At 45.2% G+C, this 71,438-nt stretch overlaps 2 protein-coding genes across 2 annotated transcripts; both read left to right on the top strand.

Moving 5' to 3' along the window:
* The first annotated feature begins 12,542 nt into the window (after positions 1-12,542).
* On the top strand, positions 12,543-17,431 carry LOC310632748 (polyubiquitin). Its single transcript, XM_083350170.1, has 2 exons — positions 12,543-12,648; positions 14,998-17,431. Exon 2 carries the CDS (start codon positions 15,006-15,008, stop codon positions 17,289-17,291), a length of 2,286 nt encoding a protein of 761 aa, XP_083206296.1. The 5' UTR covers positions 12,543-12,648; positions 14,998-15,005; the 3' UTR covers positions 17,292-17,431.
* Positions 17,432-31,604: 14,173 nt separating this feature from the next.
* LOC310632885 (transient receptor potential cation channel subfamily V member 2-like) lies at positions 31,605-68,333 on the top strand. The gene is made up of 16 exons (XM_083350343.1): positions 31,605-32,103; positions 38,482-38,729; positions 40,584-40,717; positions 42,334-42,486; positions 43,380-43,520; positions 46,320-46,618; positions 47,333-47,509; positions 49,859-50,017; positions 50,623-50,718; positions 57,583-57,653; positions 58,872-59,037; positions 59,555-59,621; positions 61,241-61,548; positions 63,513-63,634; positions 63,783-63,880; positions 67,875-68,333. Exons 2-16 carry the CDS (start codon positions 38,548-38,550, stop codon positions 67,970-67,972), a joined length of 2,271 nt encoding a protein of 756 aa, XP_083206469.1. The 5' UTR covers positions 31,605-32,103; positions 38,482-38,547; the 3' UTR covers positions 67,973-68,333.
* The last annotated feature ends 3,105 nt before the right edge of the window (positions 68,334-71,438 follow it).

The following is a 71,438-nucleotide window of genomic DNA, read 5'->3' as shown; positions in this document are numbered from 1 at the left end:
TATTGGGTATTGTTGTAGATTGTGATGTTAAAGAAACCAATTTGATGTTGAACATGATAACAGCAGCACGGTTACTGGTGGGACAATATTGGAAGAAGGATAGTTTGCCTACTATAGAAGAATGGGTGTTTAAAGTTTCGAATCTTGCAGAAATGTCTAAGATTTCTGCTTACTTGAAAGATCATTCACAGGAAAGATATATTTCAGTTTGGAGGAGATGGATAGATTATATTCAGAATAAATATGGGACTAAAAAATTCCATTTAGCTTATGAGTAGATTTTAGTGGGATATTGTTATTGGTACTTTGTATGTATTTATGTTAAAGGGGAGTTAAAGCACATTATGAATTTGGTTAATTGTATATTAGGCATAATTTTTATTTAGAATATGATTATTATAACTATAATCCTGTATTTAGCTCTGGGAAGTGGGGGGGGAAGAGGGTGGGTTTGGGGTGGGGGGGGATTTGGGGATATATTGTAAAATCTTGTTTTTGTAAAACTCTTTAATAAAAAAAAGGAAAAATGTATCTATTTATTTTTGTTTATTTAGAAGTTTTATATCTCCAACCGATCACTCTCAGTGATTTTGGGTGGCTTATAAATTAAGATTTGTAAGGTTTGTTGAGGTTTGAAGAATTGCAGTGAATAAAATAGTCAGCCCGCAGGAGTATTTTCCAAAAAAAAAAAAAAAGATATTTACAAAAAGTTAATTCGGCACACAAAGGCACATGCCAGGCCAAAGGCAAAAACAGTGGTTTATGCTAAAGAGGTTTTTTTTTTTTTACAAATGTACATAATCACATTTTTCTCAACCTCGGCAACTTAAAAGACGTGTGGACTTCAGCTTCCAGAATTCTCCAGCTAGCAAGGGAAGATGTGACTGTCCAAAGTTACAACAGCACTGAAAAAAAAATGAGATGATTGGTCCTTGCACTTACGACTCTCACAGCATCCTGCAGACGACACCAAGCTGGCAGGAATAGCCAATACTCCAGAAGATAGGTTTAAGATACAGGAGGATCTGGACAGACTCGAACACTGGGCGCCATCTAACAAAATGAAATTCAATTGTGAAAAAAGTAAGGTTCTACATTTAGGCAGGAAAAATCAAATGCACAGGTATAGTATAGGGGGTACATTGCTCAATAGTAGTAACTGTGAGAGGGATCTTGGAGTCTTAGTAGACAATCACTTAAATATGAGCCAGCCGTGTGCTGCAGCTGCCAAAAAAGCCGACACAGTGCTGGGCTGCATTAACAGAGGGATAGAATCAAGATCGCGTGAAGTACTAATACCACTTTACAATGCCTTGGTAAGGCCACACCTGGAATACTGCATCCAGTTTTGGTCACCACGATGTAAAAAAGATGTTGAGACTCTAGAAAGAGTACAGAGAAGAGCAACAAAGATGATTGGGGGACTGGAGGCTAAAACATATAGGGAACGGTTGCTGGAATTGGGTATGTGTAGTTTAACGAAGAGAAGGGTGAGGGGTGACATGATAGCAGTCTTCCAATATCTCAGGGGCCGCCACAAAGAAGAGGGAGCCAAGCTATTCTCCAAAGCCCCTGAAAGCAGGACAAGAAGCAATGGATGGAAACTAGTCAAGGAGAGAAGCAACCTAGAACTAAGGAGAAACTTCCTGTTAGAACAACTAACCAGTGGAACAACCTGCCTCCAGAAGCGGTGAATGCTCCAACACTGGAGGTTTTTAAGAAGAGACTGGACAGCCATTTGTCTGAAATGGTATAGGGTTTCCTGCCTTAGCAGGGGGTCGGACCTCCAAGGTCCCTTCCAACTTTATTATTATTATTATTATTATTATTATTATTATTATTATTATTATTATTATTATTATTATTATTATTATTATTATCTCCACAGTCATGTGATCAAAATTTGGATGCTTGGCAACTGGCGTGTCTTTACAATGTTTTGCGCATAGTCCAGGATCATGTGATCACCATTTGTGATCTCCCCTCCCACACATGTAGTAAAAGAGGTTACTTTTGAGTACAAATAGAAGAAAAAGAGCAATTTCCTATGCATTAGTTAACTCTTTTTCTTAGGAGGCAAACAAGACTGTCCTATAAAATCTGTTTGGTTTCCTATTGCATGTTGTTGTTGTTAGTTGCGAAGTCATGTCCGACCCATCGCGACCCTATGGACAACGTTCCTCCAGGCCTTCCTGTCCTCTACCATCTTCTGGAGTCCATTTAAGCTCACGCCTACTGCTTCAGTGACTCCATCCAGCCACCTCATTCTCTGTCGTCCCCTTCTTCTCTTGCCCTCCACCTTTCCCACCACTAGGCTCTTCTCCAGTGAGTCCTTCCTTCTCATGAGGTGGCCAAAGTATTTGAGTTTTAGCTTCAGGATCTGGCCTTCCAAAGAGCAGTCAGGGTTGATCTCCTCTAGGACTGACCGGTTTGATCGCCTTGCAGTCCAAGGGACTCGCAGGAGTCTTCTCCAGCACCAGAGTTCAAAGGCTTCAATTCTTTGGCGCTCGGCCTTTTATGGTCCAGCTTTCACTGCCATACATTGCAACTGGGAAGACCATAGCCTTGACTATACGCACTTTTGTTGGCAGGGTGATGTCTCTGCTTTTTAGTGTGCTGTCTAGATTTGCCATGGCTTTCCTCCCCAGGAGCAAGCGTCTTTTAATTTCTTGGCTGCAGTCCCCATCTGCGGTGATCTTGGAGCCCAGGAAAACAAAATCTGTCACTACCTCCATTTCTTTCCCATCTATTTGCCAGGAATTGAGAGGGCCGGATGCCATGATCTTGGTTTTCTTAATTTCTTAATTTCTATTGCATAGAAATGTTTTATATAATCAAAGCAACCACCTTCTGTAATGAGGTATAAGACTCCATACAGTATCTGTTTTGTAAACACACAGAACTTTCTTTTCATGTAGTAGGGTGTTGTTTTTTTAAAACCCGTAGCCAAGTGGTTGGTTTTTTTTAAGCTCAAGCTGATTTAAATTCTTCTGGGGACTCTGAATGCACCCACGTGATCAAGCTGGTCATAAGGTCGAGATGCATGTTTGCCTGCCCTGTAATTTTCCTGGCAGCAATTGTTTGCTATCCACTTAATCATCCAGAATTATCAGCATAGCACAGCAACCTGTTTTAAAGGCATTGCAGGAGCAATCACAATTTTTCCTTGCTTGCGCCACAGAAATCTCCATGTACAGGCACTGCATTTGGAAACCCTAGAGATTATTGCCAAACGTTACGATTTTCATGGACACAAAATTCCTCTGGAAGATGGGTGGAAATTATTTTAAAGGTAGCTTGTCAGAGTAGACCCTAACCCTAACCTTAACCCTACAGAGATGGGTAGCGACTAGGTTGGCGCAAACCAATTTTAATGATTATATCTCATCTCGTGCCTTTCATTTCTTTGTCTGTTTGTTGTTTTTTCCCCCTGTGCGTTGCTCATCCCAAAAAAAAAGGCACAAGGGATATCGTTTCTCAGAACTGTGTCCACCTGAGTCTCGGGCCGTGCATCAACAAACACCAAAGAGCTGTTTTTATCCACAAACCGTTGAAAGTTCTCAGAGGCCTTTCTGCACAGATAATTAGATGTAAGTCCCTGTGGTTGTACACCAGGGACCAATTGAAATTGATGCTGGTACACTGCCTTCCCTACTGCACAGCAATATCCCTGCCTTGGCTGCTGGATACCTCTACTAGGCTGGCAATACAGTCCTTGAGGTTTGGATGCTTGGGGATTTCAATTTGCTGCCTAGTGGTGTCAATTCCAAGGAAGCTCCGAAGTTCGTGGCCTCTATGGTAACCGTGGACCTCCCTCGTGTCATAGACAACCTGACGCATGCCAGCAGCTGCACATTAGATCTGGGTGGTTTTTTTTGTCTTAGGACAATTGTGATGTGATCTGGTGGTGGAGGACATTAACAGAGCATTTGGTGATTACTTTCAGAGTCACTGGTGCCACTGGTTGTGATTCTTCGCCAGCCCGTGAAGTCTGAGGACTCAGATGAGGAGGAGGGGCCTGGAATGACATTAGAGTCAGAGGAAGGCTCTGAGGAGCTCTGAGACTCACAGTCGGACAGGGAGCCTGGCCCCTCTACTTGCGCTCAGGCTGAGACACAGCTGAGCTGGGAGGCTGAGTTGGACAGTGATGAACCACAGCTGGGAGAAATCCAGGATGCATGAAAGCGGCAGCAAGAGAAGAGAGTAGGACAGAGGAATGCAATGGGGCAGCTCCAAAGGCAAAGGAGAAGGCATTAGGAAGCCAAGCCTGGGCTGAATTATAAAAGGGAAGATGTGGGAGGTGCTGGTTGCCGAACGCAACCGTTCGTGTTGAGGATTGAGTTTCTGTGAACTGTGTCTGTTTGCCTTGGACATTGACTCAGGTCTGTGAATAAGAAAAGGAGTTTGTTTTTTTCTTGCGGTTCTTGCCTGCTTGTTGGAAGAGGGGCTTCTCCTTGTGAGCATAACAAGGACTCACATAGGCTGGGACAGAACACCAGCCTCCATTATGGGAAAACAGAGTTTATTTGATCAGCCGGCCTCAGGCACTAGATGGAAGATATGGGGATCCAAACAGGGTATCAGATCCTCAAAGAAATGTATTACTTTCTCTGCTAGCTTATACATGCTTCCATAACCATTTTTTGGGGCCTGCCATTCTGTTGGGAGAGGGCATTACAATGTGGGGATATACAACATGCTTTGCTTTTCCTATGCCATATTGCCCTTCCCCAGGAGAAGGAATGCGCTTGGATGCCATCACCCTTATCTGGAAGACGGTTTGCGCCTGGAGCCGGAGGAAAATGAAGCCAAGACCTTGAAGAGCATGCCAGAGGAGACTGTTACCAAAACAATATACCGCCTGTGGATTGGCCACAAATCAAATGGACAGAGTGTCCCTGGGGGGGAAGGAATAACAAATACTGCTTTTGATATACTGCTTTTGCGGGATTTTTCCACAGACCTCGCTTTGCTTCCTTGCTGTCACTAACTCTCAATAAAAAGTTCCTTTTGTGACAATGCCTGTTTCAAGAGTTCTGCTTTCTTCGGAGACCTAGTTGAGGCAGGTCCTGGAGTTCTCCCTAAGGATCTGGGGGGGGGGGGGTTGACCAAGACCTTGATCACCACCTGGGAATGGAGGGCACCTTGGACTTTATCACCCCAACACCACTTCTCCATGTACACTGTGCTCAAGGACAAAAAATTAATTTACTGAGTAGCTTCAGGAGATGAAGTGCCAGAAGAGACAACTGGAGAATTATCCGTGCCAAAAATGATTATGGGTAAGAGCCCATGGTGTAGATTACCTTGTGGTGATAAAGGTGGTGAAGCATTAAGACTTGTCCAGTGTTATTGTATCGGTTGGTAACTGCCCAGTGTCCCTCTTTGTGTTGATTCAGTCCCTGCTAGGTAGGGACAGGAGACAAGTTCACCTACAAGGATGCTGTGACAGTGGCGTAGCGTGGGGGGTGCAGGGGGGGCCGGCCGCACCGGGCGCAACATCTGGGGGGGCGCGCTCACACTCGCAGCTCTGCCCCTGCCTGGCTCACTCACTCTCTCTCACTGCAGTGCTGGCTGTGCGAATCCGATCCACCAGGTCGCCGCCCACTGTGGAGGGGGTGTGTGCCAGGCGTGCGGTGCGGGTTAGGGGGCGCAAATTACTTGCCTTGCCCCGGGTGCTGACAACCCACGCTACGCCACTGTGCTGTGAGGAATGATCTGCCTTTTTGATGAATAAAGTTACTCAGATTCATGCTGAATTGACTCAGATGGGTCAAGGTATTGTGTACTGGGCTTCAGTAGGCAAGGAACAGAGCAGCATGGATACAACATTACTTATTGACTCAAACTAGAACTGAGAACTATAGGCAATTACCTGTAATTTATACTCTGAGCCCACAGGGCCTTAACCAATTACAATACTTGAACAACAACCCGCCCAAATATGAATGTTCAAAATTTCCCTCCAAAAAGAGTTGGAGTTAACAGTCAGGGTCATCTAAGGTTAGTTTCATTTTAGCTTCACAAGCAGTTGGAGTTAAGTTAGTTTCACTTTAACACAACTCTCTATACATAACACAAGGTACCAGAACAGGGAGAAGAACAGGGAAGAACAGGGTAGAACAACGGCTAATGGCCCTCTTTTACCGGTCTACTATAGAGAGCGTCCTCTCGTATGGTATTGTGGTTTGGTATGCTGGTCTGACAGCCGCGGACAGGAAAGTATTACAGAGGGTAGTGAGCACAGCACAAGACATTGTGGGCTCTCCCCTGACACCACTGGATGACCTCGCCAGGGCTCGTTGCCTTGGAAGAGTGAGGAAAATTCTCAGGGATGACTCACACCCTGGACGGTATCTCTTTACTCTCCTACCATCCGGTAGGAGATATAGGAGTATAGCCAGCCATACCAACAGGCTGAAAAATAGCTTTTATCCGTGGGCTGGTAGGCTTTTAAATGGGACATAATCTCTGTGAACTTATGCAGAATTGACTTGGGAGGCCGGTGTGTGGTGTAGTTGGTTCACATGGTGTGGTAGGATGGAGGGTTTGTTGTCACTGTGTGTTGGGGGGAGAGAGCACGGGGGGGGGGGAGGCTCAGCTAATCTCAATGTACACATGTTGTACTTTGACAATAAAGGTTTATTATTTATTATTACCACAAGTGAGGTCTTATATGATCTGGGTTGAGTTAGAGGTGGTGACTCATGAGGAACTGGACAATGTTCTCTGTACTGTTCGTTCAGTTGTCTGTGGGATCCAAGCTTCTTGGATTAAGGCCGCCAGGGTGTGGCCTGTAGTTCAGTCCGTGTGATAGTGTCAATCTCTTTGAGACAGAGGGTGGTGTCTTGAGCACACTCCGGCCGTTCATGATGTGTTTAGGACCACTGCAACATCCCATGGCCATAGGACCACTATTTTCATGCTTCACAGCTGGCTTCCAACCCTTAGTCAATGGAGAAATCAACAAGCTACAGTCACACGATGCCTCGCTTAACAACCACTGTGGAAGTTAGATCATAAGTCCATCATGGTCATGTGATGTCTTGCTTAATGACGGTGTTGCTTATTGATGGAGCTGCTGTTCCCAACTGCCATCATTAAGAAAAGGTTACCTGTTTTGTGGTCCAGACTGCTATTTATATAATTGTGTTTGTATTTTCTTTTACACGTTGAATAGCCACGAGTTGCTTTGGAGGCAGTTGGTGTCTCCAAAATAAAATAACATGTAAAAATATTGGTTTAAAAATATTGCCCAACTAGTTCACTTTCAGTTTCTCTGTCGTTTAGGAAAATATAGAAGTACAGTAGTGAGAAAGCTTGGTAAGTTTCCAAAGGGGAGATAATTCGCTGCCTTCGTACAGGGCCAATGAATTTCCACTAATGGAGGTTTTCCACAAAACCATCCTACTGTATTCAGCAAATGATTGCAGATTGAGCTTTATCCAAAAAAAAATCTCTCTTGAAATTTAGTAGGAATCTACGGGGACAGTTTGGGACAAAAAATGCAATCTATCTACTATCTATGGAAAACAAATGGTTAGCTTTGTATAACAGCTCAGCTCTTTCAGCCCTTTTTGCAGGCTTGCAATATATGCTGAATCACAAACTGTGGGCTGGGTCCACTTAAGACACTGAACTAAAAAAAAATAGCCAAGATTGAAACAAAGTAAGGTGGCTTTGTTATGCATCTATGGGGGAGGGAAGCAAGTGAAGTTATGCATAGCATGACTTCATTGTGCAAATGACAGAAACTATGTAATCTGTATCTGTTGTGGGCAGATAACCCAATTCCCATTCTTTGCAGGAGGACATCAAGACATCTTCACAGCTTGGAATACGGATGACATGCTAGCAGTCTCTGAATATTGGAGCGACTACCACAGAGAGGAGGGGGTCAGCCCATTCTCCAAATCCAAAACATGTGAGGGCTGGACAAGAAGTAGCGGTTGGAAAAATAACAGAGAAAAATCCAACCTAGAATTAAGGAGAAATTGCCTGACAGAGATCAATTAATCAGTGGAACGGCTTGCCTCTAGAAGTTGTGGGTGCTCAGCACTGGAGGTTTTTAAGAAATTGAGCAGACATTTGTCTGAATGGTATAAACTTTGCTGCTTGACCAGGGAGTTGCACTAGAAGACCTCCAACATCCCTTCATCACTGGAGACTTTCAAAACAAGATTGGAGAGCCTTTTTTTCCAGAATGGTATATAGGCTCCCCTGCTTGAACTGGGGGTTGGACTAGAACAGAGGTGTCAAACTGCCAGCCCACGGGCCAGACGCATCCTAGCAAAACCGCACCCACCCCATTGCCGGCAATTGCAAAAAAAGTCACAATACATCGTGACACATCACATGACGTTGCGAGTTTGACATCCCTGGACTAGAAGAATTTAGAATAACAGTGTTGGAAGGGACCTTGTGGGTCATCTAATCCAACCCCCTGCCCAAGCAGGAGTCCCTACACCATTTCTGACAGGTGGCAGTCCAGTCACTTCTTGAAAGCTTCCATAGTTGAACCACCAACAACATCTGAAGGCAGTCTGTTCCGTTGGTTGATTGTTCTCACTGTCAGGAAATTTCTCCTTATTTCCAGGTTGAATCTCTCCTTGATCAGTTTCCATCTGTTGTTCCTTATCTAGCCTTCAGGTGCTTTGGAAAACAGGTGGAACCCCTCCTCTTTGTTACAGCTCCTCAAATATTGGAAGACTGCTATCATGTTTCCCCTGGTCCTTCTCTTCAATCGACTAGCCTTGCCCAGCTCTTGTAACCATTCTTCATATGTTTTGACCTCCAGTCCCCTAATCATCTTTGTTGCTCTTCTCTGCACTTTTTCTAGAGTCTCAACATCTTTTTTAGAGTGTGGAGACCAAAACTGGTTGCAGTATTCTAGTGGTCTTACTAAGGCTTTGTAGAGTGGTATTAGTACCTCACCTGATTTTGATTGAATCACTCTGTTAATGCAATTTAGGATTGCATTGGCTTTTTTGGCTGCCGCCGCACACTGTTAACTCATTTTTAATTGATTGTCCACTAAGACTCCAACATCCCTCTCACAGTTGCTATTAAACCTAGTTTTGCCCAATCTATATGTGTACTTTTAGTTTTACTTTTCTCTACGTTGCATTTCATTTTGTTAGATAGGGCCCAGTGTTTAAGTCTGGATCTTGAGCCTATCATCTAGGGCAGGGGTGTCAAACTGCTGGCCTCTGGGCCAGATGCGTCATGCTAAAACTGCATCCACCCCATTGATGGCAATGGAAAAAGTCGTGATACGTCGTGACACGTCGCGAGTTTGACACCCATGATCTAGGGACTTGGCTATTCCTGCCAGCTTAATGTCATCTGCAAATTTGATAAGCTCCCCTTCTATTCCTTTATCTAGGTCATTTATGAAGATGTTGAAGAGTACTGGGCCTAAGGCAGAACCTTGTGGTATCCCATTGCTTACTTCCCTCTATGTAGACGTAGTACTATTAAGGACTACTCTTTGAGTGCCGTTTGTCAACCAGTTAAAAATCCATCAGATGGTGATGCTTTCTAACCCACCTTTTTTAAGCTTTCCAAGAAGTAGGTTATAGTTTATTTTGTTAAATGCCTCGCTCAAGTCCAAGTATACCATGTCCACAGCATTCCGCTGGTCCACCAATTTAGTCGCATGACTAAAGAATCAAATAAGACTGGTTTCGCATGATCTGTTTTTAGTGTAGCATGATCTGTTTTTACACCTCCAAGGCCTCTTCCAATTGTTATACTGTTAATACTGCTACTGCTAATATCACTTTAATGGAGCTAGTTAATCTTTAATCCGAATATAAACAGCATGTATAACTGAAAACAAGTCCATAATCTCCACTTAATATATCTTTTATTACACTAGGAACCTTCAATATGATGGGTTTCTGCCACACACTAAGCCAAAATATGTCCAGCTTGATTTTGGTGTAGAACCAAAATGCTGGTTTAAAACCAGCACGATTGGCAGCTTAACAGCTTGCACGGATCCCTGTCAATTGAACTTCATTCAATAAACCATGGAAAAACAAGACAAAGTTGCTCAAATACAGATCTCATAGTTGAAAAGTGTCCATGGTCACCTGTGGGAGACAAATGATGACCCGTGGATCACGAATGTCATGCTATAAATGAGGCAAATTATCTATTTGCACTATGAGCAAAAGACAAACTATCATTTTGATATCATTGTGGCTTTTACTGGACACCTCTGATTGTGGTTGCATTTGCTCACCAAGCCAAACTGTTGTTTCCTAATCCATCCTCAAACACTTCTTTTAGGATTTCTCTTAGAGAAGGCAGTACAATAAAGAAGATATCCAGCCATTTGCTATCAAACTTCAATCAATTAAATCTTTATTACAGTCATAGACCAGCATAACAGAAGGTAATTCTGCTTATAAATGTAGTCCTCAACGTATATCCATAATCGAGCCTGGAATTATGGTCACCACATAAATGTGCCCAATTAACAAACTCTTTTGCAGCAGTCATTAAGTGAATCCATTGTCTGTAATGGGTGCTTTTTGTCGGAAATCAAAAGTAAATGCTGGTTTCCAGGAAAAAAAGTTGTAATTTATGGTGCCATGACTGTGGGATGCTGCAATCAATCATAAATGCGGTCGAGGCATTGAATGCCCAAAATGTGAATTTGGATCATAAGTAGGCCAGGGCACATCTGTTGTAATTTTGAATGATTGCTAAGTGTCCAGTCATAAGTTGATGATTATCTTTATATTAAAACAAGCCATAGTTACGCCATAGTTTTGTTCTTCCTCAGGCAGAGGAACTAATTTTTGGGAGAGATCCAAGGAGGACACTCTTGCAGCCAACAGCATAAACAAAAAGATTGAATTTCAGATGCCTTTTACCTCTTCAAATATAATAAAACCAAAGAAGCAAACAAGCTCAGTCTCTGGCTTCCCTCTTCCTGGAGGAGAGGAAAAACAGGATTTTCCAGGAACAGTAGAGCAGTGGGGGAAAAAACAATCCTTAGCAGCTACGTTGTTGCCTTCCATGTTTTTGAAACCAAATCTGACTGATAAGAAGGCTCTGTCCTTTCAAAACTATTTATCACATGAGGGCCTTGGCATTTTAAGAAAAGGCCCTTCCGAGTATTATTCTTGCATTTTATTCTTTTTCTTCTTCCTTCTCTTTTTCATTTTCCTTCCTTCCTTCTTGGTCTTTTTTCCTTTCTAATCTTCCTTTCTTCTCATCTCCTTCTCTTTCTTCTCATCTTTTTTCCCCTTTCTCATCTTCATTTTTCCTTCCTGTTTTTTTCCTTTTCTCATTTTCCTTCTTTCCTTTTCTTCTTCCTATCTTATTCCCTTTCTCATTTTCCTTTTCTTTTTCCTTCCTTGCTTCTTTCGTCTTCTCCCTCAACTTGCTTCTTTCTTTCCTATCTTTTTCTTCTCATTTTCCTTACTTTTCTTTCTTATCTTTTTCCCTTTCTCATCTTCCTTCCTCTTTTCCTTTCCTATTTTTCCCCTCATTTCCTTTTTCCTTCCTATCTTTCCCTTTCATTTTCCTTCCTCCCTCCCTTCCTTTCCATCTTTTTCCCTCTCATTTTCCTTCCTTCCTTCTCTTTCTTTTTTCCTTTTCACCTTCCTTCCCTTATTTTTTCCCTATACTAACGTCTTTTAAAAACCATATATGGTAACCCAAAAAAGGAACTTTCATGCTGAAATAGGAAAAGAAACAAAAGAAAATTAAGCTTTTTCTCAAGGCAGTCAAACTTCCTCTTCAGAAAAGCGGTGGCAGAAAGAAAAAAAACCAGACCCTAAAGTATAATCTGATTTCTAACTCAAAAAAGGCTTTTATGTACACTTTCCTCTCTTTTTGCTTATATTTTCTGACCCTTGATCAGTGATTAACCGCCTCAGAGACTCTTTCCCGCCCTTTGCCCCTCAAAACAGTCCAACCCCACCCCCACCCATCACCCACTTGGCTCTTCTACGCATGCGCCAACAGGCCATCAGCCTGTTTTTTCCTTCCTGCCCTTTCTCGAAATCTGCTTCTCAGGGACCCCGGGCCTTAGCAACAAGAATGACCTCACTGCGCACCAATCAGAGGCGGGCTTCTGTGGGCTATTTCTCCCTCCCTTCCCAACCTCCCAGGCGCAGAGTCCCGATCTTTCCAGAGCTTTCCTATCGATTGCATCGAGCAGAGGCCAATCAGCGTCCGTTCTTTCTCTCTCTCGCCAATGGCGGCCGAGCAACACTTTAAGCCCCACCTCTTAACTTCGTAGAATTATTCTTCCGACGACAAGGGACTTTTTACCTATATTTCATATCCTTCCTCCCTTAATTTCCTCCACCTAATCCCTCCGAGACCGATATTAACAGACAAAACTATATCGTTTAATTTATTTTTTTTAAAAAAAAATAAAAAAAATTCGTCGAATGAGAGGAAAACGAGAGGCAGAACGCGCTCTTGAGAACGTTCTCCAGGGGGGACTATTTCTTAACGCGGAAGGATATTAAAGCGAAGCTGAAGGGCGGGACGACGAGAAGCGACACCCTATAAATAGGAGTGCCGCGTTGCTGGGCAGACTGTTACGAAGAAGAAAATTCTCGGTGTTGGTTCTACGGTCACAGCGCTGCAATATTGTGTCTCGGCTGCCTGACTGAAGCGGTAAGCTGATGGAGAACAGATTATTATTAGCGTTACTCTTCATTAGTTATTTTTAAGATATATTTAGCTCCGGGTGGCGTCACTATCGCCCATTGTGGCGAGGCGCGGGCCCGTGAGGAGGGCCCTGACTAACCCCCGCAAAAGGAGAAAGGCTGGCTCCGCGGCGGCGGCGGGGGGGCGGCTGAAGGGGCCGCTTTCGGCGCCCGAGAGGTCAAAATTTAGAAAAAAGGGTCCTGGGAGTAAAATTGGAAGACGGCTCTCGATAAACCTCAGCCTCCCAAAAGCCTTTAGGGGAAAGGGTTAGTTATGGATTTCGACGGCCTGATCCTCTCCACGTACTACTTTAGGCTAAGCTCTGCTGCTCGGTAGGATTCCCTCCTCCCAGACGAATGTAAGTGAGCTTCCTCCCCTCCCCCCCCCCAGCCTGGCGCTCGTTACTTGGCGCTAATTAGGACTTCCGTCCTTGTGGGGTATTGGTAGTTTGCGCCCATTTGAGGGAAGAGGGCGGTGGGTTTGGATTTCTTCCCCCCCCTTTGGGAGTAAATCTCCCATTAAAGGAGTATTTATACCACTAAATAAGTATAAGGCGTCCTATGGTGGCTACTGGCTCGATTGGAGTGTGTGTGTGTGTGTGTGCAATTCCTTGGCACTGTTAAGTTGACAGTACAAAAAGTGACGTTGCAGGTGAAAAAAAGGCGTTACAGATAGTCCTCGACTTATGACCACAATTGAGCCCAGAATTTATGTTGCTAAGTGAGTTTTACCCCATTTTACATGCTTTTCTTGCCACGTTAAGTGAATTGTTGCAGCTGTTAAGTTAGTAAACCGGTTAAGTGAATCTGGCTTCCCCATTCACTTTGCTTGTCCGAAGGTTGCGAGAGTTGATCACGGGACTGCGACACAAATTTGGATCACTTGACCATGGGGATGCTGCAATCCTGCGTGGTCATACATTCCAGAAATGGCCATGAGTCCCCTTTTTCAGTGCGTTGTAACTTTTGACCAGCCTCTAAATGAACTGTAGAGAACTACCTGTATAGGATCATTCTGATCTGAATTTTTACATTTAGAAAGGGCTGGGGATCAAAGGAACCTTAGTTAATTGGATACATACAAGGTAGTCCTCAACTTAAGAGCACAATTGAGCTCAAAATTTAGATTGCTAGTGAGACTTTTTGTTAAGTGAGATTTGCCCCATTTTATGCCCTAGCTTCCCCATTGACTTTGCCAGAAGGTCCCAGAAGGGGATCCATGACTCCAGGATACTGAAATAGTCATCAATGAGTCAGTTGCCAAGCATCTGAATTTTGATCACAGGACTGTGGGGATGCTGCAACTGTCATAAGTGTGAAAACCCGTCATAAGTCAGCTTTTTCAGTGCTGTTATATCTTTGAATAGTAATTAAATGAATAAGCTGAGGACTGCCTATATGTGCTATCACGCAGGGCTGAAAAACCCTATTGAACAATATAAAATTCGCTTTCTAATGCAGTTCTCAGTATTAAGTGCCTAATGGGCAGTTTACATATAGGACTGCTGGGTGAAACCTTGACCTGCATGGCAATTGGTGCAGTCTTGAATTATTTCCTGATATGGTTAAATGTATTTTTATGCTAATAGGTGCTGTACTAGTAACCTTTCTGAGTTAGCAGTCACCTGGAGTTGTTTACAGGCACTTCAAGATAGCCTTGGATATTGATTGTCAGATGCAGTATTCATGGGGACTAGAAGTCCCAACATAGAAGAATGGTGCCAGCTTCTGACCGAAGATTTTCCAGTTTGTAGAATGGGTGATCTTAAGTCAGAAAGAATAGAAATAGGCAAGAGTCCATTGGACATTCTTCACTTATATGCTATAGCTACAACTATTTAGTTGCAATTTTGATGGCATCGGGAATTTAAGGGGTGACTTTCAGGGGCAGAGACTCTTGCAGTACTTGTTTTTTTTAAATAAGAGTGGAAATTATACATTGTATATTGCTTATAAATATGGGAATGTAGAAATTCAACTCAGTAGCCCAAAATTGCATTTCTAAATGAACTGGGCTACTATTTCATACATTAGCATTGGAGTCACCTGGGTGAAATAGGAAGTATGGAAATGAGATAAATAAAAATACAGCAACAGAAATATTTTAATACCTTCATGTTCAGGATAGGGGTTTTGGGTATAGGATGGAACAATATCTGCCTTAGTCCCATTGATATGGGTGATTAAATAAAAAGGATGCTTTATTTTCACTTCAAAATACGTTTTTGAATATTTTTGTAAAGTTAGGTTTCTGTATATTTAGAAATTTATATTCTGATGCAGACTGCTCTGATTTTTCCATGCTATGTCATTGCAGATAAAAAAATGCAGATCTTTGTGAAGACCTTGACTGGGAAGACCATCACTCTGGAGGTGGAGCCCAGCGACACCATTGAGAATGTCAAGGCTAAGATCCAAGATAAGGAAGGCATTCCCCCCGACCAGCAGAGGCTGATCTTTGCCGGCAAGCAGCTGGAAGATGGCCGCACCCTCTCTGACTACAACATCCAGAAAGAGTCCACCCTCCATCTTGTTCTCCGTCTGAGGGGCGGCATGCAGATCTTTGTCAAGACCTTGACTGGCAAGACCATAACACTTGAGGTGGAGCCCAGTGACACCATTGAGAACGTCAAGGCCAAGATCCAAGATAAGGAAGGCATTCCCCCCGACCAGCAGAGGCTGATCTTTGCCGGCAAGCAGCTGGAAGATGGCCGCACCCTCTCTGACTACAACATCCAGAAAGAGTCCACCCTCCATCTTGTCCTCCGTCTGAGGGGCGGCATGCAGATCTTTGTCAAGACCTTGACTGGCAAGACCATAACACTTGAGGTGGAGCCCAGCGACACCATTGAGAACGTTAAGGCTAAGATCCAAGATAAGGAAGGCATTCCTCCCGACCAGCAGAGGCTGATCTTCGCTGGCAAGCAGCTGGAAGATGGCCGCACCCTCTCTGACTACAACATCCAGAAAGAGTCCACCCTCCATCTTGTCCTCCGTCTGAGGGGCGGCATGCAGATCTTTGTCAAGACCTTGACTGGGAAGACTATCACCCTGGAGGTGGAGCCCAGTGACACCATTGAGAATGTCAAGGCCAAGATCCAAGATAAGGAAGGCATTCCCCCCGACCAGCAGAGGCTGATCTTTGCCGGCAAGCAGCTGGAAGATGGCCGCACCCTCTCTGACTACAACATCCAGAAAGAGTCCACCCTCCATCTTGTCCTCCGTCTGAGGGGCGGCATGCAGATCTTTGTCAAGACCTTGACTGGGAAGACTATCACCCTGGAGGTGGAGCCCAGTGACACCATTGAGAATGTCAAGGCCAAGATCCAAGATAAGGAAGGCATTCCCCCCGACCAGCAGAGGCTTATCTTTGCCGGCAAGCAGCTAGAAGATGGCCGCACCCTCTCTGACTACAACATCCAGAAAGAGTCCACCCTCCATCTTGTCCTCCGTCTGAGGGGCGGCATGCAGATCTTTGTCAAGACCTTGACTGGCAAGACCATAACACTTGAGGTGGAGCCCAGCGACACCATTGAGAACGTTAAGGCTAAGATCCAAGATAAGGAAGGCATTCCTCCCGACCAGCAGAGGCTGATCTTCGCTGGCAAGCAGCTGGAAGATGGCCGCACCCTCTCTGACTACAACATCCAGAAGGAGTCCACCCTCCATCTTGTCCTCCGTCTGAGGGGCGGCATGCAGATCTTTGTCAAGACCTTGACTGGGAAGACTATCACCCTGGAGGTGGAGCCCAGTGACACCATTGAGAATGTCAAGGCCAAGATCCAAGATAAGGAAGGCATTCCCCCCGACCAGCAGAGGCTGATCTTTGCCGGCAAGCAGCTGGAAGATGGCCGCACCCTCTCTGACTACAACATCCAGAAAGAGTCCACCCTCCATCTTGTTCTCCGTCTGAGGGGCGGCATGCAGATCTTTGTCAAGACCTTGACTGGCAAGACCATAACACTTGAGGTGGAGCCCAGTGACACCATTGAGAACGTCAAGGCCAAGATCCAAGATAAGGAAGGCATTCCCCCCGACCAGCAGAGGCTGATCTTTGCCGGCAAGCAGCTGGAAGATGGCCGCACCCTCTCTGACTACAACATCCAGAAAGAGTCCACCCTCCATCTTGTCCTCCGTCTGAGGGGCGGCATGCAGATCTTTGTCAAGACCTTGACTGGCAAGACCATAACACTTGAGGTGGAGCCCAGTGACACCATTGAGAACGTCAAGGCCAAGATCCAAGATAAGGAAGGCATTCCCCCCGACCAGCAGAGGCTGATCTTTGCCGGCAAGCAGCTGGAAGATGGCCGCACCCTCTCTGACTACAACATCCAGAAAGAGTCCACCCTCCATCTTGTCCTCCGTCTGAGGGGCGGCATGCAGATCTTTGTCAAGACCTTGACTGGCAAGACCATAACACTCGAGGTGGAGCCCAGCGACACCATTGAGAACGTCAAGGCCAAGATCCAAGATAAGGAAGGCATTCCTCCCGACCAGCAGAGGCTGATCTTCGCTGGCAAGCAGCTGGAAGATGGCCGCACCCTCTCTGACTACAACATCCAGAAAGAGTCCACTCTCCATCTTGTTCTCCGTCTGAGAGGAGGCATTTAGGTGTTCTGAACAATTTTGAAGTTGCCAGTAACATTTGTTTGCACTGTAGCAGTATAATGACTTAATGTATGGTTAATGCAAGGTTCCGTAACAGCTAGACTGTATGTGTCAATGCTAATAAAGTTTTCTGTTGCACATTACTTAATAGTAACTCCTTTGTTAATGCCTCTTTCTGGTTCTGCCATAAAAAGATGAAGATTAAAATTATAAAACACATCATAATAAGATAATATTTTTGATTAAGTTTGTGGAAAATCTTCTGCCTAAAGATGTTTACTCTGGTACAAATCTTTCTGTTCATTGCATTCCTGGATGGATCAGTCCTTTAGGTTTCCATATAGGTCTGCATGAAGTGACAAATGAGTTGTTTCAAATTTGAGAAAAATTGGTAGTTCTGTTTAGGACCTTAGACAAAAAAAAGACTTCTTGGTTTGATGGTTTTGCTGAAGCTTCTTCCGTAAGTAGCGAAACATTTCGAACCAACAAGAAAAGGAATCTAGTTGCCATTACTCAACATTTCGAACCAACAAGAAAAGTAATCTAGTTGCCATTACTCAACTTCCAGACAACTCCAGCAGGATGACTTGGAATCACCATTAAGATCCAGTTTCAAAGTTCTGATCGGTTTCCCTCCAGTTACGCATTTACGGCTGTTTCGCATGACCATGTTTTGCCAAAACCAGTGTTTGCTTCTGGCAAATCTGGTTTGCTTAATTGCGTGTGCATAACCAGCACAAGCCAAAACCAGGTTCAACATTTGGGTGACTTGATTTAGCTTCGTCAGTGAGTTACAACTGATGGGCAGGCTTCTTTAGAGTTGCTAGCTTGAGGTCTTACATGCATATACTTGGCCTAGTTTAGTTTGGTCTTAGAACTTCCCTTTTGGGAGGAAAAAGGATTAAATCTCAGGAATCTCCCAAAATGGCACAATTTTAGCCACAATATACAATACAGGCAGAGAACAATATGCTGGCATAATAAGCAAACCCCATTACATTATTGGGGAAATGTTAGATTTATCACTGAAAATTTTGCAGGTAAAGAATTCTTATATATATCTATTAAGGCCCATGTGATTTTCCTACTAGTTGTCTGAAAATGCAGATTTTTACCTGGAACCATTAGCAAACCATTAGTAAAAAAGCTGCTGCTTCCAAAGGTGGAAAACGCATTTATAAGTCTTATGTTGCTATACAGTATGGAAAATTAAGTGAATTCTCCCTTGCTTAATATGTTTCTTAAATGTTTGTGGTGTTGGACAGAAGAATTGAAGCAAATGGGGTCAAACCACTAATGCAGCAGCAACAGGACATTCACTGCACATGACCAATTTTAGCAAGTCATAACAAAAGTGTTAAGCATTTTTACACTCATTGAAAGACGAAGGGTGGGGAATTCAAGAGTGAATCTGTAATGACAGTAAAATCTCACTGAATGACACCACTCCCAGCACGGAAAAGCCAACATAACTTAAGCCGCCACCAGAGCTTTGGGAGGGTGTTAACCATGGCTTGCTGAGCTTAGCTGCGCATGTGTACTTTGGTGTCACACGGTTTGTGTCCTGTTTATGGTGCCTTTGGAAACTGGCACATCCTGAATTTCAACAAACATCTGAGCATTCCCCTGTTGCAACATGAGCAACCATCTTTTAAAAGAAGGGCAATTTGCGCCAGACAGAACCTATTTTGGGAGGTATAATCCTGAACGTTGCAGTTATAAAGGACAGAAAAAACGAGCAAGTTCAAAGTGCTGTGACAATGTTTATAAAATGGGGGTGCAGGTAGTCCTTGACTTCAACAACCGCAATTTAGCCCAGGATTTCTGTGGCTTATCAAGCCTGCGCAGGTTGTGTTGTGCAGAGTCACGTGAGGGCAATAAGAGACGTTCATATACCCTTGGAATATTTGAAGATTGCTACTGGTAGACAAAGCATAGAGGTAGTCCTCAATTGAGAATTGTTCATTTAGTTACAATGGCACTGAAAAAGTGAGTTAGACCATTTTGAACAGTAATACCACTTTTTTTGCCCCTTCATGGATTACTGCCTTGTCATGGCGAAGGGGCTTGCGTAATTCAATGAAGCTATGAGCTATGCCGTGCAGGGCCACCCAAGATGGAAAGGTCATAGCAGAGAGTTCTGACAAAATGTGATCCACTGGAGAAGGAAATGGCAACCCACTTCAGTATCTTTGCCATGAAAACCCTATGGACAGTACCAAAAGGCAAAACGCTGGAAGATGAGCCCCTCAGGTCGGAAGGCGTCCAATATGCTACTGGGGAAGAGCAGAAGGCTAGTACTAGTAGCGCCAGAAAGAATAAAGCGACTGGGCCAAAGCCGAACGGATACTCAGCTGTGGATGTGTCTGGTGGTGAAAGGAAAGTCCGATGCTGTAAAGCAGGGGTGTCAAACTCAATTTCATTGAGGGCCACATCAGCATTACGGTTGCCCTTGGGGGGGGGGCGGGGGGGCGTGGCCGGGTGGGCGTGGCCAGCTCAATGCTGCTTACTTGAAAAGCTGGCATGGGTACAGAAGTGTGATTATGTGTTGAATTGCTGTTCAAGTGTGTGTACTTCAGGGGCACTCCTAGCCTGGGGAAAGTAAGTCTCTGGTCCTTTTTTAGGAAGGTTTCCTGAATTTGAAGCCCTCTACCACACCAAAAAGGACATAGAAATACAGGTAGTTCTCATTTACCGACCACAATTGGGACCAGCCACTTGGTTGTTAAGCAATGCAGTCACTCAGTGAAACTGCAACTGACTTAGGTTCTTACTTCAGCTGCCATTTGCCACACAAACCTGAAAAAGTTCTAAATGCAAGGATTGGCTGCAAAGTTACTTTGTCACCACTGTTGTAACTGTACTGTTGCTAAACGAGGACTACCTATCTTACGGCTATGCAATGCTCATCGGGGTGCGATGGGAACGCACAGGGCGGAGGGGAGTCGACGCCGGCAGCAGGTGGTCCCCGAGGTATTCCGGACCCATGCCATGTAAGGACTTAAAAACCATCACCAAGACCTTGAACCTCACCCGGAAGACAACTGGTAACCAATGCATCTCGCGGAGCAAAGGTGTAACATGGGAGTACCGGGAAACTCCCAAGACAACTCTCACGGCCGCATTCTGTACCAGTTGGAGCCTCCGAGTGGTCTTCAAGGGAAGCCCCATGTAAAGAGCATTGCAATAGTCAAGACGAGAGGTCACGAGCGCATGAGTGACCGTACACAGGGCATCCCGGTCCAGATAGGGCCGCAACTGACGCACCAGGCGAACCTGAGCGAAAGCCCCCCTAGTCACGGCTACTATGTGGTCTTCTAGGGTAAGCCGTGAATCTAGTAGGACTCCCAAGTTGCGAGCCCTATCCACGGGGGGTAAAAACTCACCCCCCATAGAAAGCGATGGAACATTTTGAATGTCCCGAGATGCCGGTACGCACAGCCACTCAGTCTTGTCAGGGTTGAGCTGAAGTCTGTTCCTCCCCATCCAGACCCGAACCGCCTCCAGGCAACGGGACATCACGGTGAGGGCATCACTGGGGTGGTTTGGGGTCGAAATGAAAAGTTGGGTATCATCGGCATATTGATGATACCCAACTCCAAAACCACGAATGATCTCACCCAGCGGTTTCATGTAGATGTTGAACAGGAGAGGCGAGAGGACTGACCCCTGAGGAACTCCACAAACGAGAGACCTAGGGGTCGACCTCTGCCCTCCTGCCAACACCGACTGCGAGCGTCCCACTAGATAGGAGGAGAAACACTGAAGAACCGTGCCTCCCACTCCCAATCCCCTGAGACGCCGCAGCAGGATACCATGGTCGATGGTATCGAAAGCCGCCAAGAGGTCTAATAGGACTAGGACAGAGGAATTTTATGTTATACCGCTGTTTACCACAAATCTTGAGTGGGGCTTCTAGTTCCAACAAAATGGGCTGGCTCAGGAAGATCTCTCGTGACTTCAGGCATATGCCCAGAATCTCATTTTCTGTGAGCTGAACATTCTTGCCTGGATGTGATCCTTGCACTTCAAGCACCTGGCACAGGAGCCCATGCGTGAAAGAAGCCCGGCAGAGGAGCTGGAGCGGCTCCACTGCTGGGGGCACGTCTCGGCCGGGCCTTGCAGGATCTGGGCCGGGTGCCTCTGCTCGCCCTCAGCAGCGCCCGGCAAAGTAGCTCGCATGCGAAACAAGCCCGGCAGAGGAGCCGGAGTGGCGAGCAGAGGCGCCCGGCTCGGATCCTGGAAGGCCCCAGCCAAGACGCACCCCCAGCAGTGGAGCCGCTCCGGCTCCTCTGCCAGGCTTCTTTCACACAAGGGCTCCTCTGCCGTGCTTGTTTTGCGTGCGAGCTACCGTATTTTTCGGACCATAAGACGCACCTGACCATAAGACGCACCCAGTTTTTAGAGCAGGAAAACAAGAAAAAAAATATTCTGAACCAAATAGTACCAGTATACTAAAACAGGGCTTTTCAACCTTTTCATCCATTGTACCACTTTTAGGACAAGGCAATGTCACCCAGCAACGTGTCAAAAACTTGACCCCCCCCCCAAAAAAAGGAAAAAAATGATAAAGTACAGGTAGTCCTCGACTTACAATGATTCACTTAGTGACCGTTCAAAGTTACGACACTGAAAAAGTGACTTATGACCATTTTTCACACTTATGACCGTTGCAGCATCCCCAGGGTCATGTGATTTACATTCGGATGCTTGGCAATCGATTCATATTTATGATGGTCACATTGTTCCAGGGTCATGTGATCGCCTTTTGCAACCTTCTGAGAAGCAAAGTTAGTGGGGAAACCAGATTCACTTAACAATCATGTTACTAATTTAATTTCTCTCTCTCCTTCTCTTTCTTTCCCTCTCTCCCCCTCCCTCTTTCTTTCTCCTCTCCTTCTTTCTCTCTCTCCCTTTCCTTCTTTCCCTATTTTTCTCTTTCCCTCTATTTCTCCCTCTTTCTCTCTCTCCCTGTTTCCCTCCCTTTTTCTCCTTCTCCCTCTATTTTTCTCTTTCCCTCTATTTCTCCCTCTTCCTCTATTTCCCTCCCTCTTTCTTTCTCCTTGTCTCTCTCTCCCTTTCTTTCTCTCCCTCTTTCTCTTTCTCTCTCTCCCTCTGTTTCCCTCCCTTTCTCCTTCCCTCTTTCCCTCTATTTCTCCCTCTTCCCTCTTTCTTTCTCCTTCTCTCTCTCCCTTTCTTTCTCTCCCTCTTTCCCTCTCCCTCTTTCTCTCTCTCCCTCTATTTCCCTCCCTTTCTTTCTGCTTCTCTCTCTCCCTCTTTCTCTCCCTCTCTATTTTTCTCTTTCCCTCTATTTCTCCCTCTTCCTGTTTCCCTCCCTCTTTCTTTCTCCTTCTCTCTCTCTCCCTCTTTCTCTCTCTCTATTTTTCTCTTTCTCCCTCCCTCTCTCTCTCCCTCTCCCTCCCATTGTTCCTTCCTTCCTTCTTTCCTTCCTTCCTTCTTTCTTCCTTCCCTCCCTCTTTGTCCTTCCCTCTCCGCGTTAGAGCAGTACCTACGGAGGCAGCCCTGCGGCTCGGCTCTCTCTTGCAGAAGGCAGGCTGAAACGGACCAAGGAATGCGAATCGGCCGATCTCGCACTCCTGCATTCTCCTCCGCTCGGTTTCAGTTTCTCTTGCTACAAGAGAAAGCAGGCTGAAACGGAGCAAGGGAATCTCCCTTGCTTTGTTTCCGCCTGCTTTCTGCAAGAGGAAGCCAGGCCACAGGGAGATTGCAGGAGCCAATTGCAATCTCCCTTGCTTTCACTTGCGGAGGTTGGGGCTGGCCTGGGCATCTCTCCCCCTCACCGGCTGGGTGTTGCTCGTCCTCCCCCCCCTGTCCCACCTCACTCCCTCCTACCTCCTCCTCCTCCACTTTTTTTTGGAGCCGCAGGAGACTAATAAGATGCAAATAGTGCTGGGTTCCACCAGCCCACGTGCACTTGCCTCCTACTGAGCAAGTGCTCAGCCGGGCGGCGCCAAGGTGGTGGGGGCCGGACCTTTGTAATTTCTGGGAGAGTTGTGCGGGCGGGATTCAATCATGTGGCGGGCCGTTTGTGGCCCGCGGGCCTTGTGTTTGACATGTCTGGAATAAAATATTAGAATAGAATAGAATGAAATATTTAGAATAGAATGAAATAATATTAGAATAGAACAGAATAGAATAGAGTGAAATATTAGAACAGAATACTAGAATAAAATAGAATCAGAACAGCACAGAATAGAACGAAATATTAGAATCGAATGAAATGGAACAGAACAGAATAGAATGAAATAATAATAAAATAGATTCCACTCAGCACAGAGACGGAGGTTTCCTAAGGCCAAAGGTCAAGAGTGAACATCTTAAAATTTTTAAAATCTACTTTCTCCTGCTTTCATAACAAACGAAAAGACCAAGTGGCTGCCGAAGAAACCAGACACCACCACCGTGGGCTCAATTTCTCTCATGGGGTGCATGTATGAAAGGGGTGTGTGTGTGTTGCTTGGTGTTCCAGAGGGCAGGCAGGGCTACAGAAAATGCACACCCTTAGAGTGCCACTAGGTGCGCGCCACTTGCACCCATTCCTGGATGAGGAGGCTCTACTTTTGAGTCACTCATGCCCCTGTTATCGCCTTTAAGACAGGGGTCTTCCAACTTGGCCCTTTTAGGACTTGTGGACCTCAACTCCCAGAATTCCTCACCCAGGCATACTTTGAAGGAACAATGCCCCTGGTGCAAATTAAGGAGCTGCTGCCTTGTAAACCAGCTACAGTTCCGCTTACTCTTCAAGGGCAGCCCCACAATGATCAGATTGCAGTAATCCAGCCAGGAGATGGCCAAAGCAGGTGTGACTTTGCACAGGGTTCCCTGGTCCAGGAAAGGACACAATGGGCACACAACCCCAGCTGTGCAAAAGCCTTCCTGGCTGTTAACAACTCTCCTTTTCCACTTCCTCTCTCTCTGCTTCCTCTGGAAAGTTCTAAATTTGGAAAGTTCAGAAACGGTTTGACATTCTCTGAGCCTTTGGCAGATAGTCCTGGACTGGTGGCCACGCCTGGTCATATGTTCGTTGCTAAGCGAGACAGTTGTTCAGTGAATTTTGCCCCAGTTTACGACCTTTCCCGCCACAGTTGTTAAGTGAATCACTGCAGTTGTTCATTGAGTAGCATGGTTGTTAAGCGAATCTGGATTCTCCTTTGACTTTGCTTGGCAGAAGGTTGCAAAAGGGGATCACGTGACATCCCGGGGACACTGCGACCGTCATAAATGTGAGTCAGTTGCCAAGTGTCTGAATTTTGATCACTTGACCTCAGGGAATTTGGGGAGCGGAAGTCCACCCCTCTTAAAGCCTGCTGGCTGGGGAATTCTGGGGGCGGAAGCCCACCCCTCTTAAAGCAGGCTGGCTGGGGAATTCTGGGAGTGGAAGTCCACCCATCTTGAAGCTTTAATGGCTGGGGAATTCTGGGAGCGGGTCTGCCCCTCTTAAAGCAGGCTGGCTGGGGAATTCTGGGAGTGGAAGTCCGCCCCTCTTACAGCATGCTGGCTGGGGAATTCTGGGAGTTGAAGTCCATCCATCTTGAAGCTTGAATGGCTGGGGAATTCTGGGAGCGGGTCTGCCCCTCTTAAAGCATGCTGTCTGGGGAATTCTGGGAGTGGAAGTCCACCCCTCTTAAAGCATGCTGGCTGGGGGATTCTGGGAGTGGAAGCCCAGCCCTCTTAATGTCGCCAAAATTGAAAAAAATACTGTTCTAGGCTGATACAGAGATTTATCATGAAATAAGGAAGGCAGCTGAGGTCAGCAGGAGTGGATACCAAGAAGACAATACCCGGAAAGTAAAATGTGGCAAGCCATGGTTTATTTAAATAAAGTCGCCTTTCTAAGCCAAGCCTGGCTGCCTTTGCGCTCTTGGGAAAGATTTGTTTCCCTTCTCTGGGAACAGGAATTGTTGCAGTCCAACTGAAACAAACACATTTTTCCCCCTGTCCTTTTCTTCATCAGCAGCCGGGAAAATCGATCAGCCCTACACAATACTGGAAAGCAGTCCAGGGAAAGAAGCCATTAATTCACACACACACGCGCACACACACACACACACACACACAACCTGCATTTTCCCAGAAACTAGTTGGCTAATGCAGTGCTTGGCAAGAGGAATGTTAAGGATAAGTGATTGTATTGAATATTGGGATGAAAAGCACGGAGTCAGGGAAGGGGACCTGTGTTACGGTGGCACGTCTTAAAGCGGGTGTATCGGATGATGCACTTTGTTAAATGAATTATGCAAAATAATCTCTGCGTGGCTGCAGCTAAAAGCTGCAAAGGGATGGTTGCGTTCTTCAGGACAGTGTTTATAACTTTAGCCATTTTAAGAGGGGTGGACTTCAAGTCCCAGAATTCCCCAGCCAACGTGCTTTAAGAGGAGTGGACGTCCACTCCCAGAATCCCCCACCTGGCATGCTTTAAGAGGGGTGGGCTTCCACTCCCAGAATCCCCCACCCAGCCTGCTTTAAGAGGGGAGGACTTCCACTCCCAGAATTCCCCAGCCAGCGTGCTTTAAGATGGGTGGGTTTCCACTCCCAGAATTCCCCAGCCAGGTTGCTTTAAGAGGGGTGGACTTCAACTCCCAGAATTCCCCACCTGGCATGCTTTAAGAGGGGTGGACTTCAACTCCCAGAATTCCCCAGCCAGCCTGCTTTAATAGGGGTGTACTTCCACTCCCAGAATTCCCCAGCCAGCCTGCTTTAAGAGGGGTGGGCTTCCACTCCCAGAATCCCTCAGCCAGCGTGCTTTAAGAGGGGTGGGCTTCCAGCCATGCTGGCTGGGGAATTCTGGGAGTTAATATCCATCCAACCTAAATTGATGAAAGACGGCAACACCGCTGCAGGATCAAAAGGACATCGCTGGCCTTATTGGACAATTGTCCATTTTAGCAGAAATGAACAACAGTTTGAAGGGACCTTGGAGGTCATCTAGTCCAAACCCCTGCTCAGGCAGGAAACCCTATACCATTTCATACAAATGGCTGTCCAGTCTCTTCTTAAAAACTTCCAGTGTTGGAGCATTCACAGCTTCTGGAGGCAAGGAGTTCCACTGCTTAATTGTTCTAACTGTCAGGAAATTTCTCCTTAGTTCTAGGTTGCTTCTCTCCTTGGTTAGTTTCCATCCGTTGCTTCTTCTCCTGCCTTCTGGGGCTTTGGAGAAGAGCTTGACTGCCTCTTCTTTGGGGCAGCCCCTCAGATACTGGAATGCTGCTATCATGTCCCCCCTCGTCCTTCTCTTCATTAGATTAAACATACCTAAACAAGACATCAGGCAGAAGCCTTCCTAGATTCCGTTTCACTTCCTCCAAAAGGAGAAACTATAAGTCACAAGGGATGACAATGTTCCCTTCAGTGCTAGATCTATTTAATAAATCATAGGAAATGCATTTCGTCATATTGAATTGTATTGTGTTCTACTCAGTGCTTTTTTTGTAAAAGAAAAAGGTGCCGGAACTCACACATGTCATACAACCCGCCTTGCCTACCCTACAAGGTTCCATCCAAAAAATGTGCCGGAATTCCGTTCTGAGCGTTCTACGAGAAAAAAAGCCCTGGTTCTACTGCAGCTAGTCCTCCATTTACAACTATTCATTCAGCGAACATTGGAAGTTACAAGGGCACTGAAAAAAAAGTGAATTACGACTGGTTTTCACCCTTATGACTGTTGGAGCAGCCCCAGGGTCATGTGACCAAAATCCAGTCACTTGGCAACTGGTTCATATTTATGATGGTTGTGGTGTCCTCGGGATCACGCGATCCCTCCTTTGCGACTTTCTAACAAGCCAAGTCCATGGGGAAGCCAGATTCACTTAACAACCGTGTTATTAACTTAACAACCTCAGAGATTCACTTAACAACAAAGGTCATAAAACAAGGCAAAACACACTTTATAACTGTCTCACTTAGCAACGAAAATCCTGGACTCGGTTGTAGCCATAAGTCAAGGACTACCTGTAGTATCGTATCGTGTCGTATCGTATCTTAACGTATTTATTTCATTTCTGTTAGGCATATGGTGATAGCCTACATAGTTGGGTTGAAAATATATAAACTATGATGTTGTGTCTTTAAGATGTTAATTGGCCAATGGGTGTGTAAGTGTTCTCATAGCCATAAGAGGGAGCTAGGAACGTAGCTTCTCTCTCTCTGAATTCTCTGCTCTGGCTGTTTTTCACTGTTAGTTACTCTGATACTGCTATTGTTGGTTTACTACTGTGTTAAACCTAAACAACTGTGTTTTTGACCTCTGGACCGGTAAGAAGACTTTGTATTTGGATTACTACTTGGACTGTTGCTATTGTGTATGACCTGGACTGTTTATTTTTGACCGTGCTTTGTTTTTTCAATCACAAAGTAAAATATTTTTTCTGTTTATCACAACGCAGTGTCTCTTGTGGTTACTGTGTGACTATTACTGCTCTCAGTACCCTTCCTTGTCTGTGCAACTTCTTGTTAGTTCAAGGAGACCTCTGCACAACTTACTGACAATTTCGTTTCATTTTATGCAAGAATTCCTTGCTTTTACTCTGTACAATTTTCTCCCCCACCCCATGTTGTGATTCAGGGTCAGCCTGTGGGTTCGGCAGTTGGGTCGGACGACTCAGAGGAGGAGGAGGGGGGTGTTGAAGAGCTTGCTGAGGGGGTTGAAGATCTTGCTGATGAGAGCCCTCAGCCAGGCCCCTCCCACTTGGTCACCACGGAGACCCAGCTGTGTGAGCCTGACAGCGTGGATGAAGATGACCCACAGCTGGCCCTGTTCAAGGACGCCCGACGCAGGGGGCAGTCAATTAGAAGTAAACAGAGGAAGGCAATGGGGCTTCTCGGAAGGAGGCAGAGAGAAGCCACGCCCTGAACTCTATATAAGGGGAATGTGTGGGGAGGGCTGGTTTGCTGAAGGCAACCGCTTGGATAGTTCGTGTTTCTTAAAACTCCTGTTTCTTGGTTCGTGTCTTGTTTGTTTTTGTAGCTATAAATTTGGCAGGCGTAATTCCAGCCTCTTGCCATTTGTAAAGGGGTTGTCCCTGCCTTTTCTGCAGGGCCGGTAGCAGGCTGGTACAGAACACCCCAGACATTGAATAAAGTCCAGTTCTAGGTCTCCTAGAATTTCCCTTCCCACCACCCATTTGAAAAAAAACAAATGCGGTCGCCTTCTCCACCATGAGGACTAGACACTTACATTGATATTCGATCCATGCACATCAGAGCATAATGCATCAGGCAGCTGTCTGGGGACCCCCTGCCCCCCCCTCCCCCGCAGGGCACCAAAGCAGGACTTAAAAACCTTTCTGATCCTCACAGCATCCCTTTTTACACAATCTTATTTTTTCCCCTTCTCTTTTGACCTCTTTCTTTTCAAAGAAAGCATTTTTGGGTTTTTAAGCAAATATGCACTTGATTCTATGGGACCCCTGGGGGATTGCACATGACAAACCTAAGACAGGGGGCAAAAAAATTCTCACAAGGATCAAAAAAGAAGAAACATCCCACAAGCCTTGGGACTTTTTTTTTTGCACTTTAGACAGACGGTGGTTAAACATAAAGGCCAGCAATGTTCTTGGTGTGTCTAAACACAATCTTGAAATGGAGGGAAGGGTATGGACTTATCACGGGGGCCTCGACTGCAAATGCAATCGAGATGTAATAAAAATGTCAAAATATATGGTTTCTATAAAGACCAGACAATGTTTGATCCGATGCTATTGACCCCTGACAAAAAATTGATTAAGAAATTGTATCATTTTTTTTTACTCAGTTTGAAAATATTAGAATGAAACACTGGAAGTTTTTAAGAAGAGACCGGACAGCCATTTTATCTGAAATGGTATACGTTTTCCTGCTTGAGCAGGGGGTTGGACTAGATGACCTCCAAGGTCCCTTCCAACTTTACTATTATGATTATGATTATGAAATAGAATCAGAACAGCACAGAATAGAACGAAACATTAGAATAGAATCGAATGAAATGGAACAGAACAGAATAGAATGAAATAATAACAAAATAGATTCCACTCAGCACAGAGACGGAGGTTGCCAAAGGCCAAAGGTCAAAAGTGAACATCTCAAAATTTTTAAAATTTACTTTCTCCTGCTTTCACAACAAACGAAAAGACCAAGTGGCTGCCGAAGAAACCAGACACCACCACTTTGGGCTCAATTTCTCTCATGGGGTGCATGTATGAAAGGGGTGTGTGTGTGTTGCTTGGTGTTCCAGAGGGCAGGCAGGGCTACAGAAAATGCACACCCTTAGAGTGCCACTAGGTGCGCGCCACTTGCACCCATTCCTGGATGAGGAGGCTCTACTTTTGAGTCACTCGTGCCCTTGTTATCGCCTGAATGTTACCTCATTACCTGCTCTACACGTGCGAGGAAAACAAAATTCTTACAGGAGTGCAAAATAGCAAAATATTTCCTAAAATATTAGCAAAATAGAAAGAGAAGGAATGTCTGCTAACGGGACAGAATCAGAATCAAACTGGAAGGGATCTTGGAGGTCTTCTAGTCTTATTATCTTAAGGTAACTATCTTCTACATTTGGGCTAAATTAGGGTTTAATTTATTTTCAATATTTATATTTGTACATTCTATTATTTATGTCACTGTTCACCGCCCTGAGTCCTTAGGGAGAAGGGCGGTATACAAATAAAATAAAATAAATAAATAAATAAATAAATAAATAAATAAATAAACCCCCTGCTCAAGCAGGAGACCCTGGGCCTAGACCATTGTCCAGTCTCTTCTTAAAAACCTCCAGTGACAAAGCATCCACAACTTCTGGTGGCAGGTCGTTCCACTGGTTCATTGTCCTCTGTGTTAGGAAGTTTCTCCTTAATTCCAGGTTGCTTCTCTCCTTGATCTGTTCCCATCCGTTGTGGGAGAATAGGTGGACCCCCCTCTTCTTTGGGGCAGCCCCTCAAGTAACAACCTCGAAATGCTCAGTTTTCAGTCAGTTTTATCAACATTTCTACACAGTTGTTTGTCTGTATGAAGACAATCGTTCAGTAGGAGGTGGGGAAGTCCTTGAATTACAACCAGAGTGGACCCCAAAATTGACATTGCTCAGCAAGATTGTTCCCAGGGTGGGGGGGTCCTGCAAATAGCAGGACCACCACCACCTTGAATTGAACCTGACAGCAGATTGGCAGCCAATGTGGCTTTGAGGCAGGAGTCTCCCAACTTGGCCCTTTTAGGACTTGTGGACTTCAACTCCACAAGAATTCCTCAACCAGGATGCAGAGATTCACTTAACGAAGAAGGTTACCAAATGGAAGATGAATTAGTGAAAGAAACCGTGATAATGTGGGTGAAAAACTTTGGATATAATATAGAAGTAGAGAAATGGCAAAATTTATGGTAAAGAAACTGCCGGTAAAAATTGACAATGGCAATTTCATATCAAGGAAATCTATATAAAATGTTTTATAGATGGCACTTGCCACCTGCCAGATTAGCAAACATGTTTAAAGATATGTCTAGTAAACGTTGGAAATGTAACCCAACCCAAAACCCAGAAAAAACTTTGGACAAAAATACATACTTGGTTAGGAAAACACGTAGATTTTAAACCTAAACTTTTTTTATTAGGCATAATTCCAGAAAAACTTAATAAAGTGTATACCGGTATTTAACATTATATTTATTGACAGTAGCAAGGATGCTTTTTGCTCAGCCCTGGAAAAAGGAAGAAACACCATTGGGCAGAGAGATAATCAGGAAAATATTAGACTGTGCTGAAATGGGCAGACTCACTTTGAGGATTAAAGACAAAGAAGATGCAGAATATTTTCAAACATGGAACTTATTTTATCAACGGCTGGTAAAACGGGATAGAGAGTAAGAATTTAACTTGTATTACTAAATATAAGAAATATAAGAAATCAACCCAGACAACACGTTGTTTACTAAGCACTAATGAAATGTAATAAAGAGAAAAATCAATAAAATATTATTTAAAAGAAAGAAAGAAGAGAAAAGGAAGGAAGGAAGAAAGGAAGAAAGAAAGAAAGAAAAAGAGAAAGAAAGAAAGAAAGAAAGAAAGAAAGAAAGAAAGAAAGAAAGAAAGAAAGAAAGAAAGAAGAAAGAAAGGAAAGAGGGAGGGAGAAAGGAAGAAAAGAAAAGGAAGAAAGGAAGGAAGAAAGAGAAGAGGGAGGTAGGAAGAAAGAAAGAAAGAAAGAAAGAAAGAAAGAAAAGAAGAGAAAAGGAAGAAAGAAAGAAAGGAAAGAGGGAGAAAGAAAGAAAGAAAGAAAGAAAGAAAGAAGAGAAAAGGAAGGAAGTGAAGAGGGAGGTAGGAAGAATGAAAGAAAGAAAGAAAGAAAGAAAGAAAGAAAGAAAGAAAGAAAGAAAGGAAAGAGGGAGAAAGAAGAGAAAAGGAAGGAAGGAAGAGAAGGGAGGTAGAAAAGAAAGAAAGAAAGAAAGAAAGAAAGAAAGAAAGAAAGAAAGAAAGAAAGAAAGAAAGAAAGAAAGAAAGAAAGAAAGAAAGAAAGAAGCGGTGCAATGCCCACATCTAACGGCTGAGCCTCTGATCTCATTTGTCTTCTCGTGCTGGGAACCTCAACCGCTTCCTCCACCTCCTCCTTCATAACAGCTGGCAGAGCTACTCCAGGCTTCGCTGCACTGGGTGGAACCTTTGCTCTGCCTCCTTGCTGCCGGATCTTGCGGTGGAGAGGCTGCGTTGGGCTGCCTGGCTCCAAAAATCATGTCAATTTTTTAGGGTTTGCCAGCTAAACTCGGTGGCTGAAGATCCCTGCAAAGGATTCTAGAAATCTGGGGCAATTAAGCCTGGTGAAAAATCCACTTGCCAGTGAGTATCTCCTTACTAATCTTAATAAATGTGCTTCCAAACCCTAAAATAAGACCATTTGGCTCAGGACTGAGACGGCTTTAGAGCATGTGCAGAGGGCACCTCTGGTGACAAGATCAAAAGTGATGGACAGTTTGGTTTTTAGACGAGGGGCAGAAAATAGGCTGTTTATTTTTTTATATATATATATATTTGCATTGCTGCTATTCGGATGTGTTCAATTTAGCCGGGCAGTGCTAAGTGAAACACCTCCTAATATGTGTTCCCAGAGGTGGGAACTGAACCTGTTGGATTTCTGCCTCATGCAGAACCCAGTCTCCTCTTTTCCAGAATCAGATAGGTAAAAATGGCTTTATTTTAAATTATATTAATTAAATCAAATTAATTTTAAAATTTTAATTTTTATTGTTATTATTAATTGTGGGCTTGTACTAATTTCATTTCATTTTATTCTCTTTTTTTGTACTGTTTTAACTGCCCTGTGAGTCCTTCGGGAATAGGGCGGTATATAAATTCAACTAATAAATAAATAAATTTGGATTGGAGCTTTTTTTAAATTTAATTCTCCCACCCGTTCCCAGTTTTGCACATTATTGGAAGATGCAAAATGATATTTCATTCGTAAGGTTTATATTTATTGATATTTACTGCAGGATTGACACAGTGCCGCTTCTCGCAATTGTTTGATGGGGTTTTGATATTGCATTATTTTTCAACGTGGGCTGACCAATAATTTTGAGTCTGACTCTGCAGACCCCTGAGAGGGTCTTGAGAGACCCACCCCACCCCACCCCCAGGCATCCTAAGACCACATTTTAAGAAATCCTGATTTGGAGGGTTGTTTATTATATTTTCAATCAGCCCAGGAATGTGTTTTTTTTAAAGAATTGTAAATAAATACCCTCCCTCCCACCCAAATGAGAGTCGACAATGCTTAGATGAGTATATTAATTTGAAATATTTTCTGCCGGTGGAAACTGGGTGGGGTGGCAGAAAGCCATCACGACGGAGCTGCGATCCCAGCCACAATTTGTTGCGGATCTTCTCTTGTTTCCACTTGCGTTTGCTTCTGTGTGCACACACAAACACACCACACGGACGAATTGCAAGCCCGCAAGGAAGCAGCCGTGTGTGCGGTTTTTGTAATGGAGCTGAGGCTTCTTCAGTTGGGGGTGGGTGGGTGGGTGGGTGGGTGGAAGCTTCTCTCCGGAAGAGCCATTGTGAAGTTGCCACCCCGAGTCACAAGCTTCTAAAGAAAGAGTTAAGTTCCTCAAATGATAACGCTTCCCTCTCTTGAACAAGCAGTCGGGTGGGGTCATTTCCAGTTGGCTGAGGACTAGCAGCTTGGATGCTTCCCCCTGTCTTCCTTATCCCCCTCCTCCCCTTTACTGTTCTTTTCCTCCATCCCCATCCTTTCCTTTTTTCTCTCCTTTCAACTCCTGCTCCCTCCCTTCTTCCTTCTCCATTTTTTCCTTCCTTCCTTCCTTCCTTCCTTCCTTCCTTCCTTCCTTCCTTCCTTCCTTCCTTCCTTCCTTCCTTCCTTCCTTCTTAAACTCCAGACCTTTCTTTTTCAAACTTTCCATCTTTCTTCCCTCCCTCCCTTCTTAAAATCCAGGCCTTCCTTCCTTCCTTCCTTCCTTCCTTCCTTCCTTCCTTCCTTCCTTCCTTCCTTCCTTCCTTCCTTCCTGCCTTCTTGCCTTCCTGCCTTCCTCCCTCCCTTCCTTCCTCCCTCCCTCCCTTCCTTCCTTCCTTCCTTCCTTCCTTCCTTCCTTCCTCCCTCCCTCCCTCCCTCCCTCCCTCCTTCCTTCCTTCCTTCCTTCTTAAACTCCAGACCTTTCTTTTTCAAACCTTCCATCTTTCTTCCCTCCCTCCCTTCTTAAAATCCAGGCCTTCCTTCCTTCCTTCCTTCCTTCCTTCCTTCCTTCCTTCCTTCCTTCCTTCCTGCCTTCCTGCCTTCTTGCCTTCCTGCCTTCCTCCCTCCCTTCCTCCCTCCCTCCCTCCCTTCCTTCCTTCCTTCCTTCCTTCCTTCCTTCCTTCCTTCCTTCCTTCCTTCCTTCCTCCCTCCCTCCCTCCCTCCCTCCTTCCTTCCTTCCTTCCTTCTTAAACTCCAGACCTTTCTTTTTCAAACCTTCCATCTTTCTTCCCTCCGTCCCTTCTTAAAATTCAGGCCTCCCTCCCTCCCTCCCTCCCTCCCTTCCTTCCTTCCTTCCTTCCTTCCTTCCTTCCTTCCTTCCTTCCTTCCTCTTCCCAATAGGACAATTAGCAGTCAGTTAGTAAGTCCAGACTAAGTGGCCAGGTTTGAGAAACATTGCTCTAACTAGCCGCCCCCCCACAGCCCCATCTTTAGGACATACAAAATACCCACAGCCTGAGGGCCAATCTAATCTAGGGGTGGGGTGGGGTGGGGGCTGATGCTCCATAGGGCAAGGGCTGTCTCCTGGGGTCTCCACAGAGGATACTTTATAATGGGTGGGACCCAGAGCAGACCTCTTTGGCTGGAGCTGCTGGGATGGGAAATCTGATCCTAGAGGGGGGTCCTGCAAATAGCAGGGGTCTCGCAGGTGACCCCCACCCCCACCCCCTTGAATTGAACCTGACAGCAGATTGGCAGCCAACGTGGCTTTGAAGCAGGAGTCTTCCAACTTGGCCCTTTGATGACTTGTGGACTTCAACTCCCAGAATTCCTCAGCCAGCGTGCCTGGCTGAGGAATTCTGGGAGTTGAAGTCCACAAGTCCTTTGAAGGAACGATGCCCCTGGTGGAAATTAATGAGCTGCTGCCTTGTAAACCAGCTGCAGCTTCCACCTACTCTTCAAGGGCAGCCCCACAAAGAGCAGTAATCCAGCCAGGAGATGGCCAAAGCAGGCGCGACTCTGCACAGGGTTCTCTGATCCAGGAAAGGACACAATGGACACACAACCCCAGCTGTGCAAAAGCCTTCCTGGCTGTTAACAACTCTCCTTTTCCACTTCCTCTCTCTCTGCTTCCTCCGGAAAGTTCTAAATTTGGAAAGTTCAGAAACGGTTTGACATTCTTTGAGCCTTTGGCAGATAGTCCTGGACTGGTGGCCACGGCCGGTCATATGTCCGTTGCTAACTGAGACAGTTGTTCAGTGAATTTTGCCCCAGTTTACGACCTTTCCCACCACAGTTGTTAAGTGAATCACTGCAGTTGTTGATTGAGTAGCATGGTTGTTAAGCGAATCTGGATTCTCCGTCGACTTTGCTGGGCAGAAGGTCGCAAAAGGGGATCACGTGACCCCAGGACACTGCGACCATCATAAATATGAGCCAGTTGCCAAGGGTCTGAATTTTGATCATGTGACCATGGGGGATGCTGCAACGGTCATTAAGTGTGAAAAATGGTCATAGGTAACTTTTTTCTGTGCCGTTGTAACTTCAGTCACTAAATGAACTAATTACGAGTAAATTAATAGTTGTAATTCAAGGATTACCTATATGGTCTCTCCTCCTCTCCATTTTCTCCTCTCCTCCTCCTTTTCTTCCTCCCCTCCTCTCCTCCTCCTCCTCTCCTCCTCCTCGTCCTCTTCCCCTCCTTCTCCTCCTCACCTTATCTTCCTCTCCTCCTCTTCCTCCTCCTCCTCCTCCTCCTCCTCCTCCTCCTCCCCTCCTCCTCTTCCTCCTCTTTCTCCTTCTTTTTACTTGCCAATTTTACGGCATCCTATTTTTCCCTGGCCTTTATTTTCTCCCCACAACACCGAGGAAGGCTGGGCTGAGAGAGGGTGGACTGGCCCCTCGGACCCCCGTGTCTAGCCCAACCCCTTCCCCACATCCCCTCCTCATCCACTTCTTTGGGGCCAGCCCTTGGCCCACCTGCCACTGTCACCCCACCAGCCTCCCTGTTCTGTTCCAGCCTACGACCGGCCCTGTTTCTATAATCGCAGCAAAGTCGCTGTTCTGTTTCAAATAAAGATGTGAATGCTGATCCCTCTTGAAACAGCCGGAATAAACTCAAATGAAACGGAATAAACAAACTACTTTTATTTCTCATGCTTCCAATGTCAATAACTCACGGTTACAATACTGGTCCGTTTGGAATGCAAGATTGTAATTTGAAGTCCATCTCATTAGGTGAAAAAATGCATCCGGAGCCACGCCGTCCCAAGACCACGGGGAAATGCAGATCTGAGGTGATATAGAACTGGATGGCCTCCTCATGGGAACTGATGGCCATACATAACGGTTGCGTGGCGGCCTTAATTGACCCAGACAGGAGCAATCGACCATCGATAAGTCTCCACTAACATGGGCGGTTCCACCGGCCACTGGGGAACAGCCCATTTGGCCACAAATGCTGAGTCCATAAAATTTGTGGTGGCCCCAGAGTCAATTAAGGCATGGACTGGAATCCCCTTCGGCTTGCTGGGGAGGATCAGACATGCCTCCAATATCAGATGCCATGGAGGTCCACAGGCAGCATCAGAAAGACGTCGCTCGGTGTTGTGGGATGCCCGACGTAACACACCTTTTAAATCGGGATCGGGGCATTTTCCCGACAGAGGAGTAGGGGGCTTTCTCGGGGCAGACTCGGTCACTGATGCCCATCGTCGCTTCTTTGGGCAGAAGGCAGCCAAATGCCCAGGGTCCCCAGAGTAAAAACACCCCCCCCGAACGTCGCCTGTTCATTTCTGCCACCGACAGACGAGGTGTCAATGCTAACATCGAATGTTATTGCTTGACAAGAGATGAAGAAGTAGCCATTTCATATGTTAAACTTGTGTATTGCTTTAAAAGATTTAGTTTAAGGTTGGGAGGGGGGATAAGTAGGATTGCACCTTCAAGGCCATCTCTCTATCTAAAGAAGATAAGCCCTTGGCGGGTTTTCTAACGGAAGGGAAACTGATTCTTTAAATTAATTGGAGAATATGATTAATGACAAAATTAGAAAGGTGGAGAATTGTGTTTTAATACATTGTGCAAGGGGCGGAGATTTCAGATTCCGACTCCCTTTGAGCAAGCATTTGCCGGTGTATTAGGCTAATAAAGGACTTTTAAGGTAAACAATGCCTCAGAGTCACTTGAAAAGCCCATACGTCGGAAACTTGACACGAGGCCTGGCAGCACCTAGCTCCATTGGCTCCTCCCTCTGAACCGGGGTCTCACGCACAACAGGGGCCGCAGGGGTCTCTGGGGTGGTATGGCGACTCCTTCGGTGCTGCAGCCGAGCGTCGATCCGCAGACAAAGATGGATCAGCCCATTGAGGTTTGAGGGAATATCAACATGGGCCAGCTCATCCAACATCTCCTCCGACAATCCATCCTGGAAAGCGTCCATGAGTGCCGCCTCATTCCAGGCTGAATCCTTGCTAAGCAGCTGAAAATTGCTGATATAGCCCTGTAGGGGGTGTCGGCCCTGCCTCAGAGCTTTCAGGTGTCGGGTTGCAGTCTACGTCTTTATGGGGTCCTCATACATCAGATGCATATGATTACAAAACCCCACAAAATTGTCCAACAATGGACTAGGGTTGGGCCAGCAGGGGTGTGCCCCAACGAGCTGCATCACCAGAGAGAAGGCGTAACACAAACCCCAACTTATCCCAGTCAGTGGGGAAATCAGCTCCTCTCACACTGATAAATAGCTGGCATTGTCCCAGGAAAGCAGGAAACGTCTCTGGATTGCCATTAAATTTATCCGGCATCAAAACTTGGCATTTTCTCCTGGGTGATGGTGGTGGTGGTGGTGCAGCATGGACCTGAGCTTGTAATTGAGCCACCTGAGCTGCCAACAAAGCGAGTTGCTGGGTGAGCTGGGCATTCTCAGCACGTAGCAGCTCCATAATAGTAAGGGGTGGGGGGCTGAAGGCAAACTGTTCTGTTCCAGCCTATGACCGGCCCTGTTTGTGTGTCAGGGACAACCCTTTTTTCCTTTTTACAGTCAACAGGCTGAAAAAACTCAACCCAAATTTATTTACAGTTCAAACAAAAAAGCCATCGAATATTTCCTTCAATAAATAAATCAAAATATCAATCAACAGTCAACAAACAAGAGTTAAACAGAAGTAGCAAGAACAGACCAGGATTTCCTTTGAATGTCTCCAAATGGTTGCCTTCAGCAACCAGCCCCGCCCATACGTTCCCCTTTTATTACCAGTCCCAAGGTGTGGCTTCTCACTGCCTTCTCCTCCTCTCACTGAGTTGCCTCATTGATTTTCTCTGCTCTGCTCTGCTGGATTGCCTTCTGCTTCTAGCGTCTCTGAACAGATTCAGCTGTGACTCTTCTGAGTCCGACACCTCATACTCACACAGCTGAGCCTCATGAGGAACACGACGGGAGGGGCCAGGCTGAGAGTCCTGCAGTGCATCAGAGCCTCCCTCTGATACCAAAGGCTCTCCCTACCCCTCCTCCTCCTCTTCCTTAGATTCATCGGACTCAGCTGCTTGGAGCACAGGCTGACACTGAATCAACAACACTCCCAACCTGGACGATGGCAGAATCCCACTTTTTCCTAGAGACAGACGATGGCCTTGGAGAGGATCTGAAAGCAGGTGCCAAGAGGCCAGCTGGGAAGGAGCATGGACCACCACCCTTGGACACCCCCTTCCAGAAGGAAGCCCCCCCCTCCCCACGGATTCGGGTGAATCTGAATTATCTGTCAGGACCTGAAATGTAAGTTATTATCCCTGGTACCGGTGGGAACTTGCCGTCTCCTGGTGATTGGCCCAAAGTCACCCAATCAGCTTTTATGCCTAAGGCGGGAATAGAACTCACCATCTCCTGGTCATTGGCCCAAAGTCACCCAGCTGGCTTTCATTCCTAAGGCAGGACTAGAACTCAACATCTCCTGATCATTGGCCCAAAGTCACCCAGCTGGCTTTCATGGCTAAGGGAGGACTAGAACTCACCGTCTCCTGGTGATTGACCCAAAATCACCCAAACACTTTTGTGCCTAAGGCAGGACTAGAACTCATTGTCTTCTGGTGATTGGGCCAAATTCACCCAGCTGATTTTCATGCCTAAAACAGGACTAGAACTCACCATCTCCTAGTGATTGACCCAAACTCACCCAGTCGGCTTTCATGCCTAAGGCGGGACTGGAACTCACCATCTCCTGGTGATTGGCCCAAAGTCACCCAACTGACTTTCATGTCTAAGGCGGGACTAGAATTCACCGTCTCCTGGTGATTGGCCCAAAGTCACCCAGCTGGCTTTCATGCCTAAGGTGGGACTAGAATTCATAATCTCCCCGTTTCTAGCCTGGTGTCTTAACCGCTACACCAAAGTGGCTTTCACAATTAAAGAAAATAAAATCTATTTAGAAAGAAACTGACGGTGATCTATCCTCAGTTTTAACAAGCATCAATAATATTTAAGCTGTTTAGATCCCAACTTGGGGTTTTATGAAATGGTATCAAAAGCTGCTTTATTCCGCCTCCCTCCCCACCTCCGTTTCCTTGTCTGTTAGGTCCCAAAAATTAGAATTTGGCAGGCAGGGACTATCACACTATTGCTATTCACACTCAAAGAAATAAAAGAACTACCTTTCTGATAAGATCACGAAACAAAGCTCTTAATTGCCTAACATTTGGGCCAGCCCTGCAGACAAACATGAAGCTGCTACCATTCTGAATGAGATAAAAGCATATAAAATGGTTACTGGGGCATATTCCTGCAGTGGATCAATAGAATAACACAGAACAGAACAGAACAGAACAGAACAGAACAGAATAGAATAGAAAATATGGAATAGAATAAAATAGAATAGAATAGAAAATATGGAATAGAATAGAATAGAATAGAATAGAATAGAATAGAATAGAATAGAATAGAATAGAATAGAATAGAATAGAATAGAAAATATGGAATAGAATAGAATAGAATAGAATAGAATAGAATAGAATAGAATAGAATAGAATAGAATAGAATAGAATAGAATAGAATAGAAAATATGGAATAGAATAGAATAGAATAGAATAGAATAGAATAGAATAGAATAGAATAGAATAGAATAGAAAATATGGAATAGAATAAAATAGAATAATATTGGAATAAAATAGAATTAGAATAGAATAGAATAGAATAGAATATAGAATAGAATATTAGAATAGAATAGAATAGAATAGAATAGAATAGAATAGAATAGAATAGAATAGAATAGAATAGAAAATATGGAATAGAATAGAATAGAATAGAATAGAATAGAATAGAATAGAATAGAATAGAATAGAATAGAATAGAATAATAGAATAGAATAGAATAGAATAGAAGAATAGAATAGAATAGAATAGAATAGAATAGAATAGAATAGAATAGAATAGAATAGAATAGAATAGAATAGAATAGAATAGAATAGAATAGAATAGGACCTTGGAGGTCTTCCAGTCCAGCCCCTTGGTGGGTGAGGGGATCTGTGGATGAGCCCAGGGTCTTTCTGGGCAAATCTTTAGAGAGCAAATGGACTGGCCAGAGGACTGAAGGATCGAATCCCTCCTGGACCCCTTTCCTTTCTTTTCTCCTCTCCAGACCGGATGACCCACATCGCTTCAACAGGGACCGCATTTTCGATGCCGTGCTAGCAGGAGACCCTGAACTGCTCAATGGCCTGAGCGATTATCTGCAGAAAACGTCCAGCTTCCTCAGCGACACTAAATATAGAGGTAGATCGCCTCTTGCTGACTCTCGTGCCTTTACATCAGTGTAAAAAAAATGGATAAGCTTCATAAAGATGCCAATAGAAGAGAATATTTGTAGCTCAGCAATGTACTCTGGAGCCCTCGGTGCTCTCGGAGCTGGGTGGTTTCCTCGCAGACGTTTCACGACCCAGCTAGGGAACATCATCAGTGCTAGAAGGGAGGGGGGTTGTGAAAAGGAGGAAAAGAAGGAGGAGGAAGATGACTGTGGAGTCCTCAGTGCTCTCTGAGCTTCGTGGTTTTCTTGTAAATGTTTTGTGACCCAACTGTGCAACTTCATCAGTGGTAGAAGACAAATTGGGGTTGGAAGGAGGAGGAGGAGGAGGAGGAGGAAGAGGAAGAAGAAGAAGAAGAAGAGGAAGAGGAGGAGGAGGAGGAGGAGGAGGAGGAGGAGGAGGAAGATGACTGTGGAGTCCTCAGTGCTCTCTGAGCTTCCTGGTTTTCTTGTAAACGTTTTGTAACCCAACTGGGTAACATCATCAGTGCTAGAAGACAAATTGGGGTTGGAAGGAGGAGGAGGAGGAGGAGGAGGAGGAGGAGGAGGAGGAGGAGGAGGAGGAGGAGGAGAAAGATGACTGTGGAGTCCTTAGTGCTATCTGAGTTTGGTGGTTTTCTTGTAGACATTTCGTGATCCAACTAGGTAACATTATCAGTGCTAGAAGACAAATTGGGGTTGGAAGGAGGAGGAGGAGGAGGAGGAGGAGGAGGAGGAGGAGAAAGATGACTGTGGAGTCCTTACTGCTTTCTGAGCTTGATGGTTTTCTTGTAAACGTTTTGTAACCCAACTGGGCAACATCATCAGGGCTAGAAGACAAATTGGGGTTGGAAGGAGGAGGAGGAGGCGGAGGCAGAGGCGGAGGAGGAGGAGGAGGAGGAGGAGGAGGAGGAGGAGGAGGAGGAGGAGGAGGAGAAAGATGACTGTGGAGTCCTTACTGCTTTCTGAGCTTGATGGTTTTCTTGTAAACGTTTTGTAACCCAACTGGGCAACATCATCAGGGCTAGAAGACAAATTGGGGTTGGAAGGAGGAGGAGGAGGCGGAGGCGGAGGAGGAGGAGGAGGAGGAGGAGGAGGAGGAGGAGGAGGAGGAGGAGGAGGAGGAGGAGGAGAAAGATGACTGTGGAGTCCTTACTGCTTTCTGAGCTTGATGGTTTTCTTGTAAATGTTTTGTGACCCAACTGTGCAACTTCATCAGTGCTAGAAGACAAATTGGGGTTGGAAGGAGGAGGAGGAGGAGGAGGAAGATGATTGTGGAATCCCTAGTGCTCTCTAAGCTGAGTGGTTTTCTTGTAGACATTTCGTGACCCAACTGGGTAGCATCATCAGTGTTAGAAGGGAGTGTGGGATTTGCTCTCTGTTTATATACAGGAGCTACAGTAAACCACAGCCTAATCAAGGACCCACCAAGAACACTCCCACCAATACTGACAGGGTGATCCAGTGGTGTATATATATATCACAGTGAATTCTGGGAGTTGAAGTCCACCCATCTTCAAGTGTCCAACGCAGAGAAACACTGCTCTAGGAAGATGGAAGACGGGGCAGGCACCATCCGAGCATCCTTTCCTGGACTTCTTTCTTCCAGATGGGAAGACGGGGAAGACCTGTTTGATGAAGGCCTTGCTCAATTTGAAAGACGGACACAACCCCACCATCCCTTTGCTCTTGAAGATAGACAAGGAGACCCAGAATCCTAGGCCTCTGATCAACACCGCTTGCACTGGCAGCCACTACAAAGGTAAGGCTTCTTCTTGGGATGGTGAGGGTGGAGCACTCTGCTTTGTAGGGTGGGGTGGCTGGAAGTCGGTCTTCAGTTGGGATAGTTTGGAAGTCCTTCCTTCCTTCCTTCCTTCCTTCTTCCTTCCTTCCTTCCTTCCTTCCTTCCTTCCTTCCTTCCTTCCTTCCTTCCTTCCTTCCTTCCTCCTTTATGCTGCCTTCTTCTCTCTTGCTGCCTCCTCCTCCTCCCTCTTCATCTTGGTTCTCCTTCTTCATCTTGATTGTTCATCATCATCTTGGTTCTTCTACATGGCCCTATGGCGGCTGCCATCTTGCCTTTTTTGTTTTTGCTTTAAAAGTTTTACTGATTTTCTATTTTTACATTTAAGTATTTCAAAAGCAACATGGCGGCTGGGTTGACCGATAGTTCAATAACATACACATTTCTATAATACAAATCTCAAAGTACCACATTAAATATTTTCTCTCTTTTCCCCTTTCACATTTACTGTCTCTCAATTGAACCAATACAATTCTTATTCTATCGATTGAATAAAAATAACATTTTCACAGTTATCAGTAATTTTTAACTTACACATATCCTAGTTATTTTAACATTCAATCTTTGTAGACAATCATGTCCTAATCAGTTTTCCCAATTTCCAGTTTCCCCATTAATATTTAAATTTAACAACTGATTACAGTTTCCAAATTTTGAGTGACCAAAATTCCCATGATCAAAGTCATTGCACAGTCTAATATTCAGGATACACATCTTACCTATTCAGACATGTTCTATTTCACACCATCTTACATCATCTAATTAGTAATCTTGCCTTTTTTTGACCTAAACTTCCAGACACCACGGATAACCCTTCCATCTTTCTCCGCTGCCATTTCTCACCGTCTCTGCAGGCCACACAGCTCTCCACATCGCCATCGAGAAGAGGAACTTAGATCTTGTGAAGCTCCTGATGGAAAATGGTGCTGATGTCCACGTCAAAGCTTCTGGTCACTTCTTCCAGCAGCAGCGCAAAGGGGCGTGCTTTTATTTCGGTATGGCAGCAGGAGAAAACCCAGTTTTCATTCCGCAGAGACACAAGTGGGTACCCACAGAGGTTTTTACAGCCAAGTGAAGTTTTTAGGACCAGATGAGTTTTTACATGAAACTCATTATTCTGGATTGTAGACTGAGATGCGTTATAGCCCCGATCCAGATAGCATAAACTCCACAAAATGGTTTTAAAGAAATATTTATTGTCCAGGAATCCTAAGCAGAGACTTACGTTTGCTGTAGGTACATCTGTCCATATTCATATCTGTCCATTCTCGCAGGTAAAAAGGAATAATTCCCCATCTCAGCTAGGCATGGTTACAGATGCCAATTAATGTGTGCACGATGCTTGATTAAACAAAGGCTTTTACAACCTGGGCACGTAGCCAGGACATCTTGTAATAAACTTTGAAGCCACTCCCACTGACTAGATAAGATATTTGTTGTTAGCTGCGAAGTTGTGTCCGACCCATCGCGACCCTATGGACAACGTTCCTCCAGGCCTTCCTGTCCTCTACCATCTTCTGGAGTCCATTTAAGCTCACGCCTCCTGCTTCAGTGACTCCATCAGCCACCTCATTCTCTGTCGTCCCCTTCTTCTCTTGCCCTCAATCTTTCCCAGCATTAGGCTCTTCTCCAGTGAGTCCTTCCTTCTCATTAGGTGGCCAAAGGATTTGAGTTTTAGCTTCAAGATCTGGCCTTCCAAAGAACAGTCAGCCATGATAAGATATAGGACCGACCAACAACTAGACTACATTTCTCAGAGGCCATCTCTTAAGGAGACAGCATTTAAGCCTTTAAATGCTAAATGGTCTAACAGTTATTTTAAGGATACAGCTTTTAACCCTTTAAATGCTAAATGCTCTAACACAGTTCTTAATTCCTAAGCTAGCTATATAATGGACCAGATGACTATATATTGGTCCAGCACACTCATCGAATTGGGTACTCCACGCATTTTAACCCAAAATTTTTACTCATCATTTGTTTGGTACTCAACGCATAAGCTAGAACTTGTCGGTGTCGGCTGCCTTGTGACTTGCTACCTTATTCCTTAGGGGGAAAATAATAATAATAATAATAATAATAATAATAATAATAATAATAATAATAATAATAATAATAGTAATAATAGTAATAATAGTAATAATAGTAATAATAATAATAATAATAATGTTGGAAGGGACCTTGGAGGTCATCTAGTCCAACCCCCTGCTCAGGCAGGAAAAAATGTGTATGGTACTCATCTTTTTTGGTACTCAACATGTTTTAACCATAAAAGAGTTAAAATGGCAGAAAGTGAAGAAGAACTAAAGAGCCTCTTGTTGCGGGTGAAGAAGGAGAGTGCAAAACTTGGGTTGAAACTTAACATTAAGAAAACCAAGATCATGGCATCTGGCCCTCTCAATTCTTGGCAAATAGATGGGGAAGAAATGGAGGTAGTGACAGATTTTATTTTCCTGGGCTCCAAGATCACTGCAGATGGGGACTGTAGCCAAGAAATTAAAAGACGCTTGCTCCTGGGGAGGAAAGCCATGGCAAATCTAGACCGCACACTAAAAAGCAGAGACATCACCCTGTCAACAAAAGTACGTATAGTCAAGGCTATGGTCTTCCCAGTTGCAATGTATGGCAGTGAAAGTTGGACCATAAGAAAGGCTGAGCGCCAAAGAATTGAGGCCTTTGAACCCTGGTGCTGGAGAAGACTCCTGCGAGTCCCTTGGACTGCAAGGCGATCAAACCGGTCGGTCCTAGAGGAGATCCACCCTGACTGCTCTTTAGAAGGCCAGATCCTGAAGCTGAACCTCAAATACTTTGGCCACCTAATGAGAAGGAAGGACTCACTGGAGAAGAGCCTAATGCTGGGAAAGATCGAGGGCAATAGAAGAAGGGGACGACAGAGAATGAGGTGGCTGGATGGAGTCACTGAAGCAGGAGGTGTGAGCTTAAAGGGACTACAGAAGATGGTAGAAGACAGGAAGGCCTGGAGGAATGTTGTCCATAGGGTCGCGATGGGTCGGACACGACTTCGCAGCTAACAACAACAACAACAACTCATCTTTTTTGGTACTCAACATGTTTTAACCATAAAAGAGTTAAAATTAAGAAAGATTAAAGAAAAAAACAATTTACAACTGTCGCGGCTTCCCACGGACATACAATTGCTGTTCTTGGGCTTTGCAACCAGCATGTGACAAGCAAACTTAATACAGAAAGCAGAAATAAAAGCCTAAACTGCAGTCCCATTGCTTAACTGCCCAAGGGGAAGTGAGATTGTCGGCCCATTGCAGTCATGTGATGTTTCATGGCACTTAGTGATAGAGCTACAGGTCCCAATTGTGGTTGTTAAGCAAGGATTTCCCCGTCTAGATGCTGAACACGGGAGAGGATTATGTCAGGCCTGCTATGGTGCAAAAAATGCAAATTGAATCCATTTTCTGTACAAATGTTTTCCAGGGGACACTGTAGACAGTGGCTGGGTTTAGCCAGTTCGCACCACTTCGGCAGAACTGGTAGCTAATTTTTTGTTGCCCAGGCTGAGAACGGACTTCCAGAAGTGGCATCCACACAGAGAACCGGTTGTACAAGTATTTGAATCCCACCACTGACTGTAGATCAGGGACGTCCAACTTTGGGCACCTGAAGACTTGTGGACTTCAACTCCCAGAATTTCCCAACCAGCCATGCTGGGTGGGGAATTCTGGGATTTGAAGTCCACAAGTCTTCAGGTATCCAAGGTTGGACGTCCCTGATCTAGATGCTCAATGCAAGCTTGGGCCATCGTTCTCTCTCTCTCCCAGGTGAACTTCCTCTGTCCTTGGCTGCTTGCACCAACCAGCCAGAAACCGTCATGTACCTCCTGGATAACCCTCACCAGAAGGCCAGACTGACCGAACAAGATTCCATGGGCAATACTGTCCTCCATGCGCTGGTGATGGTGGCCAATGACACGAAGAAGAACACCGAGCTCGTGGTCAACATGTATGACATGATCCTGATGAAAGGGGCCGAGATCGACTCTTCCTGCAAGTTGGAAGAGATTGAAAATGGGAAACAGCTGACCCCTTTGAAGCTGGCCGTGAAGACTGGGAAAGTCGAGGTAGTCCCTCTCCTTGTCCATGACTTACAAATATTCGTTTAGTGACCGTTCGAAGTTACAACGGCACTGAAAAAAGAGACTTATGATCGTTTTTCATACTTAGGACCGTTGCAGCATCCCTTTGGTCATGTGATCAAAATCTAGACACTTGGCAACTGACCTGTACTTATGACAGTTGCAGTGTTCTGGGGTTATGTGATCAATATTGCGACCTTCTGGCAAGCAAAGTCAACGGGGAAGCCAAATTCACTTAACAAGCGTGTAACTAACTTAAGCAGTGCAGTGATTCACTTAATAACGGCGGCAAGAAAGTTCTTAAAATGAGGCAAAACTCACTTAACGACTGTCTTGCTTAGCAACGGAAATTTGGTGGGGGGGCTCAATTGTGGTTGTAAGTCTAGGACTAACTGTACTTAACCGTATTGTTTGTCTGACTATGTTGTGGTGTGTTACCTTGACCTCATTGTGCATTCTATCACATTTTCTTGATCTTGGAGATAGAGTAGAAAAAAAGGAGTGATGAAACTAGTCAGGTGCAAGAGGATAAATTCCAAAGAGAATCAAGTTCGAGGAGAAGATTTTTTTTATTATTATATAGATTAGTTATCAGAGGTGACTTCAAGAATGCCAAGATGATGGCTGGATACCGAGATCATTTTGACTTGAGCCCTAGAGACAGCCCTGTCACCAACTCAAGTGTTTTGGTCTCCCCAGATCCTCAAGCACATTCTCCACCGAGAGATCAAGGATCCCAAGTTCCAGCAACTTTCGCGCAAGTTCACCGAGTGGACTTATGGTCCCATCCACGTCTCCCTCTACGATCTGACCTCCATTGACACCTGTGAGGAGAACTCAGTGCTGGAGATCCTGGCCTACAGCAACAACACTCCAGTGAGTAGATCCAGTCACGGATGGTCCTTCTCTGGATCTTCTCTGTCCTTTTCTTCCTTCTCCTCTCCTCTTCCTTCGTCTTTCTTTCTTTCCTTCCTTCCACTGTCCCTCTTTTTCTCCTTTCTTCCTCTTTTTTGCCTTCCTTCCTTCTTCCCCTTCTTCTTTTTTCTTTCCTTTCCTTTCCTTTCCTTTCCTTTCCTTTTCTTTCCTTTCCTTTCCTTTCCTTTCCTTTCCTTTCCTTTCCTTTCCTTTCCTTTCCTTTCCTTTCCTTTCCTTTCCTTTCCTTTCCTTTCCCTTCCTTCCTTCCTTCCTTCCTTCCTTCCTTCCTTCCTTCCTTCCTTCCTTCCTTCCTTCCTCTTTTTCTCCTTCCTTTCTCTTTTTTGCCCACCCTTCCTCCTTCCTTCCTTCCTTCCTTCCTTCCTTCCTTCCTTCCATCCATCCATCCATCCATTCTTTCTTCCTTCTTCTGGGGAAACCCTTTTTGAAAAAGTTGGCTCAGGATAATTTTTTTTTAGAATTTATAAGGTGCTTTATTCTATTTTCTTTGAACTGCTTTGTGAATAAAGGGCAGTGTTATTTTCATCCAGTTTCTATATGTGGAGATTTAGATAAATTCAATGCTTTCCCCATACTGGTCTGGGCTGAAATTATAGGGGTTGTATCTAGAGAGTGTCTCCAAACATTTCAGCAACACAACACAACACAAGGGTCTCCAAACACCTCAGTCTGGGGTTCAGTTCTGACCACTTTGGAGACCCCTCGTCTAGTGGGGACTGAAGACAATGCTACTAACAGAGAAGGTGTAGTTTGAATCTTCCTTCTTTCTCTATTAAGTTATTTAAATTTAGCAGCTGGAGCAATGGGGTTGTACAGTGAGCCAAAACACACAGTTGTGGTTGGTTGATTGGAGAGTGCTGGCTCCTGTGTGAGGCAATCTGCGCTGTGATTGGTTACTGTGAGCGTGGAGGGGGAGGTTCCCTCTTTTCCCGCCTTTTTGTTCTGGGTGCTCTGTGATTCACCTCACGATGCTCCTGTTTGCCTGACTATCTAGTTTGCTGTATATGTAGATGTAAAATATATTTCTTTATATAAAGCTACTGTTGACACGGAATTAGGAGACAGCATAGGAAGTATCAATTGTGAATGTGTGCAGATGGCCCTGCTGTCTTTGGGCACTTGCAGAGTCATGGATGCAGGGTCATGAAAGGACAACAAGGAAAACACCCAATGTCCCAAACCACCAGGGAACGTACAATGTCTTTAGGACAGGGGTAGGCAACCTCGGCTCTTTTATGACTCATGGACTTCAACTCCCAGAATTCCTGAGTCAGCTATGGGAGTTGAAGTCCATGAGTCATAAAAGAGCTGAAGTTGCCTACCCCTGCTTTAGGGGAACACCCAAAAGGGAACAATTTTAGCTATTTCTGCTTTCTCACTTCTTAACTAGAGTGTGCCAGACTTACTGGGTGAAATCTTTAGCTTATGTGTGTCAGCTTCACTGGGTAGATTGCTTATGTAATCAAAAAGAATAAATACAAGGATTTCTTGTCATTCGGGGTTTCTCTCTTTTAGAGGAGCCCACCTTTGTTCAGCTGAATAAAAACGTAAAGCTTAAAGGCAGCTTTTGGTTTCCTGTATTTTTTTTATCAAGCAAAACCTCAGAACCTGCACAGCACTACAAGTATGTGTCAGTGTCTCTGATTTCATTTGGACACCGGCTGAGCAATACCCTGACAGTTTAGAAACCAGAGTGGGTCCCTTCCAAAAGAATAGTGGGAGACATACCCCTGAGGCAAAGAGATGCACTCATGTTGATACATTTCGAAAAGGAGAGGAAAATGACTGATACACACATATTCAAAAGTAAAAATCTAATAGATCTCAGGTTACTTCCTATCCTTCTGTTATCAACGGAGAACTGTCTTAATTAAAGGAAATATTTGCATCTTGTAGTTGATTTGTGGGAGAGTGCCATGTGAGGCAATCTGTGCTGTGATTGGTTGCTGTGGGTGTGGAGGGGGAAGTTCCCTTTTCCCCCCGCCTTTTTCTTCTGAGCGCCCTTTTGTGCTGCATGATTTACCTCATGATGCTCCTGCTGTGTTTTACCTCATAATGTTCCTGTTGTGTTGATTTACCTCATGATACCCCTGTTGTGTTGATTTACCCCATGATGTTCCTGTTGCGTTGATTTACCTCACGATGCCCCTGTTTGCCTGACTATCTAGTTTGCTGAATCTATGTAGATGTGAAACATATTTATTTATATAAAACTACAAGTTTGTGTCAGCATCTCTGACTCCACTTTGTACACCAGCAGTTGCTCAATTCCCTGACATTCTCCCTCCACAGAACCGGTACAAAATGGTAGTCCTGGAGCCTCTGAACAAGCTACTTCAGCACAAGTGGGAATGCTTCATTAGAAAAAGGTTTTTCTTCAGTTTAATCCTCCATCTGATTTTCATGCTGGGCTTCACAGCCACTGCTTACTACCGGCCTCTAAAGGGTGAGGTAAATAGTCTTTAAACAAATGGATGCTTTTGATAAAGGGAATGGGATGATTTTGAGTTAGACCCTTTCTGTAAGTCCAACTGAACTATCTGTCTCTCAAAAAAAGGAGAATACCTAAAGGTAGTCCTCGACTTACGACCACAATTGAGCTCAAAATTTCTGTTGTTAAGTGAGAGATTTGCTCAGTGAGTTTTCTCCCGTTTTTTGCTAAGTGAATCACTGCTGTTGTGAAGATCTACACCAGGGGTACCCAATCTTGGCAACTTTTGTGGACTTCAATTCCCATGGCTGGCTGGGGAATTCTGGGAGTTGAAGTCCACCCATCTTAAAGCATACTGGCTGGGGAATTCTGGGAGTTGAAGTCCACCCATCTTAAAACATTCTGGCTGGGGAATTCTGGGAGTTGAAGTCCACCCCTCATAAAACAGGCTGACCAGGGAATTCTGGTAGTCCACCAATCTTAAAGCATTCTGATTGAGGAATTCTAGAAGTTGAAGTTCACCCATTTTAAAGCTGCCAAAGTTGGGGAACACCGACCTGAGGGTCTGCCATACCCTCGGTGCCGAAGTCTCTGTTCTTAGCCTGTTCTCTTCCTGTGTTTACAGCCTCCTCGTCCAATGACAATGACAATCAAGGACGTAGTAAGACTTGTTGGGCCTGTGTTCATTTTGATTGGTGGCATTTATCTCCTCATTGCTCAGGTAAGGTGTCCTTTTCGTTTACAGCTCCTTTAACCACAAATGCATTTTTCATAGATGCAGTCCTTGTCTTACGACTATTTGTTTAACAGCCAAAGTTAAAAGAGCAGTGGAAAAAAGGGTCTTGCTTGCAACTATGACTTTCTTGACTTGTTGCAGCAACCGTAAAGTTGCAACCTTAGCTAGCAGCACGTGTTTATGATGGTTGCAGCATTTCGGGGTTATGTGATCGCCATCTGAGACTTCCCCCAGCCGGCTTCTGACAAAAAAAGGTCAGCAGGCAAAGCCAGATTCACTTAATGACCATGTGATTCGCTTAACAACGGCAGTAGCTACTTCAGCACAAGTGGGAATGCTTCATTAGAAAAAGGTTTTTCTTCAGTTTAGTCCTCCATCTGATTTTCATGCTGGGCTTTACAGCCACTGCTTACTACCGGCCTCTAAAGGGTGAGGTAAATAGTCTTTAAATAAATGGATGCCTTTGATAAAGGGAATGGGGTAATTTTGAGTTAGACCCTTTCTGTAAGTCCATCTGAACTCTCTCTCTCTCAAAAAAAAAGGAGAATACCTAAAGGTAGTCCTCGACACGACCACAATTGAAAAACGTTCATATAATTGGGTGGGATTCACTTAACAACCGTTCTGCTTAGTAATGGAAATTGCAGTCCCAATCATGGTCAAGATGGAATGCCTCTTCTACAAATGGTGTTTGCAGCCTTGTGCTTGTCATAACTCCACCTACAGGCAACCCTTGACTTACAACCATTCGTTTAAGAACAGTCGGAAGTTCAAATAGCATTGAAAAAGTGTCTTACTTCTTGCACTAATGACTGTTGTAGTCACTGCTTTTTTTTTGTCATAGAAGCCACAGATTTTCCATGTTTTAAAAGTAACTTTTGAAAAATTGATGTTTGGTCCACGTGGACTTGAATCACCCTGTCGAGCGTAGCAAGTCGGTGGCAAAATCATTAAATGCGGGCTGCTTGTGTGTCGAGTCCAATACATGCATACTTTGTCCACACTGGTTGTGATGGCGCTGCTGGGCTTGTGGCACTGATCGGCTTGTGATTGGTCATGTGGTCACGTGCTGAGTGCTTATTGCAGGCAGCAACCATTATGTTTTGTTACACAACTGACATGTGTGGGTGTGTGTACAGTGATTGACTAAGTGCGGAAAGGTAAATAATTTCTTTTAAAAAAATCGTTGGTGAATTGAAAATCTTTAAATTTTTAGTGTAAAAGTGTGACCCCAAATTTAAAAATGAAAAAAAAATTGCTAATTACTTCTCAATCACCGGTCCTGCTAAGAACTGAATATAATTTTTTTTAAATAAAAGATTAACAAGGTGTGAGTTCCGGCACCTTTTTTCTTACAAAAAAAAAGCACTGGTTGTAGCAACCAGAAGATTGCAATCTTAGGTAGTGGCATGCATTTATAATGGTTTTGGCATCCTGGAGGGTCACGTGATCACCACTTGTGACCTTTCCAGCCAGCTTCCGACAAGGAAAGTCAGTGGGAAAGCCAACAGGGAAGATTATCCCAAAGGTGCTTTTTAAAGAGGCAACTGGACTTAATTTGGTTTTCCTAGAAGACGTTTCGCTTCTCCTCCAAGAAGCTTCTTCAGCTCTGACTGGATGGTAGGGAATGGAAGGATTTGTACTCCTTGCAGACAGCTGGTCTGTCAACACCCACCCCCATCCACGTCTTAGGAAAACAAAAACTCTTGGAGTGAGTTCTAGTCCAAAAGGAATTTTTACTAGGACATGTTTGGTTGTGGAAATACAAGACAGGACCTGGTATTGTTTTACAGATTGAAACTTTATAAAGAGTTCCCGGTTCAACCCCCCTTCCCTCAACCCCATTTGGTCAGCCCCCCATCATTTACTTCGTGTCATCCCTTTCATGGGAAAAAGGGAACTTCGGATCTTTACGGTTATTGCCTTCTTCCTTTACAGATTCAAATGGAGACACAGGCCAGATGCCTTCTTCCCTACCCCTCCCCTTTGTTCCCCCAGTTCAAAAGGTTTCCCTTGGTCTTTGAAATAACCTAAGGCAGGCTGAATCCACATCCGCTCCTCCTTCCTTAGGAAATGGCAGAATCCGGGGGGTGGGGGGATAATGTTTTAAACATACATTTATGAATGTGATATAAATGGATTCTGACACGGTCATTTGCCATCTTTTGGAGAGTCCTTGAGGCCGTTTGGAGATTTATCTGTTCCAAGAAATCTCCACACCCATTTGCACCACTCAGGTGAACCTGGGGACATAGACAAACCTCCAAGTGGCCTCAACGACTCTCCAAAAGAAGGCAAATGACCAGCTGTCTGCAAGGAGTATAAATCCTTCCACTCCCCACCATCCCAGTCAGAGCTGAAGAAGCTTCTGGGATGAGAAGCGAAACGTCTTCAAAGAAAAACAAGAAAATCCAGTTGCCTCGTGAAAAAAAACACCTTTGGGACAATCCTGACCTGGAGGATAGAGAATCTCCATCAACATTCAGTAGGGAAGATGGCAAATTGCAATCATGGGGTGTTTCACTTAACAACCTCAATGTTTAACAACAAATTTTTATGGACTTTTATGCACTTTCGTTATACTAGCACGGACTTGTTCGCCCTCAGGGGTGCCCCCCTCTCCTGGGTGCGACCCGCCTTTTTTACCACCTCCAACCTCGATGAAGGGCCCGATTATTGGGACCCTGAGAGATGGCAGGGCAGGGGCAGGGGCCCCGAGTATAAATTTAATAAGAGGCCCCTGGTTAATTTTTTAGTAATTTTTTTTGTGGGGTTAGGGAGGGGGGCGGGAGTGGGTTATGGTTGTTCGGCTATGGGTGGCGGTCTATCAACCATTGCTCAGGCCAGGTCCGGGACTGATCACGTGGGGAGAGAGCGGGGTGCGGTTGCCTCCGGGGCTTGGGAGCGGGTCGTGGGACTACCGATTCCCACGACGTTGGGGAATGGCAGCAGGTGTATGAACAGAGGGCCGCATCGATACAGGGGGGGTCATCTCCACTATTTACAAGCGGTGAGGCGCTCTGACCCTCTGTTTCTTCCCCGAGGTCCTGGGAGCGAGGATGTGCAGCCACCTGAGCTCCGGCTGGTGTACCTGAATGCCAGGTCCGTTGTTAATAAGGCTCCCCTTGTCCGGGATCTAGTTGAAGGTGAGCATGCGGACCTGGCTTGCATCATGGAGACTTGGTTGGGCCCAGAGGGTGGTGTTCCTTTGATTGATCTTTGCCCACCAGGTTTCCGGGTGCTACACCAGCCTCGGGCTCAAGGTAGGGGCGGGGAAGTGGCGGTAGTTATCAGGGAGACCTTATGTCCGCGGGAGACCACCATTCCCCAGATAGTCGGGTGTGAGTCTCTCTTTTTGAGATGTGGTCCTGGGGCGCAGTTGGGCTTGCTGCTGGTGTACCTTTCGCCTAGTCGCACAGCGGCAGCCCTGCCTGAGCTACTCGATGTCCTCTCGGGGTTGGTGATTGAGTTCCCCAAACTTATAGTTTTGGGTGACTTCAATCTACCATCCCTAGGAGGATCATCTGAGTTAGCTCGGGAGTTCATGGCTTCCATGACGGCCATGGACCTGACGCAAGTAATTCTTGGACCGACTCATGAGGGAGGCCACACCCTTGACTTGGTTTTCTTATCTGGACGGTGGTTTGATGATCTTGGTGGGGGCTCTCCAACTGTTATGCCCCTGTCATGGACCGATCATCATCTCCTGCGGCTGGTCTTCCGTTTTGCCACCCCCCGCCGTGGGTGTACGGAGCCAACTAGATGGTACCGCCCCAGGCGCTTAATGGATCCTGATAGGTTCCAGGCAGCGCTGGGGTCCCCACCTGCCTCCGTTGCTCACAACTCGGCAGATGCCTTAGTGGAAGCCTGGGAAAGGGCGGCCACGGAGGCACTTGACCGAGTTGTACCCTTGCGGCCCCTGACCCGGTGCAGATCCCAGCGAGCTCCATGGTTCTCCGCGGAGCTCCGGGAGATGAAGCGTCGGAGACGGGGCCTAGAGAGCTGTTGGAGGTCCAGCCGATCCGAATCCGACCGGTTGCGACTAAGAACCCACATTAGGTCTTATCTCGCAGCGATGAGGGCGGCGAGGTCTAATTACTTCTCCTCCCTCATCGCGTCCACAGATAATCGCCCGGCCGCCCTGTTATCACCTATAAAGCCCTACATGGCCTGGGTCCGGGTTATTTGAGGGAACACCTGCTGCCGGCATCAAACGCCCTTCGCCCAGTGCGCTCCCACAGGGAGGGTCTGCTCAGGGTTCCGCCGGTGAGAGATTGCCGGCGGGTGACACCCAGGGATAGGGCCTTCTCAGTGGGAGCGCCTGCCCTCTGGAACCAGCTGCCGGTAGAGCTGAGGACTGCTCCCGACCTCCGATCATTCCGCCGGGGCCTGAAGACCTGGCTCTTTGAGCTCTCGGGCCCAGGCTGAGGAGAAAATTTTAACTGGGGTTTTAATCTACAGGGTGAATTTAATGCTTTTTTAATTGGTTTTAACTTTTGTATGTTTCGATTTTAATTCCCTGTAAACCGCCCTGAGTCCTCAGGGAAAGGGCGGTATACAAATGCAAATATTAAATTAAATTAAATTAAATTAGGGTGACCCGCTCCCTCCTTAATCAGGAGGTGAGGGAGGAACCCTTGTAGGGTCATGCCAAGGAGTTTAGTCAACATCTGTTGGATAAAATCGCTCGGATTCGGACCGGTCTGGACTCCAACTGGGCAGAGTCTGATGATCAGGACACGGGCGGTCTTGTCGATGTTATCTGGGAGGAGTTTGATTCTGTGACCCCTGAGGAAGTGGACAGGATTATGGGGAGGTTGAGCTCCACCACATGTTTATTGGATCCGTGCCCTTCCTGCCTGGTCTATGCAGCTCGGGAGGGGACACGAGGCTGGTTCCAGGCGGTTATATCTGCTTCTTTGAGTGAGGGAAATTTCCCCGCCGTCTTGAAGGAGGCGGTGGTGAGACCTCTTAAATAACTTTCGTCCGGTCTCCAACCTTCGCTTTCTTGTGAAGGTTGTTGAGAGTGTGGTGGCACATCAGCTCCCTCTGGTCCTGGATGAAGCGGATTATCTAGACCCGTGCCAATCGGGCTTCAGGCCCGGGTACAGCACGGAGACGGCATTGGTCGCTCTGGTGAATGATCTCTGGAGGGCCCGGGACAGGGGATATTCCTCTGTCCTAGTTCTATTAGACCTCTCGGCGGCTTTCGATACCATCGACCATGGTATCCTGCTGCGGCGTCTCAGGGGACTGGGAGTGGGAGGCACAGTTCTTCAGTGGTTCTCCTCCTATCTCCTGGGACGTTCGCAGTCGGTGTTGGCAGGGGGGCAGAGGTCGACCCCAAGGTCTCTCGTTTGTGGAGTTCCTCAGGGGTCGGTCCTCTCGCCTCTCCTGTTCAACATCTACATGAAACCGCTGGGTGAGATCATTCATGGTTTTGGAGTTGGGTATCATCATTACGCTGATGATACCCAGCTTTTTCTTTCGACCCCAAACCACCCCAGTGATGCCCTCGATGTGATGTCCCGTTGCCTGGAGGCGGTTCGGGTCTGGATGGGGAGGAACAGACTTCAGCTCAACCCTGACAAGACTGAGTGGCTGTGCATTCCGGCATCCCGGGATATTCAGAATATTCCACCTCTTTCCATGGGGGGTGAGCTTTTACCCCCCGTAGATAGGGCTCGCAACTTGGGAGTCCTCCTAGATTCGCGGCTTACTCTGGAAGATCATATAGTAGCTGTGACTAGGGGGGCTTTCACCCAGGTTCGCCTGGTGCACCAGTTGCGGCCCTATCTGGACCGGGATGCCCTGTGTACGGTCACTCATGCGCTCGTGACCTCTCGTCTGGACTACTGCAATCCTCTCTACATGGGGCTTCCCTTGAAGACCCCTCGGAGGCTCCAGCTGGTACAGAATGCAGCCGCGAGAGTTGTCTTGGGAGTCTCCCGGTACTCCCATGTTACACCTTTGCTCCGCGAGCTGCATTGGTTACCAGTTGTCTTCCGGGTGAGATTCTAGGTTCTGGTAATGGTCTTTAAGGCCCTACATGGCATGGGTCCGGAGTACCTCGGGGATCACCTGCTGCCGGCGTCAACTTCCCTCCGCCCTGTGCGTTCCCACAGAGAGGGCCTCCTCAGGGTGCCTCCGGTCAGAGAATGTCGGCTGGTGGCCCCCAGGGAGAGGGCCTTCTCTGTGGGCGCTCCGGCTTTATGGAATCAGTTGCCGGACGAGCTCCGGATGGCACCTGACCTTCGCTCCTTCCGACGTGGTCTGAAGACCCATCTATTTGAACAAGCCGGCCTGGCCTGATGGGGGATGTGTTGGGGTTTTAATGGGGATTTTTATATTATTATTGATTGTTTTAGCTGGGCTACTATTTAATTCTTTTTAATTTTTGTATTCTGTATTTTTATATATGCCCTGTTCACCGCCCTGAGTCCTTCGGGAGAAGGGCGGTATACAAATATAATAAAATAAAATAAAATAAATAAATAATTTTTTCTGGTCCCTATTGTCATAAAATGAGGATACTTGCATTTGTAGTATTGTATTGTATTGTATTGTATTGTATTGTATTCATACTTGCATTCTTGCAATTGATATGGGACCAGTGGTCTGCAGTTAAAGGTTTAAGAACCCACTCTTCTCGGTAGATTGCTGCCCCTGTGCCGTGGCATGAACTGTGGCACAGCTGACTGGTACGCTAGGTGGAAGCACTCTGAAGAGCCTTGCAGAATCGCCCCAAAATTAACAATTAGCCAGTGTGAACCCAGTCTTGCACACCCCTTCCCACATCCCTGTCATAATGCAGTGTTCTGACCTCTCTCCTTGTTTATTCCCTTTCAGAGTTTTTACTTCTGGAGAAGACGCTTTTCGTGGAAAAGTCTCCTAGTGGACAGTTGCTTCGAAATATTCCTGTGCGTGCGTACGCATTGCTGTTTTTCTGGAAGGGTTAGATATAATATGCACCGGTCTTACCGCTAATCGATCCCAAATCCTAACGGCTGTCACATATAATTGTCAGTCGCTTTGCTTTTCAGAGATGCTCCTGTTACATTCCCTTTAGCTTTGTTTTTAATTTCTTTTTATTCCACCTTCATTATTTTTATACATAATTCAAGGTAGGGAACACGCATAATACTTTACTCCTTCCTCCTCCTATATTTTTACCTACGACAACAACGCGGTGAGGTGGGTTGGGCTGACGGAGAAGGATTGGCCAACGGTCAATTGGCCAGCTTTATAGGTGAGACTAGAACTCTCCGTCTCCTAGTGATTGCCTCAAAATCACCCAGTGGGATTTTACACCTTTGGTAAACCAGCCAGGAAACATGATCAGATGAGCTAATTCTACTTTATTGTAAAGCTGCATTAACAGAATCTTGCAGGCCTGAAAGTATAAATCTCCCGCTAATTCTTTGTACAGTTTGAGAAAACAGGGCACGTACTTTTTCTGTTTGTTTCTCTGCCCGTTATACAGCTGTGGGCTTTGTCCTCTCTTATCTGTTCATTCCCTAAACCAGAGGTCACCAACCTCTGGGCTGCAGCCTATTTGCCACCGGGCCACATAAGTGGCTGGCTCATTACCGCAAGCACCGCGGGGCTTCACAGTCCCACTCATGCGAGCAATGGGGGCTGATGCACATACATGTGCATGCGCACGCATTCCCTCCCCCCCAAAAAAACCCCGTCCCTTCCTTCCCTCCTCCCCCTGCTCCGGTCTGCCAACCCCAAAAGGTTGGGGAACTCTGTGTCATGGTGCTGACAGATGCACTTCTTCAAAGAACCTCAAGGCATTGTTTACCTTAAGGAGTCTTTTAATCAAAAGAACATAGCTTAATCAAGAGAGCAAAGCTTCGGCACATATATGGTCCAGCCGAAACTGTACAGCAGTTCCATTCTTTCTTGTCTGGCTTTCCGGTCCTTTGGAAAATACGTTGACCCCCGTCTTCTTTGCAGCAGTCTCTCAAATATTGGAAGACGGCTATCATGTCAACCCCCCCCCCCGGCTCCTTATTTTCTCTAGACTGGCCAGACCCAAATCCTGCAACCGTTCTTCATATGTTTTGCCTTCGGGCCTTTCAATCGTCTTAGTTGCTCTTCTCTGCTTCTCTTTCTCTCTCTGGACTTTGTAGGTTCGTACAGGCACTTGCCATCCTGGCCTCATCTGTGATGTACTATACAGATGTGGAACAATACGTGCTACCCATGGTGTTCGCCTTGCTTTTGGGCTGGGTGAACATGCTCTACTACACCCGTGGTCTCCAGCAGATGGGAATCTACATCGTGATGATCCAGAAGGTAGATCAAACAACCGGATCGTTTCCGCTTCCAAAGATTGGATTGCTTCTGATTTCACAGGGCAGCTCAGAAGCTAAACGGAGCCAGTTCAAATTACAGGTCGCCCTCATTTAGAAACCACAGTTTAAACTGGTAGCTTGGCCATTAAGTGACGCGGTTCCAGAGTGGAACATCGCAACGTTCACGATCTGACTTCCGCTTTCTTGCAAAGGCTGTAAATGCAAGGACAAGGTTAATTTTTCAACATTACTTGGTGGCAACGTTGCTTTTTCGTCATGAGTGCGAAAGATTGCTGTACGAGGCAGTTGTTAAAGGAGGACAACCTGTCTTTATTTATTTCCTGCCCGGTTAACTGGTGTTAGCAACATTGGCAATAGACGTGAATGACCTACAGCAGTGATTTTCAAATTGGGCACCTTGATATATTGGTGGATTTGGGGAACTGAAGTCCGCCCGTCTTAAAGGTGCCGAGTTTGAAATTCAGCCATCTCCATATTGCTTCTCATTCTCGTTCCAGGCCATCCTGAGGGACCTTCTGCACTTCCTGATGGTTTATGTGATCTTCCTATTTGGCTTTGCAACAGGTGAGTGTCATGGTGATGGGGGAGGCACAGGTGAGCCTAGCCAAGTTAAGCTCTTTCTTAGTTCCACCCAAGCAGGAGGGTGCCAAGGATCAAGGAGAGGTCCTCTCTTGGTGTCCCAGGTCTGTTTTGAACTCTGGGAATCCTGTCTACGATAGCTGGGCTAGAATTTACATTAGGAAGGATTTCTGTGGCAAGTGTGCTTTAAAAAGGGTGAGTAGATTTCAGTTTTGAGCAGACAGAAGCTCCACCAGCTGAATCCAGACAGAGTCTCTTGTTTGAGAAGGGTGGCCATAGAAATCGAATGAATGAGTAAACAAGTGACTGAATGAATGAGTGAATGAGAATGAATGAGTGAATGAGTGAGAGAATGAGTGAGTAAACGAACTAATAAATGAATGAGTGAATGAATGAGTAAATGAGTGAATGAGTAAATGAATGAATTAATGAATGAGTGAACGAATGCATGAGTGAATGATAAACGAGTGAGTGAATGAGTGAATGAGTGAGTAAATGAATTAATAAATGAGTGAATGAATGAATGAGTGAATGAATAAACAAGTGAGTGAATGAGTGAATGAATGAGTAAATGAGTGAGCAAATGAATTAATAAATGAGTGAGTGAATGAGTGAATGAATGAGTGAATGAGTGAATGAATGAGTGAATGAATGAGTGAATGATAAATGAGTGAGTGAATGAGTGAATGAATTAATAAATGAATGTGAATGACTGAATGAATGAATGAATGAATGAGTGAATGAATAAACGAGTGAGTGAATGAGTGAATGAATGAGTAAATGAGTGAATCAGCGAGTAAATGAATTGAATGAGTGAGTGAACGAATGAATGAGTGAATAAATGAGTGAATGAATGAAAGTGAATGAATAAATAAGTGAGTGAATAAATGAGTGAATGAGTGAATAAAGGAACGAGAGTGAATGAGTGAATGAATGAGTAAATGAGTGAATTAGTGAGTAAATGAATTAAATGAATGAGTGAACGAATGAAAGTGAATAAATGAGTGTGAATGAGTGAATGAATGAGTAAATGAATTAAATGAATGAGTGAATGAGTGAATGAATGAGTGAATGATAAAGGAGTGAGTGAATGAGTGAATGAGTGAGTAAATGAATTAATAAATGAATGTGAATGACTGAATGAATGAAAGTGAATGAATAAACGAGTGAGTGAATGAGTGAATGAATGAGTAAATGAGTGAATCAGCGAGTAAATGAATTGAATGAGTGAGTGAACGAATGAATGAGTGAATAAATGAGTGAATGAATGAATGAGTGAATGAATAAATAAGTGAGTGAATAAATGAGTGAATGAGTGAATAAAGGAACGAGTGAGTGAGTGAGTGAATGAATGAATCAATGAGTGAAGGAATGAATCAATGAGTGAAAGACTCAGCCATGGAAAGAGCATGCAGTAAAGAATTCAGAGTCTACATTTCTTGGGATCTTGATGCAAACAAAAATGAAACAATAAGCTCAGTTGAAGAAGTAAGGGGTCCTCCAAAGATCAACCAGCCACTTTGGGTCTCCTCTCCTTTAAACGGAGGAGTTTCCCCCAAACATTGCGTGGAGGAAGGGCTGAAATTTCCAACGACTCCTTGCAGCTCTCGTCATTCTCACCGGGGACGCTTCCCATTCTGCCCGCAACGAGTCCCTCCCGCTCAGCGACGACTCTAAAGACCAGGCCGTATATTCGGGGCTCTTTCAGACTGCCCTGCAGCTCTTCAGATTCACCATCGGCATGGGCGACCTGGAGTACAACGAGAAGTTGAAGTACAGTGACTTTGCGATGCTGTTGGTCCTCCTCTTCGTCATCTTGACCTACATCCTCTTGCTCAATATGCTGATTGCCCTGATGAGTGAAACCGTTACCAACGTCTCCGGGTACAGCCAGAGCATCTGGCAGTTGCAGGTAAGGCCCCTTCGATCGGGACGGTGGCCATTTCTGGCCCAGCGGTGGCTTAAATGGAACCAGGTTCAAAGACTCGGTAGAAGAGAAGATTTGTTAGTTCAGGGTTCAGCTGCTGCTCTCTGAGCTTGGTAGTTTTTTGGCAGACGTTTCGTGACCCAACTAGGTAACATCGTCAGTGCTAGAAGGCAGGGGCAGTTGTTTTATTTATGTACCACTGGCTTTCCTTGTCAGTGTCACTGGTAGTTCTTGATTAGGCTGTCATTTAGTGTTTGATTGTCTCATGTTCCCTTGTTCAGTCATGAAATGTCTGCAAGATAACAGTCAAGTTCAGAGAGCACCAAGGACATCATAGTCCTCTTCCCCTTCCTCCCTTATCTATCTATCTATCTATCTATCTATCTATCTATCTATCTATCTATCTATCTAAGATTTGTTTTTCTTTGCAGATATTTTCCAGGGGGCATAATTGAGGACAAAGTAACTGGGGAGGGGGGGAAAGAAAAAACAGAATAAGTATCCCAAATCTTTCTAAAACTGCTAAAAAACCTGCTTCAGAACTTTCATCTGGGGCACCCAGCCCAGTATATCAAAGATCGATTGACGCTGTGCTTCAACAAGAAAAAGTGAACAATTTCCAAAAGGAAATGCAAACAACATTACAAGCAATTGAGGAAGCAATTGTTTCACGTAAAGAAGATACAAAAAAGAAACCATGAGGAGACAAGAAACAATCTGGATAAGATAAAGGAGCAGGTCTTCAATATAAACTCACAGTCAGAAAACTTTCAACAAATGATTACAAAGAATGAGCAAAGAGTTCAGAAAACGGAAGATAAATCAGAAGAAACGGAGAAAAAGATGGAAGGAAATAAAAGAAGAAAATCAAAGACCAGCACAGGCAAATGAAAACTTGGAGGGAACAGTTGCGATATTGGAAATGGAAAAAGCATCACATTTTTTTTTAAGATTACAGAACATACCTGAAGACAAGGAAGAAGACCTAACAGATTTGATTACTAGCTTGTTTGCTGAGGCTCTAGAAGTGGGAAAAGATGAGATGGAAGGAGAGGTAGATCAAATATATAGACTCAATTCAAGTTACGCAAGGAGGCATAGAGTCCCCAGGGAGGTACATGTTAGATTCGTGAAAAAAACAATGAGAGAGGAAATATTGAAGAGAGTGAGAGATGAACCACTGTTGTATAGGGGGGGAAAAAAGAATTTGTGGTCTTGAAACAGGTACTTAAGAGGATAAGAGACTCTCGAAAATAATTTTTGACTATAAAATTAAATGAAAAGGAGTGAAATTTAGATGGTTAGTCCTGGATCCATAGCTCAGTACTCAGCTGCTTAGGCCTTCCGGAAAGGCCTGACTGCAAAATGCAGGCCCGAATGCAGCTGCAGAACTTCGGCCCCAGAAGAAGTGGACCAGCTGGGTGGTGCTGTCGGTGCCAGAGGTGAGGTAAGGCCTACCCCGAAAATAAGACCTGGTGCCTCTTTTGGAGGCCAAAAAGAAAAAAGAAAAATAAGACCCAGTCTTATTTTGGGGAAAACACGGTATCTATCTATCTATCTATCTATCTATCTATCTATCTATCTATCTATCTATCTATCATCCATCCATCCCTCCATCTCTTATCTATCTTATCTCTCTCATCTATCTTTTCTCTCCCTCTCCCTCCTCTCTCCCTCTCTCTCTCTCTTTCACATCTATCTCTTCTCTCCCTCTCCCTCCCTCCTTCTCTTTCACATCTATCTCTTCTCTCCCTCTCCCTCTCCCTCCTTCTCTCTCACATCTATATCTTCTCTCCCTCTCCCTCCCTCCCTCCTTCCCTCTCTCTCTCCCTCCCTCCCTCCTTCCCTCTCTCTCTCCCTCCCTCCCTCCTTCTCTCTCTCCCTCCCTTCCTCTCTCTCCCTCTCTCTGATTTATAAGCTCTCTTCAACCAACCACTCTCTATTTGCAGAGAGCCATTGCTATTCTGGAGATAGAGAGAAACTGGATCTGGTGCTGGAAGAAGACCCAGAGAGCTGGCTGCTTCCTCTCCGTTGGCTCCGAGGAGAAGAAAGACCAACGGTGGTTTTTCCGGTAAGCTTAACCACACGCCCGCTTGGGGTATGAAATACGCCGTTTCAGAAATGGACCTTCTCTTGAGCAAAAAAAGGAACGCAGGACGCCTGCGGAGACTGGCGAGATTCTGTTACTGCTACTTATAACTCCTGGGGTCTTTTTCTAGCGTGGAAGAGGCAAACTGGGAAGGCTGGGATGAAAAACTCGATGCCCTCAGAGAAGACCCTGCAGGATTCAACCTTCTGGAGAAGGATTCCTCTTCGGGTAAGACTACATCAGGAGTTGGTGCCCACAGGTCTCCGTTACTTTCTAAACTGTGGGTTGGGTTTTACTGAACGGCCTTGAAGTGAAAGAATAGTGTTGTCCCGGTAAACTGGTTCTGCCCGGCGTGCAACACTGACTAAACCGCACACCAAGGCGGGAATTTACAACAGCTTTCTTCTGCCCAGAAGAAAGGACACAGGAACTGCTTGCCACCAGAAGTCGTGGGCACTGCTCCATCGCTGGAGATTTTTCAGAAGAGACTGGACATTGACCTGTCTGAGACGGTGTAGGTTCTCCTGCTTGAGCAGGGGGATGGACTAGAAGACCTCTAGGGTCCCTTCCAGCTCTATTCTATCCAGGGGGATAACAATAACAGAATAACCAGAGTTGGAAGGGACCTTGGAGGTCATCTAGTCCAACCCCCTGCTCAGGCAGGAAACCCTATACCATTCCAGACAGATGGTTGTCCAGTCTCTTCTTAAAAACTTCCAGTGTTGGAGCACCCACAGCTTCTGGTGGCAAGCTGTTCCACCGGTTAATTGTTCTCACTGCTTATTTTTAGGTTGCTTCTCTCCTTGGTTATTGCCCATTGCTTCTTGTCTTGCTTTGTTGTCTTTTAAGCATTTAAAACTTTTCTCTTTCATGGACTTTTTTTTTTTTTGAAGAAAGGGATCATTCCCAACAGTCGTGGGCAAAGACTACGCCTCCCATAATGCCTTTTTACAGATATTCCCACTTCAAGCCATCCCCTCTTAGGTCACCCTAAGACACCCCCCCCCACTAATGTTTATTAATATTGCTTAGGATGCAGGGGCAATACAAGGTAGGTCCTTGGCCTGTCCCCAGAATTGAGCCCAAAATTGACGTTGCTAAGTGAGACATTTGTTAAGTGAGTTGAGCCCCATTTTACGACCTTCCTTGCCACATCTGTTAAGTGGGTCACTGCAGTTGTTAAGTGAGACACACGGTTGTTAAGTGAATCTGGTTTCTCCCCCCCCCTCCCCGGGATGCTGCAAATGTCATAAATATGACAAGCATCAGAATTTTGATCATGTGACCACAAGGGATGCTGCAATGGTCGTAAGTGTGAAAAACGGTCATAAGTCACATTTTCCAGTGCCGTTGCAACTTCCAAAGGTCACTAAACGAACTGTTGTAAGTTGAGGATTCCCTGGATTCAGCAACCATTAGCACATTTACCCCCCCCATTGCCACTAACCTAGCACGCACACACAGCCTTGTACGTTCCCCTTGTCTCTTGCATTATTTGCAGAGTCAGCAAAAATATATTTCAGCATAATCATCCAGCTTTAAATAGATTTTAAGCACATCTCTTCAGACAGTCGCCCTGTCTGTGTCTGCATTTGAGGTTCCGTTTCTAGCGAGCATTTCCTGGTGATTTAGCAAGCTTCCTCTTCACGCAACAACTCTTAGCTAACTTTAAGGCAGCAATAGGTGTAAAAGGCCAAAGAGAATAGAACAGAATAGAAAATACGTAATGTAATGTAATGTAATAGAGTAGAGTAGAGCAGAACAGAATAGAAAATATGGAATAGACTAGACTAGAATAGACTAGAATAGACTAGAAATAGAAATAGAAATAGAAATAGAAATAGAATTTAGAATAGAATAGAATAGAATAGAATAGAATAGAATAGAATAGAATAGAATAGAATGGAATGGAATGGAATGGAATGGAATGGAATGGAATGGAATGGAATGGAATGGAATGGAGTGGAGTGGAGTGGAGTGGAGTGGAGTGGAGTGGAGTGGAGTGGAGTGGAGTGGAGTGGAGTGGAGTGGAGTAGAATGGAGTAGAATAGAGTAGAGTAGAGTAGAGTAGAATAGAGTGGAGTAGAGTAGAATAGAATAGAATAGAATAGAATAGAATAGAATAGAATAGAATAGAATAGAATAGAATAGAATAGAATAGAATAGAATAGACCTGGAAGGGACCTTGGAGGTCTTCTAGTCCAGCCCCTCTCTCAAGCAGGAGAACCTATATACCAGACATGTCAAACACAAGGCCAGGGGGCCGGATGCGGCCCGTAAAGTGGTTTCATGTGGCTCGCGAAGCCATCCTGGAAACAGTGAGAGAATGGCCCCCACCGCCTTGGCCCTGGCCCAGAGACCCTCCTTCTGCCAGAGACCCTCAGATCTGTCCCACTCCTGCCCAGGCCCCCATAGGCACCCTTGATGCCAACGATGTAGAGCTGGCCATGCCCACCCAGTAGGCCATATGCACTCTAGCCACGCCCACCCAGTAGGCCACACCCACCCTGGCCATACCCACCCAGCCCCCTGAGGGCAACCGCAATGCTGATGCGGCCCTCAATGAAATTGAGTTTGACACCCCTGCTATATACCATCTCAGACAATAGGATCTTCTGACCTCTTCTTCATTAAAATAGGTGGAACCTGACTTAACAGCAGTAACTGTGAGAAGGAACGTAGTCCTAGTGGACCAACCCTTAAATAGGAGCCAGCCGTGTGCTGCAGCTGCCAAAAGAGCCAACACAGTGCTAGGCTGCATTAACAGAGGGACAGAATCAAGATCACGTGAAGTGTTAATACCACTTTACAAAGCCATGGTAAGGCCAAACTTGGAATACGGCATCCAGTTTTGGTCACCACGATGTAAAAAGGATGTAGAGACTCTAGAAAGAGTGAAGGGAAGAGCAACAAAGATAATTAGGGGACTGGAGGCTAAAACATACAAGGAACGGCTGCTGGAATTGAGTATGTCCAGTTTAATGAAGAGAAGGTGACATGATAGTAGTGTTGCAATATCTCAGGGGCTGCCACAAAGAAGAGGGGGGGTCAGCATCCAAAACGGGGGACAAGTTATTCCCCAAGGCACCTGGCGGCAGGACAAGAAGCAATGGGTGGAAACTAAATTAAGGAATTAAGGAGAAATTTCCTAAAAACAGTGGAAAGGCTTTCCATCAGAAGTTGTGCATGCTCCATCACTGGAGGTTTTAAAGAAGAAATTGAACAGTCATTTTGTCCAAAATGGTATATGGTAGTTTTCCTCCTTTTGCAGGGGGTTGGACTAGAAGACCTCCAAGGTCCCTCCCAACTCTGTGATTTGGTATTACAATATTATTATTATTCCGCTTGGGGGAATTTTAGCTGCTGTCCGCCAGCAGGTGGCAGTGTGACTCCACCAAACTGAATCCAGCCTGGCTGAATTCCAGGTTAAGGCCAGACTATCTCTAACTAGATAGTCCTCCACTTACGACAGGTCACTTAATGGCTGCAGTTACAACAGACCGACTTGGAGGCTGGTTCCAACCCAGTTCCGAAGTTCTGGCGGTCGCTGCACCTAACTTTGGGAGCATGACTGCTTGCGGCTCTTTTGCGGCCATTTGGCGTATTTTGTGATAGCTTCACCCAAATCTGGCACTTCACTTAACGACCATGGCATATTTTTTTTAACGACAGCTGCACAAAACGTCCTGAAATCAATCTATCCGTTTTCCAACTGTCATGTCTTGCGACTGCAATAGGCAGTTTCCATTGCGGTCAGAAGTCAAGGGTTCCCCAACTTACGACCACACTGGAGCCCCAAATTTATGTCGCTAAATGAGGCAGTCGGTAAGTGAGTTTTGCCTCAGTTTACAACCTTTCCTGGCACCGCTATTAAGTGAATCACTTCAGGTGTTAAGTTAGTAACATGGTGAAGGGAATCTGGCTCCCTCGCCTGATTTGTCAGAAGGTCGTAAAATGTGATTCCCGTGACCCTGGGATGCCGCGATGGTCATAAATGTGAGTCAGTTGCCAAGTGGTCTGAATTTTTGACCACGTGACCGCAGGGACACTGCAATATTCGTAAGCAATATTCAGAAGTCACTTTTATCAGTGCCGCTGTGACTTTGAAGTGTCACTAAATGAATGGTCGTAAGTTGAGGACTATATATATGTAAATAAAACACTGCTTCCTGTGATACTTTTGCTCATTGCTCATATTTTTTTGACTTCCCTGTTACTCCAGAGTCGAAACTATGGGACTGGCTGCCCCGGAGAAAGTCGCGCTTGTCTTTGGTGGTGGAGGAGGAAGAGCGGGTGTCGCTGCAGGACTTAGGGCCGTAGGGAGGGAGGGAGAGAGGGGGGGGAACCTCAGCCACGAATGGACCGGCCTCAGCTGCTCTTCGATGGAAACAGAGGGTGGAAGTGCGTGCCTTTGGGCTGAGCTGACTCACTTAGTGGCGGGAGAATTCTGTGTGCGCCTCAGTTAGTGCAGATCATAAGTTATCTGAGAGTGAAAAAACCAGCAGAGTTTAGCCCATAGCCTCCTCCTACTACTACTACTATTACTACTTTTCCTTTTCCTTCCCCTCCTCCTCTTCCTCTCTTCTTCTTCTCCTCCTTCTCCTCCTCCTCCTTCTCCTCTCTCCTCCTCCTCGTCTTCCTTCTCTTCCTCTCTCCTCCTCTCTTCTCCTCCTTCTCCTTGTCTTCCCCCTCCTCTCTTCTCCTCCTCCTCTTCCACCTTCTCCTCCTTCTCTTCCTCCTCCTCCTCCTCCTCCTCCTCGCTTCTCTTCCTCCTCCTTCTCCTCCTCCTCTTCCTCCTCTTTTCTCCTCCTCCTCTTCCTCCTCCTCCTCTTCCTCCTCCTTCTCCTCCTCCTCTTCCTCCTCTCTTCTCTTCCTCCTCCTTCTCCTCTTCCTCCTCTTCCTCCTCCTCTTCCTCTTCCTCCTTCTCCTTGTGGAACAACCTGCCTCCAGATGTTGTGGGTGCTCCATCACTGGAGGCTTTTAAGAAGAGAATGGACATTCAGCCATTGGTCTGAAATGTTACAGGGTGTCCTATTTGAGGAGCGGGCTGGACTACAAGACCTCCAAGGTCTCTTCCGTTATTCTGTAAAAAAGACGACAGTGCCACAAGACAGACCACTCACACACACACACACACACACACACACACACACACACACACACAGAGAGAGAGAGAGAGAGAGAGAGAGAGAGAGTTTCACACACATTCTTCCTATCCACAAGATATATTTATGCAAGAGTTTCGGCAAAGGATAAGCATAGTTATAACTGCCTCTGCAAAGTTTACACCTTTAAGTCATTAAATAAACAGCCCAGAATTATAAAAAAAATGCAATTGGAAAACTCGCGTCATTTTATGCCGTTAACGGGAACTCATCCAAGAAGCACAAAAATCAAGACGGAAGCCGCGCAATCAAGTTCCACTTTACATACACAGAAAGGATTGAGGATTGGGGGACAGAGGTATGGGGTGGGGGAACTGGCTGCCTATTATGGTGCCAGACAAGTCTGGTCAGAACCAGAACGGGGAGCCGTAACCGGGCCGCCAAATGGGCCGAGAGTCGAGAGCCGTGCTGTCCACAGGAGAAGAGAGCAGGCGGAAGACAAACCGGGAGCTGAGGGGGATAAAATTTAAAAACAGGACATGGATATGTATAAAAAAAATATTGATAAATGTCTGAACTGATCGTGTTATAATTAGAAATGTACTAACTTGAATGTGATATGGTAACCTGAGACATGTACAAAAGATCTTGTTATTGGACTATTGATTACCCAGTCACCACGCTGCTTTCTAAATATTTGGATGTAAAATTGGAAAATTAATAAAATTTGTTTCAAAACAGAAAAGAAAAGAAAAGAATTCAGGATATATTCGAGGAAAAGGAAGAAGAACTGATTGAATGAGCTGTTAGGAGAACTGTGGGGAAGTAGGGAGGCTGTTTAATGAACATCAGTGGGGTCCGTTCCTCCAAAAATACTTTAACCAAATGGTCTTTCTTATTCCAAACAACATACAGAAAAACAGAAGAAAAACTACTTGATGATTCAAATGCATTGACTTGGAAAAGTTAGTTGGCAAAGAAAGAAAGCTAGAGTAAGGCTGAAGAAAATAGAGGTTTTGAGCCATTGGATGGGATACTATATTGTTAACTAGATGTTTGAATATGGTGGAGAATAGATAATTGCTAGAAATAGAAGTACTATCATAACTAGAAAGATAAGGTTTTTAACTAGAATATTAGATTTTGATATAAGAAGGGAAACAGGAAAACACTAAGAAGTTTGAATAACGAAGCTTTTGGTTACCCAAATATAACTCACTTTCAAATTATAAACAATAGAGACATTTTGAATACTAGTGGGAAATTAAAAAAAAGCGAAAACAGGATACTGATTGAACATATGGATCTTAAGTACAAATGCAATTAAGATATGTTTTGTCTAGAAAAGTAATCTAAAACTGATTTTATTGATACTATGAGAAAAAGATAACAAAGATGTCAATATTCAATTGTATATTTACTAATAACAATAAGAATTGTATTTGCCTAGTGTGGGAAAACAGATACTACTGGAAGAAGAGATGAAACATGATGGTGCAATAATGGATCTAGACTGAAGAAGTTAATATATACCACTCAATTACTAATGGATCCAGAGAACACATTATCTATTAAGTACCTGATTGTAAAACTAGAAAATCTATATATCTATATATCTATATCTATATCTATATAGATATCTATATTTCTCTCTCTCTCTATCCATCTATCGATCCATATCTATCTATCTGTCTCTATCTTAATCTATCTTAATCTATCTATCTATCCATCTATCTATCTATCTATCTATCTATCTATCTATCTATCTATCTATCTATCTATCTATCTATCTATCCATCCATCCATCCATCCTGTGTATCTGTCTATTTCTCTCTCTCTCTCTCTCTCTCTCTCTCTCTCTCTCTCTGCATATTAGGCCTAATATGCAATCAGCCCCAGGTTCGAATCTCAGAAGGGTATGGCTGACTGATGAAGACTAAAGAGTCAGAAATGCATCTCAGTCTCCCTTAATTCTTTGTTAGTAATTTACACAAATATATGAACTGTCCGGTGTGACTACAGCCTGTTCGATGGCCTTCAAGATAGGCTGAAAACAGGAAATAAAGATTTGCCCCATGTTTGGGGCCTAGCAAGGTAATCTAAATAGTTAACATTTGACACACACACACACACACACACAAATATATATATATATATATATATATATATATATATATATATATATATATATATATATATATATATATGTAGCAAAAAGGGATCACGTGACTCCCCCGTGACACTGGAACTGTCGTAAGTATGAACCAGTTGCTTAGATTGGGTGGGTGTGGCCAAGGTGGGTGTGGTCACCTCAATGTCGCTCGTGGGGAGGGACACCTGTGGGGGACAGCTGGTTGAAGAGGGACAGTTGCCACCTCTAAGGCATGGTGCGGGTGCCGTAGGTTCGCCACCACTGGTATAAGTAAAGATTGGGCGAGACCTGGCTTAAAAACGTCATCTGTGAGAGGGACCTTAAAGTCCGAGTGGACAATCACTTGATTGTGAGCCAGCCGTGTGCGGCAGCAGGCACAAAAGCTAATACAATCCTGGGTTGTATAAACAGAGGCATAGAATCAAGATCACGTGAAGTATTTAGTACCGCTTTATAAAACCTTAGTAAGGCCACACCCGAAATACTGCATCCAGTTTTGGTCACCACATTACAAAAAGGAGGTTGAGAC

Source organism: Vipera ursinii, assembly GCF_947247035.1.
Source record: "Vipera ursinii genome assembly, chromosome: 1".
Taxonomy (NCBI): domain Eukaryota; kingdom Metazoa; phylum Chordata; class Lepidosauria; order Squamata; family Viperidae; genus Vipera; species Vipera ursinii.
This window is presented reverse-complemented; position numbering and strand designations above follow the sequence as displayed.

Bases quoted from the DNA above. Each gene is read 5' to 3' on its own strand.
- LOC310632748 (XM_083350170.1), top strand. From the start codon at position 15,006: ATGCAGATCTTTGTGAAGACCTTGACTGGGAAGACCATCACTCTGGAG.
- LOC310632885 (XM_083350343.1), top strand. From the start codon at position 38,548: ATGGCAGAATCCCACTTTTTCCTAGAGACAGACGATGGCCTTGGAGAG. The intron at 63,635-63,782 runs GTAAGCTTAACC...GTCTTTTTCTAG, and splicing joins GACCAACGGTGGTTTTTCCG to CGTGGAAGAGGCAAACTGGG. The intron at 63,881-67,874 runs GTAAGACTACAT...CTGTTACTCCAG, and splicing joins GGAGAAGGATTCCTCTTCGG to AGTCGAAACTATGGGACTGG.